This window comes from Cervus elaphus, chromosome 22 (genome assembly GCF_910594005.1).
Source record: "Cervus elaphus chromosome 22, mCerEla1.1, whole genome shotgun sequence".
NCBI lineage: Eukaryota > Metazoa > Chordata > Mammalia > Artiodactyla > Cervidae > Cervus > Cervus elaphus.
Window position 1 is genome coordinate 72054087 of NC_057836.1, and position 69473 is coordinate 72123559.

Here is a 69473-nt window from a genome sequence, read left to right on the forward strand (position 1 = left end):
CTTCTCTTACTCCACGTAGTGCCACACTTTTGATCCTCCTCTGATTTTCGCCCCTTGTGTTCTCGTTTTTGTATTTTGCTTTTTTTTTCTTGCTCCTCGTATTCTTCTCCCCTGTTTCTTCGCCTCGGGTTTTTCACACTTCTCTTACTCCACGTAGTGGCATACGGTTGATCCTCCTCTGATTTTCGCCCCTTGTGTTCTCCTCGTTTTTGTATTTTGCTTTTTTTTCTTGCTCCTCGTATTCTTCTCCTCTGTTTCTTCACCTCGTGTTTTTCACACTTCTCTTGCTCCTCGTAGTGGCATACTGTTGGTCCTCCTCTGATTTTCGCCCCTTGTGTTCTCCTCGATTTTGTATTTTGCTTTTTTTTTCTTGCTCCTCGTATTCTTCTCCCCTGTTTCTTCACTTCAGCTTTTTCACACTTCTCTTACTCCTCGTATTGGCATACTGTTGATCCTCCTCTGATTTTCGCCCCTTGTGTTCTCCTCGTTTTTGTATTTTGCTTTTTTTTTCTTGCTCCTCGTATTCTTCTCCCCTGTTTCTTCACATCAGCTTTTTCACACTTCTCTTACTCCACCTAGTGGCATACTGTTGATCCTCCTCTGATTTTCGCCCCTTGTGTTCTCCTCGTTTTTGTATTTTGCTTTTTTTTTCTTGCTCCTCGTATTCTTCTCCCCTGTTTCTTCGCCTCGGGTTTTTCACACTTCTCTTACTCCACCTAGTGCCACAATTCAGATCCTCCTCTGATTTTCGCCCCTTGTGTTCTCCTCGTTTTTGTATTTTGCTTTTTTTTTCTTGCTCCTCTTATTCTTCTCCCCTGTTTCTTCGCCTCGGGTTTTTCACACTTCTCTTACTCCACGTAGTGGCATACGGTTGATCCTCCTCTGATTTTCGCCTCTTGTGTTCTCCTCGTTTTTGTATTTTGCTTTTTTTACTTGCTCCTCGTATTCTTCTCCTCTGTTTCTTCACCTCGTGTTTTTCACACTTCTCTTGCTCCTCGTAGTGGCATACTGTTGATCCTCCTCTGATTTTCGCCCCTTGTGTTCTCCTCGTTTTTGTATTTTGCTTTTTTTTTCTTGCTCCTCGTATTCTTCTCCCCTGTTTCTTCACATCAGCTTTTTCACACTTCTCTTACTCCTCGTAGTGGCATACTGGTGATCCTCCTCTGATTTTCGCCCCTTGTGTTCTCCTCGTTTTTGTATTTTGCTTTTTTTTTCTTGCTCCTCGTATTCTTCTCCCCTGTTTCTTCGCCTCGGGTTTTTCACACTTCTCTTACTCCACGTAGTGCCACACTTTTGATCCTCCACTGATTTTCGCCCCTTGTGTTCTCCTCGTTTTTGTATTTTGCTTTTTTTTTCTTGCTCCTCGTATTCTTCTCCCCTGTTTCTTCGCCTCGGGTTTTTCACACTTCTCTTACTCCACGTAGTCCCACCCTTTTGATCCTCCTCTGATTTTCGCCCCTTGTGTTCTCCTCGTTTATGTATTTTGCTTTTTTTCTTGCTCCTCGTATTCTTCTCCCCTGTTTCTTCGCCTCGGGTTTTTCACACTTCTCTTACTCCACGTAGTGCCACACTTTTGATCCTCCTCTGATTTTCGCCCCTTGTGTTCTCCTCGTTTTTGTATTTTGCTTTTTTTTTCTTGCTCCTCGTATTCTTCTCCCCTGTTTCTTCGCCTCGGGTTTTTCACACTTCTCTTACTCCACGTAGTGGCATACGGTTGATCCTCCTCTGATTTTCGCCCCTTGTGTTCTCCTCGTCTTTGTATTTTGCTTTTTTTTCTTGCTCCTCGTATTCTTCTCCTCTGTTTCTTCACCTCGTGTTTTTCACACTTCTCTTGCTCCTCGTAGTGGCATACTGTTGATCCTCCTCTGATTTTCGCCCCTTGTGTTCTCCTCGATTTTGTATTTTGCTTTTTTTTTCTTGCTCCTCGTATTCTTCTCCCCTGTTTCTTCACATAAGCTTTTTCACACTTCTCTTACTCCTCGTAGTGGCATACTGTTGATCCTCCTCTGATTTTCGCCCCTTGTGTTCTCCTCGTTTTTGTATTTTGCTTTTTTTTTCTTGCTCCTCGTATTCTTCTCCCCTGTTTCTTCGCCTCGGGTTTTTCTCATCTCTTACTCCACGTAGTGCCACACTTTGGATCCTCCTCTGATTTTCGCCCCTTGTGTTCTCCTCGTTTTTGTATTTTGCTTTTTTTTTCTTGCTCTTCGTATTCTTCTCCCCTGTTTCTTCGCCTCGGGTTTTTCACACTTCTCTTACTCCACGGAGTGCCACACTTTTGATCCTCCTCTGATTTTCGCCCCTTGTGTTCTCCTCGTTTTTGTATTTTGCTTTTTTTTTCTTGCTCCTCGTATTCTTCTCCCCTGTTTCTCTGGCTCGGTTTTTCACACGTCTCTTACTCCACGTAGTGCCACACTTTTGATCCTCCTCTGATTTTCGCCCCTTGTGTTCTCCTCGTTTTTGTATTTTGCTTTTTTTTCTTGCTCCTCGTATTCTTCTCCCCTGTTTCTTCGCCTCGGGTTTTTCACACTTCTCTTGCTCCTCGTAGTGGCATACCGTTGATCCTCCTCTGATTTTCGTCACTTGTGTTCTCCTCGTTTTTGTATTTTGCTTTTTTTTTCTTGCTCCTCGTATTCTTCTCCTCTGTTTCTTCACCTCGGGTTTTTCCTTCTTCTCTTGCTCCTCGTAGTGGCATACTGTTGATCCTCCTCTGATTTTCGCCCCTTGTGTTCTCCTCGTTTTTGTATTTTGCTTTTTTTTTCTTGGTCCTCCTATTCTTCTCCCCTGTTTCTTCACATCAGCTTTTTCACACTTCTCTTACTCCTCGTAGTGGCATACTGTTGATCCTTCTCTGATTTTCGCCCCTTGTGTTCTCCTCGTTTTTGTATTTTGCTTTTTTTTTCTTGCTCCTCGTATTCTTCTCCCCTGTTACTTCGCCTCGGGTTTTTCACACTTTTCTTACTCCACCTAGTGCCACACTTTTGATCCTCCTCTGATTTTCGCCCCTTGTGTTCTCCTCGTTTTTGTATTTTGCTTTTTTTTTCTTGCTCCTCGTATTCTTCACCCCTGTTTCTTCGCCTCGGGTTTTTCACACTTCTCTTACTCCACCTTGTGGCATACTGTTGATCCTCCTCTGATTTTCGCCCCTTGTGTTCTCCTCGTTTTTGTATTTTGCTTTTTTTTTCTTGCTCCTCGTATTCTTCTCCCCTGTTTCTTCGCCTCGTGTGTTTCCCACTTCTCTTGCTCCTCGTAGTGGCATACTGTTGATCCTCCTCTGATTTTCGCCACTTGTGTTCTCCTCGTTTTTGTATTTTGCTTTTTTTTTCTTGCTCCTCGTATTCTTCTCCCCTGTTTCTTCGCCTCGGGTTTTTCACACTTCTCTTACTCCACCTAGTGCCACACTTTTGATCCTCCTCTGATTTTCGCCCCTTGTGTTCTCCTCGTTTTTGTATTTTGCTTTTTTTTTCTTGCTCCTCGTATTCTTCTCCCCTGTTTCTTCACATCAGCTTTTTCACACTTCTCTTACTCCTCGTAGTGGCATACTGTTGATCCTCCTCTGATTTTCGCCCCTTGTGTTCTCCTCGTTTTTGTATTTTGCTTTTTTTTTCTTGCTCCTCGTATTCTTCTCCCCTGTTTCTTCGCCTCGGGTTTTTCACATCTCTTACTCCACGTAGTGCCACACTTTGGATCCTCCTCTGATTTTCACCCCTTGTGTTCTCCTCGTTTTTGTATTTTGCTTTTTTTTTCTTGCTCTTCGTATTCTTCTCCCCTGTTTCTTCGCCTCGGGTTTTTCACACTTCTCTTACTCCACGGAGTGCCGCACTTTTGATCCTCCTCTGATTTTCGCCCCTTGTGTTCTCCTCGTTTTTGTATTTTGCTTTTTTTTTCTTGCTCCTCGTATTCTTCTCCCCTGTTTCTTTGGCTCGGGTTTTCACACGTCTCTTACTCCACGTAGTGCCACACTTTTGATCCTCCTCTGATTTTCGCCCCTTGTGTTCTCCTCGTTTTTGTATTTTGCTTTTTTTTCTTGCTCCTCGTATTCTTCTCCCCTGTTTCTTCGCCTCGGGTTTTTCACACTTCTCTTGCTCCTCGTAGTGGCATACCGTTGATCCTCCTCTGATTTTCGCCACTTGTGTTCTCCTCGTTTTTGTATTTTGCTTTTTTTTTCTTGCTCCTCGTATTCTTCTCCCCTGTTTCTTCACATCAGCTTTTTCACACTTCTCTTACTCCTCGTAGTGCCACAATTTTGATCCTTCTCTGATTTTCGCCCCTTGTGTTCTCCTCGTTTTTGTATTTTGCTTTTTTTTCTTGCTCCTCGTATTCTTCTCCACTGTTTCTTCGCCTCGGGTTTTTCACACTTCTCTTACTCCACCTAGTGCCACACTTTTGATCCTCCTCTGATTTTCGCCCCTTGTGTTCTCCTCGTTTTTGTATTTTGCTTTTTTTTTCTTGCTCCTCGTATTCTTCTCCCCTGTTTCTTCACCTCGGGTTTTTCACACTTCTCTTACTCCACGTAGTGCCACACTTTTCATCCTCCTCTGATTTTAGCCCCTTGTGTTCTCCTCGTTTTTGTATTTTGCTTTTTTTTTCTTGCTCCTCGTATTCTTCTCCCCTGTTTCTTCGCCTCGGGTTTTTCACACTTCTCTTACTCCACGTAGTGCCACACTTTTGATCCTCCTCTGATTTTCGCCCCTTGTGTTCTCCTCGTTTTTGTATTTTGCTTTTTTTTTCTTGCTCCTCGTATTCTTCTCCCCTGTTTCTTTGCCTCGGGTTTTTCACAATTCTCTTACTCCACGTAGTGGCATACTGTTGATCCTCCTCTGATTTTCGCCCCTTGTGTTCTCCTCGTTTTTGTATTTTGCTTTTTTTTCTTGCTCCTCGTATTCTTCTCCCCTGTTTCTTCGCCTCGGGTTTTCACACTTCTCTTGCTCCTCGTAGTGACATACTGTTGATCCTCCTCTGATTTTCGCCCCTTTTGTTCTCCTCGTTTTTGTATTTTGCTTTTTTTTTCTTGCTCCTTGTATTCTTCTCCCCTGTTTCTTCGCCTCGGGTTTTCACACTTCTCTTGCTCCTCGTAGTGGCATACTGTTGATCCTCCTCTGATTTTCGCCCCTTGTGTTCTCCTCGTTTTTGTATTTTGCTTTTTTTTTATTGCTCCTCGTATTCTTCTCCCCTGTTTCTTCGCCTCGGGTTTTTCACACTTCTCTTACTCCACGTAGTTCCACACTTTTGATCCTCCTCTGATTTTCGCCCCTTGTGTTCTCCTCGTTTTTGTATTTTGCTTTTTTTTTCTTGCTCCTCGTATTCTTCTCCCCTGTTTCTTCGCCTCGGGTTTTTCACACTTCTCTTACTCCACGTAGTGCCACCCTTTTGATCCTCCTCTGATTTTCGCCCCTTGTGTTCTCCTCGTTTTTGTATTTTGCTTTTTTTTCTTGCTCCTCGTATTCTTCTCCCCTGTTCCTTCGCCTCGGGTTTTTCACACTTCTCTTACTCCACGTATTGCCACACTTTTGATCCTCCTCTGATTTTCGCCCCTTGTGTTCTCCTCGTTTTTGTATTTTGCTTTTTTTTTCTTGCTCCTCGTATTCTTCTCCCCTGTTTCTTCGCCTCGGATTTTTCACACTTCTCTTACTCCACGTAGTGCCACACTTTTGATCCTCCTCTGATTTTCGCCCCTTGTGTTCTCCTCGTTTTTGTATTTTGCTTTTTTTTCTTGCTCCTCGTATTCTTCTCCCCTGTTTCTTCGCCTCGGGTTTTTCACACTTCTCTTACTCCACGTAGGGCCACACTTTGGATCCTCCTCTGATTTTCGCCCCTTGTGTTCTCCTCGTTTTTGTATTTTGCTTTTTTTTTCTTGCTCCTCGTATTCTTCTCCCCTGTTTCTTCGCCTCGGGTTTTTCACACTTCTCTTACTCCACGTAGTGCCACACTTTTGATCCTCCTCTGATTTTCTCCCCTTGTGTTCTCCTCGTTTTTGTATTTTGCTTTTTTTTTCTTGCTCCTCGTATTCTTCTCCCCTGTTTCTTCACATCAGCTTTTTCACACTTCTGTTACTCCTCGTAGTGGCATACTGTTGATCCTCCTCTGATTTTCGCCCCTTGTGTTCTCCTCGTTTTTGTATTTTGCTTTTTTTTTCTTGCTCCTCGTATTCTTCTCCCCTGTTTCTTCGCCTCGGGTTTTTCACACTTCTCTTACTCCACCTAGTGCCACACTTCAGATCCTCCTCTGATTTTCGCCCCTTGTGTTCTCCTCGTTTTTGTATTTTGCTTTTTTTTTCTTGCTCCTCGTATTCTTCTCCCCTGTTTCTTCGCCTCGGGTTTTTCACACTTCTCTTACTCCACGTAGTGGCATACGGTTGATCCTCCTCTGATTTTCGCCCCTTGTGTTCTCCTCGTTTTTGTATTTTGCTTTTTTTTCTTGCTCCTCGTATTCTTCTCCTCTGTTTCTTCACCTCGTGTTTTTCACACTTCTCTTGCTCCTCGTAGTGGCATACTGTTGATCCTCCTCTGATTTTCGCCCCTTGTGTTCTCCTCGTTTTTGTATTTTGCTTTTTTTTCTTGCTCCTCGTATTCTTCTCCCCTGTTTCTTCACATCAGCTTTTTCACACTTCTCTTACTCCACGTAGTGGCATACTGGTGATCCTCCTCTGATTTTCGCCCCTTGTATTCTCCTCGTTTTTGTATTTTGCTTTTTTTTTCTTGCTCCTCGTATTTTTCTCCCCTGTTTCTTCGCCTCGGGTTTTTCACACTTCTCTTACTCCACGTAGTTCCACACTTTTGATCCTCCTCTGATTTTCGCCCCTTGTGTTCTCCTCGTTTTTGTATTTTGCTTTTTTTTTCTTGCTCCTCGTATTCTTCTCCCCTGTTTCTTCGCGTCGAGTTTTTCACACTTCTCTTACTCCACGTAGTGCCACCCTTTTGATCCTCCTCGGATTTTCGCCCCTTGTGTTCTCCTCGTTTTTGTATTTTGCTTTTTTTTCTTGCTCCTCGTATTCTTCTCCCCTGTTTCTTCGCCTCGGGTTTTTCACACTTCTCTTACTCCACGTAGTGGCATACTGTTGATCCTCCTCTGATTTTCGCCCCTTGTGTTCTCCTCGTTTTTGTATTTTGCTTTTTTTTCTTGCTCCTCGTATTCTTCTCCCCTGTTTCTTCGCCTCGGGTTTTTCACACTTCTCTTACTCCACCTAGTGCCACACTTTTGATCCTCCTCTGATTTTCGCCCCTTGTGTTCTCCTCGATTTTGTATTTTGCTTTTTTTTTCTTGCTCCTCGTATTCTTCTCCCCTGTTTCTTCGCCTCGGGTTTTTCACACTTCTCTTACTCCACGTAGTGCCACCCTTTTGATCCTCCTCTGATTTTCGCCCCTTGTGTTCTCCTCGTTTTTGTATTTTGCTTTTTTTTTCTTGCTCTTCGTATTCTTCTCCCCTGTTTCTTCGCCTCGGGTTTTTCACACTTCTCTTACTCCACGTAGTGCCACACTTTTGATCCTCCTCTGATTTTCGCCCCTTTTGTTCTCCTCGTTTTTGTATTTTGCTTTTTTTTTCTTGCTCCTCGTATTCTTCTCCCCTGTTTCTTTGCCTCGGGTTTTTCACACTTCTCTTACTCCACGTAGTGGCATACTGTTGATCCTCCTCTGATTTTCGCCCCTTGTGTTCTCCTCGTTTTTGTATTTTGCTTTTTTTTCTTGCTCCTCGTATTCTTCTCCCCTGTTTCTTCGCCTCGGGTTTTCACACTTCTCTTGCTCCTCGTAGTGGCATACTGTTGATCCTCCTCTGATTTTCGCCCCTTGTGTTCTCCTCGTTTTTGTATTTTGCTTTTTTTTTCTTGCTCCTCGTATTCTTCTCCCCTGTTTCTTCACATCAGCTTTTTCACACTTCTCTTACTCCACCTAGTGGCATACTGTTGATCCTCCTCTGATTTTCGCCCCTTGTGTTCTCCTCGTTTTTGTATTTTGCTTTTTTTTTCTTGCTCCTCGTATTCTTCTCCCCTGTTTCTTCACATCAGCTTTTTCACACTTCTCTTACTCCTCGTAGTGGCATACTGGTGATCCTCCTCTGATTTTCGCCCCTTGTGTTCTCCTCGTTTTTGTATTTTGCTTTTTTTTTCTTGCTCCTCGTATTTTTCTCCCCTGTTTCTTCGCCTCGGGTTTTTCACACTTCTCTTACTCCACGTAGTGCCACACTTTTGATCCTCCACTGATTTTCGCCCCTTGTGTTCTCCTCGTTTTTGTATTTTGCTTTTTTTTTCTTGCTCCTCGTATTCTTCTCCCCTGTTTCTTCGCCTCGGGTTTTTCACACTTCTCTTACTCCACGTAGTGGCATACTGTTGATCCTCCTCTGATTTTCGCCCCTTGTGTTCTCCTCGTTTTTGTATTTTGCTTTTTTTTCTTGCTCCTCGTATTCTTCTCCCCTGTTTCTTCGCCTCGGGTTTTCACACTTCTCTTGCTCCTCGTAGTGGCATACTGTTGATCCTCCTCTGATTTTCGCCCCTTGTGTTCTCCTCGTTTTTGTATTTTGCTTTTTTTTTCTTGCTCCTCGTATTCTTCTCCCCTGTTTCTTCACATCAGCTTTTTCACACTTCTCTTACTCCACCTAGTGGCATACTGTTGATCCTCCTCTGATTTTCGCCCCTTGTGTTCTCCTCGTTTTTGTATTTTGCTTTTTTTTTCTTGCTCCTCGTATTCTTCTCCCCTGTTTCTTCACATCAGCTTTTTCACACTTCTGTTACTCCTCGTAGTGGCATACTGTTGATCCTCCTCTGATTTTCGCCCCTTGTGTTCTCCTCGTTTTTCTATTTTGCTTTTTTTTTCTTGCTCCTCGTATTCTTCTCCCCTGTTTCTTCGCCTCGGGTTTTTCACACTTCTCTTACTCCACCTAGTGCCACACTTCAGATCCTCCTCTGATTTTCGCCCCTTGTGTTCTCCTCGTTTTTGTATTTTGCTTTTTTTTTCTTGCTCCTCGTATTCTTCTCCCCTGTTTCTTCGCCTCGGGTTTTTCACACTTCTCTTACTCCACGTAGTGGCATACGGTTGATCCTCCTCTGATTTTCGCCCCTTGTGTTCTCCTCGTTTTTGTATTTTGCTTTTTTTTCTTGCTCCTCGTATTCTTCTCCTCTGTTTCTTCACCTCGTGTTTTTCACACTTCTCTTGCTCCTCGTAGTGGCATACTGTTGATCCTCCTCTGATTTTCGCCCCTTGTGTTCTCCTCGTTTTTGTATTTTGCTTTTTTTTCTTGCTCCTCGTATTCTTCTCCCCTGTTTCTTCACATCAGCTTTTTCACACTTCTCTTACTCCTCGTAGTGGCATACTGGTGATCCTCCTCTGATTTTCGCCCCTTGTATTCTCCTCGTTTTTGTATTTTGCTTTTTTTTTCTTGCTCCTCGTATTTTTCTCCCCTGTTTCTTCGCCTCGGGTTTTTCACACTTCTCTTACTCCACGTAGTTCCACACTTTTGATCCTCCTCTGATTTTCGCCCCTTGTGTTCTCCTCGTTTTTGTATTTTGCTTTTTTTTTCTTGCTCCTCGTATTCTTCTCCCCTGTTTCTTCGCGTCGAGTTTTTCACACTTCTCTTACTCCACGTAGTGCCACCCTTTTGATCCTCCTCGGATTTTCGCCCCTTGTGTTCTCCTCGTTTTTGTATTTTGCTTTTTTTTCTTGCTCCTCGTATTCTTCTCCCCTGTTTCTTCGCCTCGGGTTTTTCACACTTCTCTTACTCCACGTAGTGGCATACTGTTGATCCTCCTCTGATTTTCGCCCCTTGTGTTCTCCTCGTTTTTGTATTTTGCTTTTTTTTCTTGCTCCTCGTATTCTTCTCCCCTGTTTCTTCGCCTCGGGTTTTTCACACTTCTCTTACTCCACCTAGTGCCACACTTTTGATCCTCCTCTGATTTTCGCCCCTTGTGTTCTCCTCGATTTTGAATTTTGCTTTTTTTTTCTTGCTCCTCGTATTCTTCTCCCCTGTTTCTTCGCCTCGGGTTTTTCACACTTCTCTTACTCCACGTAGTGCCACACTTTTGATCCTCCTCTGATTTTCGCCCCTTGTGTTCTCCTCGTTTTTGTATTTTGCTTTTTTTTTCTTGCTCTTCGTATTCTTCTCCCCTGTTTCTTCGCCTCGGGTTTTTCACACTTCTCTTACTCCACGTAGTGCCACACTTTTGATCCTCCTCTGATTTTCGCCCCTTTTGTTCTCCTCGTTTTTGTATTTTGCTTTTTTTTTCTTGCTCCTCGTATTCTTCTCCCCTGTTTCTTTGCCTCGGGTTTTTCACACTTCTCTTACTCCACGTAGTGGCATACTGTTGATCCTCCTCTGGTTTTCGCCCCTTGTGTTCTCCTCGTTTTTGTATTTTGCTTTTTTTTCTTGCTCCTCGTATTCTTCTCCCCTGTTTCTTCGCCTCGGGTTTTCACACTTCTCTTGCTCCTCGTAGTGGCATACTGTTGATCCTCCTCTGATTTTCGCCCCTTGTGTTCTCCTCGTTTTTGTATTTTGCTTTTTTTTTCTTGCTCCTCGTATTCTTCTCCCCTGTTTCTTCACATCAGCTTTTTCACACTTCTCTTACTCCACCTAGTGGCATACTGTTGATCCTCCTCTGATTTTCGCCCCTTGTGTTCTCCTCGTTTTTGTATTTTGCTTTTTTTTTCTTGCTCCTCGTATTCTTCTCCCCTGTTTCTTCACATCAGCTTTTTCACACTTCTCTTACTCCTCGTAGTGGCATACTGGTGATCCTCCTCTGATTTTCGCCCCTTGTGTTCTCCTCGTTTTTGTATTTTGCTTTTTTTTTCTTGCTCCTCGTATTTTTCTCCCCTGTTTCTTTGCCTCGGGTTTTTCACACTTCTCTTACTCCACGTAGTGCCACACTTTTGATCCTCCACTGATTTTCGCCCCTTGTGTTCTCCTCGTTTTTGTATTTTGCTTTTTTTTTCTTGCTCCTCGTATTCTTCTCCCCTGTTTCTTCGCCTCGGGTTTTTCACACTTCTCTTACTCCACGTAGTCCCACCCTTTTGATCCTCCTCTGATTTTCGCCCCTTGTGTTCTCCTCGTTTCTGTATTTTGCTTTTTTTCTTGCTCCTCGTATTCTTCTCCCCTGTTTCTTCGCCTCGGGTTTTTCACACTTCTCTTACTCCACGTAGTGCCACACTTTTGATCCTCCTCTGATTTTCGCCCCTTGTGTTCTCGTTTTTGTATTTTGCTTTTTTTTTCTTGCTCCTCGTATTCTTCTCCCCTGTTTCTTTGCCTCGGGTTTTTCACACTTCTCTTACTCCACGTAGTGGCATACGGTTGATCCTCCTCTGATTTTCGCCCCTTGTGTTCTCCTCGTTTTTGTATTTTGCTTTTTTTTCTTGCTCCTCGTATTCTTCTCCTCTGTTTCTTCACCTCGTGTTTTTCACACTTCTCTTGCTCCTCGTAGTGGCATACTGTTGGTCCTCCTCTGATTTTCGCCCCTTGTGTTCTCCTCGTTTTTGTATTTTGCTTTTTTTTTCTTGCTCCTCGTATTCTTCTCCCCTGTTTCTTCACTTCAGCTTTTTCACACTTCTCTTACTCCTCGTATTGGCATACTGTTGATCCTCCTCTGATTTTCGCCCCTTGTGTTCTCCTCGTTTTTGTATTTTGCTTTTTTTTTCTTGCTCCTCGTATTCTTCTCCCCTGTTTCTTCACATCAGCTTTTTCACACTTCTCTTACTCCACCTAGTGGCATACTGTTGATCCTCCTCTGATTTTCGCCCCTTGTGTTCTCCTCGTTTTTGTATTTTGCTTTTTTTTTCTTGCTCCTCGTATTCTTCTCCCCTGTTTCTTCGCCTCGGGTTTTTCACACTTCTCTTACTCCACCTAGTGCCACACTTTTGATCCTCCTCTGATTTTCGCCACTTGTGTTCTCCTCGTTTTTGTATTTTGCTTTTTTTTTATTGCTCCTCGTATTCTTCTCCCCTGTTTCTTCGCCTCGGGTTTTTCACACTTCTCTTACTCCACGTAGTGGCATACGGTTGATCCTCCTCTGATTTTCGCCCCTTGTGTTCTCCTCGTTTTTGTATTTTGCTTTTTTTTCATGCTCCTCGTATTCTTCTCCCCTGTTTCTTCGCCTCGGGTTTTTCACACTTCACTTGCTCCTCGTAGTGGCATACTGTTGATCCTCCTCTGATTTTCGCCCCTTGTGTTCTCCTCGTTTTTGTATTTTGCTTTTTTTTTCTTGCTCCTCTTATTCTTCTCCCCTGTTTCTTCGCCTCGGGTTTTTCACACTTCTCTTACTCCACGTAGTGGCATACGGTTGATCCTCCTCTGGTTGTCGCCACTTGTGTTCTCCTCGTTTTTGTATTTTGCTTTTTCTTCTTGCTCCTCGTATTCTTCTCCCCTGTTTCTTCGCCTCGGGTTTTTCACACTTCTCTTACTCCTCGTAGTGGCATACTGTTGATCCTCCTCTGATTTTCGTCCCTTGTGTTCTCCTCGTTTTTGTATTTTGCTTTTTTTTCTTGCTCCTCGTATTCTTCTCCCCTGTTTCTTCACGTCGGGTTTTTCACACTTCTCTTACTCCACGTAGTGCCACACTTTGGATCCTCCTCTGATTTTCGCCCCTTGTGTTCTCCTCGTTTTTGTATTTTGCTTTTTTTTTCTTGCTCCTCGTATTCTTCTCCCCTGTTTCTTCGCCTCGGGTTTTTCACACTTCTCTTACTCCACGTAGTGCCACACTTTTGATCCTCCTCTGATTTTCTCCCCTTGTGTTCTCCTCGTTTTTGTATTTTGCTTTTTTTTTCTTGCTCCTCGTATTCTTCTCCCCTGTTTCTTCACATCAGCTTTTTCACACTTCTGTTACTCCTCGTAGTGGCATACTGTTGATCCTCCTCTGATTTTCGCCCCTTGTGTTCTCCTCGTTTTTGTATTTTGCTTTTTTTCTTGCTCCTCGTATTCTTCTCCCCTGTTTCTTCGCCTCGGGTTTTTCACACTTCTCTTACTCCACGTAGTGCCACACTTTTGATCCTCCTCTGATTTTCGCCCCTTGTGTTCTCCTCGTTTTTGTATTTTGCTTTTTTTTTCTTGCTCCTCGTATTCTTCTCCCCTGTTTCTTCGCCTCGGGTTTTTCACACTTCTCTTACTCCACGTAGTGGCATACGGTTGATCCTCCTCTGATTTTCGCCCCTTGTGTTCTCCTCGTTTTTGTATTTTGCTTTTTTTTCTTGCTCCTCGTATTCTTCTCCTCTGTTTCTTCACCTCGTGTTTTTCACACTTCTCTTGCTCCTCGTAGTGGCATACTGTTGATCCTCCTCTGATTTTCGCCCCTTGTGTTCTCCTCGATTTTGTATTTAGCTTTTTTTTTTCTTACTCCTCGTATTCTTCTCCCCTGTTTCTTCACATCAGCTTTTTCACACTTCTCTTACTCCTCGTAGTGGCATACTGTTGATCCTCCTCTGATTTTCGCCCCTTGTGTTCTCCTCGTTTTTGTATTTTGCTTTTTTTTTCTTGCTCCTTGTATTCTTCTCCCCTGTTTCTTCGCCTCGGGTTTTTCACACTTCTCTTACTCCACGTAGTCCCACCCTTTTGATCCTCCTCTGATTTTCGCCCCTTGTGTTCTCCTCGTTTTTGTATTTTGCTTTTTTTTTCTTGCTCCTCGTATTCTTCTCCCCTGTTACTTCGCCTCGGGTTTTTCACACTTTTCTTACTCCACCTAGTGCCACACTTTTGATCCTCCTCTGATTTTCGCCCCTTGTGTTCTCCTCGTTTTTGTATTTTGCTTTTTTTTTCTTGCTCCTCGTATTCTTCTCCCCTGTTTCTTCGCCTCGGGTTTTTTACACTTCTCTTACTCCACCTAGTGGCATACTGTTGATCCTCCTCTGATTTTCGCCCCTTGTGTTCTCCTCGTTTTTGTATTTTGCTTTTTTTTTCTTGCTCCTCGTATTCTTCTCCCCTGTTTCTTCGCCTCGTGTGTTTCCCACTTCTCTTGCTCCTCGTAGTGGCATACTGTTGATCCTCCTCTGATTTTCGCCCCTTGTGTTCTCCTCGTTTTTGTATTTTGCTTTTTTTTTCTTGTTCCTCGTATTCTTCTCCCCTGTTTCTTCGCCTCGGGTTTTTCACACTTCTCTTACTCCACCTAGTGCCACACTTTTGATCCTCCTCTGATTTTCGCCACTTGTGTTCTCCTCGTTTTTGTATTTTGCTTTTTTTTTATTGCTCCTCGTATTCTTCTCCCCTGTTTCTTCGCCTCGGGTTTTTCACACTTCGCTTACTCCACGAAGTGGCATACTGTTGATCCTCCTCTGATTTTCGCCCCTTGTGTTCTCCTCGTTTTTGTATTTTGCTTTTTTTTCATGCTCCTCGTATTCTTCTCCCCTGTTTCTTCGCCTCGGGTTTTTCACACTTCTCTTGCTCCTCGTAGTGGCATACTGTTGATCCTCCTCTGATTTTCGCCCCTTGTGTTCTCCTCGTTTTTGTATTTTGCTTTTTTTTTCTTGCTCCTCGTATTCTTCTCCCCTGTTTCTTCGCCTCGGGTTTTTCACACTTCTCTTACTCCACGTAGTGGCATACGGTTGATCCTCCTCTGATTTTCGCCCCTTGTGTTCTCCTCGTTTTTGTATTTTGCTTTTTTTTCTTGCTTCTCGTATTCTTCTCCCCTGTTTCTTCGCCTCGGGTTTTTCACACTTCTCTTACTCCACGTAGTGCCACACTTTGGATCCTCCTCTGATTTTCGCCCCTTGTGTTCTCCTCGTTTTTGTATTTTGCTTTTTTTTTCTTGCTCCTCGTATTCTTCTCCCCTGTTTCTTCGCCTCGGGTTTTTCACACTTCTCTTACTCCACGTAGTGCCACACTTTTGATCCTCCTCTGATTTTCTCCCCTTGTGTTTTCCTCGTTTTTGTATTTTGCTTTTTTTTTCTTGCTCCTCGTATTCTTCTCCCCTGTTTCTTCACATCAGCTTTTTCACACTTCTGTTACTCCTCGTAGTGGCATACTGTTGATCCTCCTCTGATTTTCGCCCCTTGTGTTCTCCTCGTTTTTGTATTTTGCTTTTTTTTTCTTGCTCCTCGTATTCTTCTCCCCTGTTTCTTCGCCTCGGGTTTTTCACACTTCTCTTACTCCACCTAGTGCCACAATTCAGATCCTCCTCTGATTTTCGCCCCTTGTGTTCTCCTCGTTTTTGTATTTTGCTTTTTTTTTCTTGCTCCTCTTATTCTTCTCCCCTGTTTCTTCGCCTCGGGTTTTTCACACTTCTCTTACTCCACGTAGTGGCATACGGTTGATCCTCCTCTGATTTTCGCCTCTTGTGTTCTCCTCGTTTTTGTATTTTGCTTTTTTTACTTGCTCCTCGTATTCTTCTCCTCTGTTTCTTCACCTCGTGTTTTTCACACTTCTCTTGCTCCTCGTAGTGGCATACTGTTGATCCTCCTCTGATTTTCGCCCCTTGTGTTCTCCTCGTTTTTGTATTTTGCTTTTTTTTTCTTGCTCCTCGTATTCTTCTCCCCTGTTTCTTCACATCAGCTTTTTCACACTTCTCTTACTCCTCGTAGTGGCATACTGGTGATCCTCCTCTGATTTTCGCCCCTTGTGTTCTCCTCGTTTTTGTATTTTGCTTTTTTTTTCTTGCTCCTCGTATTCTTCTCCCCTGTTTCTTCGCCTCGGGTTTTTCACACTTCTCTTGCTCCACGTAGTGCCACACTTTTGATCCTCCACTGATTTTCGCCCCTTGTGTTCTCCTCGTTTTTGTATTTTGCTTTTTTTTTCTTGCTCCTCGTATTCTTCTCCCCTGTTTCTTCGCCTCGGGTTTTTCACACTTCTCTTACTCCACGTAGTCCCACCCTTTTGATCCTCCTCTGATTTTCGCCCCTTGTGTTCTCCTCGTTTTTGTATTTTGCTTTTTTTCTTGCTCCTCGTATTCTTCTCCCCTGTTTCTTCGCCTCGGGTTTTTCACACTTCTCTTACTCCACGTAGTGCCACACTTTTGATCCTCCTCTGATTTTCGCCCCTTGTGTTCTCCTCGTTTTTGTATTTTGCTTTTTTTTTCTTGCTCCTCGTATTCTTCTCCCCTGTTTCTTCGCCTCGGGTTTTTCACACTTCTCTTACTCCACGTAGTGGCATACGGTTGATCCTCCTCTGATTTTCGCCCCTTGTGTTCTCCTCGTTTTTGTATTTTGCTTTTTTTTCTTGCTCCTCGTATTCTTCTCCTCTGTTTCTTCACCTCGTGTTTTTCACACTTCTCTTGCTCCTCGTAGTGGCATACTGTTGATCCTCCTCTGATTTTCGCCCCTTGTGTTCTCCTCGATTTTGTATTTTGCTTTTTTTTTCTTGCTCCTCGTATTCTTCTCCCCTGTTTCTTCACATAAGCTTTTTCACACTTCTCTTACTCCTCGTAGTGGCATACTGTTGATCCTCCTCTGATTTTCGCCCCTTGTGTTCTCCTCGTTTTTGTATTTTGCTTTTTTTTTCTTGCTCCTCGTATTCTTCTCCCCTGTTTCTTCGCCTCGGGTTTTTCTCATCTCTTACTCCACGTAGTGCCACACTTTGGATCCTCCTCTGATTTTCACCCCTTGTGTTCTCCTCGTTTTTGTATTTTGCTTTTTTTTTCTTGCTCTTCGTATTCTTCTCCCCTGTTTCTTCGCCTCGGGTTTTTCACACTTCTCTTACTCCACGGAGTGCCACACTTTTGATCCTCCTCTGATTTTCGCCCCTTGTGTTCTCCTCGTTTTTGTATTTTGCTTTTTTTTTCTTGCTCCTCGTATTCTTCTCCCCTGTTTCTTTGGCTCGGTTTTTCACACGTCTCTTACTCCACGTAGTGCCACACTTTTGATCCTCCTCTGATTTTCGCCCCTTGTGTTCTCCTCGTTTTTGTATTTTGCTTTTTTTTCTTGCTCCTCGTATTCTTCTCCCCTGTTTCTTCGCCTCGGGTTTTTCACACTTCTCTTGCTCCTCGTAGTGGCATACCGTTGATCCTCCTCTGATTTTCGCCACTTGTGTTCTCCTCGTTTTTGTATTTTGCTTTTTTTTTCTTGCTCCTCGTATTCTTCTCCTCTGTTTCTTCACCTCGGGTTTTTCCTTCTTCTCTTGCTCCTCGTAGTGGCATACTGTTGATCCTCCTCTGATTTTCGCCCCTTGTGTTCTCCTCGTTTTTGTATTTTGCTTTTTTTTTCTTGGTCCTCCTATTCTTCTCCCCTGTTTCTTCACATCAGCTTTTTCACACTTCTCTTACTCCTCGTAGTGGCATACTGTTGATCCTTCTCTGATTTTCGCCCCTTGTGTTCTCCTCGTTTTTGTATTTTGCTTTTTTTTTCTTGCTCCTCGTATTCTTCTCCCCTGTTTCTTCGCCTCGGGTTTTTCACACTTTTCTTACTCCACCTAGTGCCACACTTTTGATCCTCCTCTCATTTTCGCCCCTTGTGTTCTCCTCGTTTTTGTATTTTGCTTTTTTTTTCTTGCTCCTCGTATTCTTCTCCCCTGTTTCTTCGCCTCGTGTGTTTCCCACTTCTCTTGCTCCTCGTAGTGGCATACTTTTGATCCTCCTCTGATTTTCGCCACTTGTGTTCTCCTCGTTTTTGTATTTTGCTTTTTTTTTCTTGCTCCTCGTATTCTTCTCCCCTGTTTCTTCGCCTCGGGTTTTTCACACTTCTCTTACTCCACGTAGTGCCACACTTTGGATCCTCCTCTGATTTTCGCCCCTTGTGTTCTCCTCGTTTTTGTATTTTGCTTTTTTTTTCTTGCTCTTCGTATTCTTCTCCCCTGTTTCTTCGCCTCGGGTTTTTCACACTTCTCTTACTCCACGTAGTGCCACACTTTTGATCCTCCTCTGATTTTCGCCCCTTGTGTTCTCCTCGTTTTTGTATTTTGCTTTTTTTTTCTTGCTCCTCGTATTCTTCTCCCCTGTTTCTTCACATCAGCTTTTTCACACTTCTCTTACTCCTCGTAGTGGCATACTGTTGATCCTCCTCTGATTTTCGCCCCTTGTGTTCTCCTCGTTTTTGTATTTTGCTTTTTTTTTCTTGCTCCTCGTATTCTTCTCCCCTGTTTCTTCGCCTCGGGTTTTTCACATCTCTTACTCCACGTAGTGCCACACTTTGGATCCTCCTCTGATTTTCACCCCTTGTGTTCTCCTCGTTTTTGTATTTTGCTTTTTTTTTCTTGCTCCTCGTATTCTTCTCCCCTGTTTCTTCGCCTCGGGTTTTTCACACTTCTCTTACTCCACGGAGTGCCGCACTTTTGATCCTCCTCTGATTTTCGCCCCTTGTGTTCTCCTCGTTTTTGTATTTTGCTTTTTTTTTCTTGCTCCTCGTATTCTTCTCCCCTGTTTCTTTGGCTCGGGTTTTCACACGTCTCTTACTCCACGTAGTGCCACACTTTTGATCCTCCTCTGATTTTCGCCCCTTGTGTTCTCCTCGTTTTTGTATTTTGCTTTTTTTTCTTGCTCCTCGTATTCTTCTCCCCTGTTTCTTCGCCTCGGGTTTTCACACTTCTCTTGCTCCTCGTAGTGGCATACTGTTGATCCTCCTCTGATTTTCGCCCCTTGTGTTCTCCTCGTTTTTGTATTTTGCTTTTTTTTTCTTGCTCCTCGTATTCTTCTCCCCTGTTTCTTCACATCAGCTTTTTCACACTTCTCTTACTCCACCTAGTGGCATACTGTTGATCCTCCTCTGATTTTCGCCCCTTGTGTTCTCCTCGTTTTTGTATTTTGCTTTTTTTTTCTTGCTCCTCGTATTCTTCTCCCCTGTTTCTTCACATCAGCTTTTTCACACTTCTCTTACTCCTCGTAGTGGCATACTGGTGATCCTCCTCTGATTTTCGCCCCTTGTGTTCTCCTCGTTTTTGTATTTTGCTTTTTTTTTCTTGCTCCTCGTATTTTTCTCCCCTGTTTCTTCGCCTCGGGTTTTTCACACTTCTCTTACTCCACGTAGTGCCACACTTTTGATCCTCCACTGATTTTCGCCCCTTGTGTTCTCCTCGTTTTTGTATTTTGCTTTTTTTTTCTTGCTCCTCGTATTCTTCTCCCCTGTTTCTTCGCCTCGGGTTTTTCACACTTCTCTTACTCCACGTAGTGGCATACTGTTGATCCTCCTCTGATTTTCGCCCCTTGTGTTCTCCTCGTTTTTGTATTTTGCTTTTTTTTCTTGCTCCTCGTATTCTTCTCCCCTGTTTCTTCGCCTCGGGTTTTCACACTTCTCTTGCTCCTCGTAGTGGCATACTGTTGATCCTCCTCTGATTTTCGCCCCTTGTGTTCTCCTCGTTTTTGTATTTTGCTTTTTTTTTCTTGCTCCTCGTATTCTTCTCCCCTGTTTCTTCACATCAGCTTTTTCACACTTCTCTTACTCCACCTAGTGGCATACTGTTGATCCTCCTCTGATTTTCGCCCCTTGTGTTCTCCTCGTTTTTGTATTTTGCTTTTTTTTTCTTGCTCCTCGTATTCTTCTCCCCTGTTTCTTCACATCAGCTTTTTCACACTTCTGTTACTCCTCGTAGTGGCATACTGTTGATCCTCCTCTGATTTTCGCCCCTTGTGTTCTCCTCGTTTTTCTATTTTGCTTTTTTTTTCTTGCTCCTCGTATTCTTCTCCCCTGTTTCTTCGCCTCGGGTTTTTCACACTTCTCTTACTCCACCTAGTGCCACACTTCAGATCCTCCTCTGATTTTCGCCCCTTGTGTTCTCCTCGTTTTTGTATTTTGCTTTTTTTTTCTTGCTCCTCGTATTCTTCTCCCCTGTTTCTTCGCCTCGGGTTTTTCACACTTCTCTTACTCCACGTAGTGGCATACGGTTGATCCTCCTCTGATTTTCGCCCCTTGTGTTCTCCTCGTTTTTGTATTTTGCTTTTTTTTCTTGCTCCTCGTATTCTTCTCCTCTGTTTCTTCACCTCGTGTTTTTCACACTTCTCTTGCTCCTCGTAGTGGCATACTGTTGATCCTCCTCTGATTTTCGCCCCTTGTGTTCTCCTCGTTTTTGTATTTTGCTTTTTTTTCTTGCTCCTCGTATTCTTCTCCCCTGTTTCTTCACATCAGCTTTTTCACACTTCTCTTACTCCTCGTAGTGGCATACTGGTGATCCTCCTCTGATTTTCGCCCCTTGTATTCTCCTCGTTTTTGTATTTTGCTTTTTTTTTCTTGCTCCTCGTATTTTTCTCCCCTGTTTCTTCGCCTCGGGTTTTTCACACTTCTCTTACTCCACGTAGTTCCACACTTTTGATCCTCCTCTGATTTTCGCCCCTTGTGTTCTCCTCGTTTTTGTATTTTGCTTTTTTTTTCTTGCTCCTCGTATTCTTCTCCCCTGTTTCTTCGCGTCGAGTTTTTCACACTTCTCTTACTCCACGTAGTGCCACCCTTTTGATCCTCCTCGGATTTTCGCCCCTTGTGTTCTCCTCGTTTTTGTATTTTGCTTTTTTTTCTTGCTCCTCGTATTCTTCTCCCCTGTTTCTTCGCCTCGGGTTTTTCACACTTCTCTTACTCCACGTAGTGGCATACTGTTGATCCTCCTCTGATTTTCGCCCCTTGTGTTCTCCTCGTTTTTGTATTTTGCTTTTTTTTCTTGCTCCTCGTATTCTTCTCCCCTGTTTCTTCGCCTCGGGTTTTTCACACTTCTCTTACTCCACCTAGTGCCACACTTTTGATCCTCCTCTGATTTTCGCCCCTTGTGTTCTCCTCGATTTTGAATTTTGCTTTTTTTTTCTTGCTCCTCGTATTCTTCTCCCCTGTTTCTTCGCCTCGGGTTTTTCACACTTCTCTTACTCCACGTAGTGCCACACTTTTCATCCTCCTCTGATTTTCGCCCCTTGTGTTCTCCTCGTTTTTGTATTTTGCTTTTTTTTTCTTGCTCTTCGTATTCTTCTCCCCTGTTTCTTCGCCTCGGGTTTTTCACACTTCTCTTACTCCACGTAGTGCCACACTTTTGATCCTCCTCTGATTTTCGCCCCTTTTGTTCTCCTCGTTTTTGTATTTTGCTTTTTTTTTCTTGCTCCTCGTATTCTTCTCCCCTGTTTCTTTGCCTCGGGTTTTTCACACTTCTCTTACTCCACGTAGTGGCATACTGTTGATCCTCCTCTGATTTTCGCCCCTTGTGTTCTCCTCGTTTTTGTATTTTGCTTTTTTTTCTTGCTCCTCGTATTCTTCTCCCCTGTTTCTTCGCCTCGGGTTTTCACACTTCTCTTGCTCCTCGTAGTGGCATACTGTTGATCCTCCTCTGATTTTCGCCCCTTGTGTTCTCCTCGTTTTTGTATTTTGCTTTTTTTTTCTTGCTCCTCGTATTCTTCTCCCCTGTTTCTTCACATCAGCTTTTTCACACTTCTCTTACTCCACCTAGTGGCATACTGTTGATCCTCCTCTGATTTTCGCCCCTTGTGTTCTCCTCGTTTTTGTATTTTGCTTTTTTTTTCTTGCTCCTCGTATTCTTCTCCCCTGTTTCTTCACATCAGCTTTTTCACACTTCTCTTACTCCTCGTAGTGGCATACTGGTGATCCTCCTCTGATTTTCGCCCCTTGTGTTCTCCTCGTTTTTGTATTTTGCTTTTTTTTTCTTGCTCCTCGTATTTTTCTCCCCTGTTTCTTCGCCTCGGGTTTTTCACACTTCTCTTACTCCACGTAGTGCCACACTTTTGATCCTCCACTGATTTTCGCCCCTTGTGTTCTCCTCGTTTTTGTATTTTGCTTTTTTTTTCTTGCTCCTCGTATTCTTCTCCCCTGTTTCTTCGCCTCGGGTTTTTCACACTTCTCTTACTCCACGTAGTCCCACCCTTTTGATCCTCCTCTGATTTTCGCCCCTTGTGTTCTCCTCGTTTATGTATTTTGCTTTTTTTCTTGCTCCTCGTATTCTTCTCCCCTGTTTCTTCGCCTCGGGTTTTTCACACTTCTCTTACTCCACGTAGTGCCACACTTTTGATCCTCCTCTGATTTTCGCCCCTTGTGTTCTCGTTTTTGTATTTTGCTTTTTTTTTCTTGCTCCTCGTATTCTTCTCCCCTGTTTCTTTGCCTCGGGTTTTTCACACTTCTCTTACTCCACGTAGTGGCATACGGTTGATCCTCCTCTGATTTTCGCCCCTTGTGTTCTCCTCGTTTTTGTGTTTTGCTTTTTTTTCTTGCTCCTCGTATTCTTCTCCTCTGTTTCTTCACCTCGTGTTTTTCACACTTCTCTTGCTCCTCGTAGTGGCATACTGTTGGTCCTCCTCTGATTTTCGCCCCTTGTGTTCTCCTCGATTTTGTATTTTGCTTTTTTTTTCTTGCTCCTCGTATTCTTCTCCCCTGTTTCTTCACTTCAGCTTTTTCACACTTCTCTTACTCCTCGTATTGGCATACTGTTGATCCTCCTCTGATTTTCGCCCCTTGTGTTCTCCTCGTTTTTGTATTTTGCTTTTTTTTTCTTGCTCCTCGTATTCTTCTCCCCTGTTTCTTCACATCAGCTTTTTCACACTTCTCTTACTCCACCTAGTGGCATACTGTTGATCCTCCTCTGATTTTCGCCCCTTGTGTTCTCCTCGTTTTTGTATTTTGCTTTTTTTTTCTTGCTCCTCGTATTCTTCTCCCCTGTTTCTTCGCCTCGGGTTTTTCACACTTCTCTTACTCCACCTAGTGCCACACTTTTGATCCTCCTCTGATTTTCGCCACTTGTGTTCTCCTCGTTTTTGTATTTTGCTTTTTTTTTATTGCTCCTCGTATTCTTCTCCCCTGTTTCTTCGCCTCGGGTTTTTCACACTTCTCTTACTCCACGTAGTGGCATACGGTTGATCCTCCTCTGATTTTCGCCCCTTGTGTTCTCCTCGTTTTTGTATTTTGCTTTTTTTTCATGCTCCTCGTATTCTTCTCCCCTGTTTCTTCGCCTCGGGTTTTTCACACTTCACTTGCTCCTCGTAGTGGCATACTGTTGATCCTCCTCTGATTTTCGCCCCTTGTGTTCTCCTCGTTTTTGTATTTTGCTTTTTTTTTCTTGCTCCTCTTATTCTTCTCCCCTGTTTCTTCGCCTCGGGTTTTTCACACTTCTCTTACTCCACGTAGTGGCATACGGTTGATCCTCCTCTGATTGTCGCCACTTGTGTTCTCCTCGTTTTTGTATTTTGCTTTTTCTTCTTGCTCCTCGTATTCTTCTCCCCTGTTTCTTCGCCTCGGGTTTTTCACACTTCTCTTACTCCTCGTAGTGGCATACTGTTGATCCTCCTCTGATTTTCGTCCCTTGTGTTCTCCTCGTTTTTGTATTTTGCTTTTTTTTCTTGCTCCTCGTATTCTTCTCCCCTGTTTCTTCACGTCGGGTTTTTCACACTTCTCTTACTCCACGTAGTGCCACACTTTGGATCCTCCTCTGATTTTCGCCCCTTGTGTTCTCCTCGTTTTTGTATTTTGCTTTTTTTTTCTTGCTCCTCGTATTCTTCTCCCCTGTTTCTTCGCCTCGGGTTTTTCACACTTCTCTTACTCCACGTAGTGCCACACTTTTGATCCTCCTCTGATTTTCTCCCCTTGTGTTCTCCTCGTTTTTGTATTTTGCTTTTTTTTTCTTGCTCCTCGTATTCTTCTCCCCTGTTTCTTCACATCAGCTTTTTCACACTTCTGTTACTCCTCGTAGTGGCATACTGTTGATCCTCCTCTGATTTTCGCCCCTTGTGTTCTCCTCGTTTTTGTATTTTGCTTTTTTTCTTGCTCCTCGTATTCTTCTCCCCTGTTTCTTCGCCTCGGGTTTTTCACACTTCTCTTACTCCACGTAGTGCCACACTTTTGATCCTCCTCTGATTTTCGCCCCTTGTGTTCTCCTCGTTTTTGTATTTTGCTTTTTTTTTCTTGCTCCTCGTATTCTTCTCCCCTGTTTCTTCGCCTCGGGTTTTTCACACTTCTCTTACTCCACGTAGTGGCATACGGTTGATCCTCCTCTGATTTTCGCCCCTTGTGTTCTCCTCGTTTTTGTATTTTGCTTTTTTTTCTTGCTCCTCGTATTCTTCTCCTCTGTTTCTTCACCTCGTGTTTTTCACACTTCTCTTGCTCCTCGTAGTGGCATACTGTTGATCCTCCTCTGATTTTCGCCCCTTGTGTTCTCCTCGATTTTGTATTTAGCTTTTTTTTTTCTTACTCCTCGTATTCTTCTCCCCTGTTTCTTCACATCAGCTTTTTCACACTTCTCTTACTCCTCGTAGTGGCATACTGTTGATCCTCCTCTGATTTTCGCCCCTTGTGTTCTCCTCGTTTTTGTATTTTGCTTTTTTTTTCTTGCTCCTTGTATTCTTCTCCCCTGTTTCTTCGCCTCGGGTTTTTCACACTTCTCTTACTCCACGTAGTCCCACCCTTTTGATCCTCCTCTGATTTTCGCCCCTTGTGTTCTCCTCGTTTTTGTATTTTGCTTTTTTTTTCTTGCTCCTCGTATTCTTCTCCCCTGTTACTTCGCCTCGGGTTTTTCACACTTTTCTTACTCCACCTAGTGCCACACTTTTGATCCTCCTCTGATTTTCGCCCCTTGTGTTCTCCTCGTTTTTGTATTTTGCTTTTTTTTTCTTGCTCCTCGTATTCTTCTCCCCTGTTTCTTCGCCTCGGGTTTTTCACACTTCTCTTACTCCACCTAGTGGCATACTGTTGATCCTCCTCTGATTTTCGCCCCTTGTGTTCTCCTCGTTTTTGTATTTTGCTTTTTTTTTCTTGCTCCTCGTATTCTTCTCCCCTGTTTCTTCGCCTCGTGTGTTTCCCACTTCTCTTGCTCCTCGTAGTGGCATACTGTTGATCCTCCTCTGATTTTCGCCCCTTGTGTTCTCCTCGTTTTTGTATTTTGCTTTTTTTTTCTTGTTCCTCGTATTCTTCTCCCCTGTTTCTTCGCCTCGGGTTTTTCACACTTCTCTTACTCCACCTAGTGCCACACTTTTGATCCTCCTCTGATTTTCGCCACTTGTGTTCTCCTCGTTTTTGTATTTTGCTTTTTTTTTATTGCTCCTCGTATTCTTCTCCCCTGTTTCTTCGCCTCGGGTTTTTCACACTTCGCTTACTCCACGAAGTGGCATACTGTTGATCCTCCTCTGATTTTCGCCCCTTGTGTTCTCCTCGTTTTTGTATTTTGCTTTTTTTTCATGCTCCTCGTATTCTTCTCCCCTGTTTCTTCGCCTCGGGTTTTTCACACTTCTCTTGCTCCTCGTAGTGGCATACTGTTGATCCTCCTCTGATTTTCGCCCCTTGTGTTCTCCTCGTTTTTGTATTTTGCTTTTTTTTTCTTGCTCCTCGTATTCTTCTCCCCTGTTTCTTCGCCTCGGGTTTTTCACACTTCTCTTACTCCACGTAGTGGCATACGGTTGATCCTCCTCTGATTTTCGCCCCTTGTGTTCTCCTCGTTTTTGTATTTTGCTTTTTTTTCTTGCTTCTCGTATTCTTCTCCCCTGTTTCTTCGCCTCGGGTTTTTCACACTTCTCTTACTCCACGTAGTGCCACACTTTGGATCCTCCTCTGATTTTCGCCCCTTGTGTTCTCCTCGTTTTTGTATTTTGCTTTTTTTTTCTTGCTCCTCGTATTCTTCTCCCCTGTTTCTTCGCCTCGGGTTTTTCACACTTCTCTTACTCCACGTAGTGCCACACTTTTGATCCTCCTCTGATTTTCTCCCCTTGTGTTTTCCTCGTTTTTGTATTTTGCTTTTTTTTTCTTGCTCCTCGTATTCTTCTCCCCTGTTTCTTCACATCAGCTTTTTCACACTTCTGTTACTCCTCGTAGTGGCATACTGTTGATCCTCCTCTGATTTTCGCCCCTTGTGTTCTCCTCGTTTTTGTATTTTGCTTTTTTTTTCTTGCTCCTCGTATTCTTCTCCCCTGTTTCTTCGCCTCGGGTTTTTCACACTTCTCTTACTCCACCTAGTGCCACAATTCAGATCCTCCTCTGATTTTCGCCCCTTGTGTTCTCCTCGTTTTTGTATTTTGCTTTTTTTTTCTTGCTCCTCTTATTCTTCTCCCCTGTTTCTTCGCCTCGGGTTTTTCACACTTCTCTTACTCCACGTAGTGGCATACGGTTGATCCTCCTCTGATTTTCGCCTCTTGTGTTCTCCTCGTTTTTGTATTTTGCTTTTTTTACTTGCTCCTCGTATTCTTCTCCTCTGTTTCTTCACCTCGTGTTTTTCACACTTCTCTTGCTCCTCGTAGTGGCATACTGTTGATCCTCCTCTGATTTTCGCCCCTTGTGTTCTCCTCGTTTTTGTATTTTGCTTTTTTTTTCTTGCTCCTCGTATTCTTCTCCCCTGTTTCTTCACATCAGCTTTTTCACACTTCTCTTACTCCTCGTAGTGGCATACTGGTGATCCTCCTCTGATTTTCGCCCCTTGTGTTCTCCTCGTTTTTGTATTTTGCTTTTTTTTTCTTGCTCCTCGTATTCTTCTCCCCTGTTTCTTCGCCTCGGGTTTTTCACACTTCTCTTACTCCACGTAGTGCCACACTTTTGATCCTCCACTGATTTTCGCCCCTTGTGTTCTCCTCGTTTTTGTATTTTGCTTTTTTTTTCTTGCTCCTCGTATTCTTCTCCCCTGTTTCTTCGCCTCGGGTTTTTCACACTTCTCTTACTCCACGTAGTCCCACCCTTTTGATCCTCCTCTGATTTTCGCCCCTTGTGTTCTCCTCGTTTTTGTATTTTGCTTTTTTTCTTGCTCCTCGTATTCTTCTCCCCTGTTTCTTCGCCTCGGGTTTTTCACACTTCTCTTACTCCACGTAGTGCCACACTTTTGATCCTCCTCTGATTTTCGCCCCTTGTGTTCTCCTCGTTTTTGTATTTTGCTTTTTTTTTCTTGCTCCTCGTATTCTTCTCCCCTGTTTCTTCGCCTCGGGTTTTTCACACTTCTCTTACTCCACGTAGTGGCATACGGTTGATCCTCCTCTGATTTTCGCCCCTTGTGTTCTCCTCGTTTTTGTATTTTGCTTTTTTTTCTTGCTCCTCGTATTCTTCTCCTCTGTTTCTTCACCTCGTGTTTTTCACACTTCTCTTGCTCCTCGTAGTGGCATACTGTTGATCCTCCTCTGATTTTCGCCCCTTGTGTTCTCCTCGATTTTGTATTTTGCTTTTTTTTTCTTGCTCCTCGTATTCTTCTCCCCTGTTTCTTCACATAAGCTTTTTCACACTTCTCTTACTCCTCGTAGTGGCATACTGTTGATCCTCCTCTGATTTTCGCCCCTTGTGTTCTCCTCGTTTTTGTATTTTGCTTTTTTTTTCTTGCTCCTCGTATTCTTCTCCCCTGTTTCTTCGCCTCGGGTTTTTCTCATCTCTTACTCCACGTAGTGCCACACTTTGGATCCTCCTCTGATTTTCACCCCTTGTGTTCTCCTCGTTTTTGTATTTTGCTTTTTTTTTCTTGCTCTTCGTATTCTTCTCCCCTGTTTCTTCGCCTCGGGTTTTTCACACTTCTCTTACTCCACGGAGTGCCACACTTTTGATCCTCCTCTGATTTTCGCCCCTTGTGTTCTCCTCGTTTTTGTATTTTGCTTTTTTTTTCTTGCTCCTCGTATTCTTCTCCCCTGTTTCTTTGGCTCGGTTTTTCACACGTCTCTTACTCCACGTAGTGCCACACTTTTGATCCTCCTCTGATTTTCGCCCCTTGTGTTCTCCTCGTTTTTGTATTTTGCTTTTTTTTCTTGCTCCTCGTATTCTTCTCCCCTGTTTCTTCGCCTCGGGTTTTTCACACTTCTCTTGCTCCTCGTAGTGGCATACCGTTGATCCTCCTCTGATTTTCGCCACTTGTGTTCTCCTCGTTTTTGTATTTTGCTTTTTTTTTCTTGCTCCTCGTATTCTTCTCCTCTGTTTCTTCACCTCGGGTTTTTCCTTCTTCTCTTGCTCCTCGTAGTGGCATACTGTTGATCCTCCTCTGATTTTCGCCCCTTGTGTTCTCCTCGTTTTTGTATTTTGCTTTTTTTTTCTTGGTCCTCCTATTCTTCTCCCCTGTTTCTTCACATCAGCTTTTTCACACTTCTCTTACTCCTCGTAGTGGCATACTGTTGATCCTTCTCTGATTTTCGCCCCTTGTGTTCTCCTCGTTTTTGTATTTTGCTTTTTTTTTCTTGCTCCTCGTATTCTTCTCCCCTGTTTCTTCGCCTCGGGTTTTTCACACTTTTCTTACTCCACCTAGTGCCACACTTTTGATCCTCCTCTCATTTTCGCCCCTTGTGTTCTCCTCGTTTTTGTATTTTGCTTTTTTTTTCTTGCTCCTCGTATTCTTCTCCCCTGTTTCTTCGCCTCGTGTGTTTCCCACTTCTCTTGCTCCTCGTAGTGGCATACTGTTGATCCTCCTCTGATTTTCGCCACTTGTGTTCTCCTCGTTTTTGTATTTTGCTTTTTTTTTCTTGCTCCTCGTATTCTTCTCCCCTGTTTCTTCGCCTCGGGTTTTTCACACTTCTCTTACTCCACGTAGTGCCACACTTTGGATCCTCCTCTGATTTTCGCCCCTTGTGTTCTCCTCGTTTTTGTATTTTGCTTTTTTTTTCTTGCTCTTCGTATTCTTCTCCCCTGTTTCTTCGCCTCGGGTTTTTCACACTTCTCTTACTCCACGTAGTGCCACACTTTTGATCCTCCTCTGATTTTCGCCCCTTGTGTTCTCCTCGTTTTTGTATTTTGCTTTTTTTTTCTTGCTCCTCGTATTCTTCTCCCCTGTTTCTTCACATCAGCTTTTTCACACTTCTCTTACTCCTCGTAGTGGCATACTGTTGATCCTCCTCTGATTTTCGCCCCTTGTGTTCTCCTCGTTTTTGTATTTTGCTTTTTTTTTCTTGCTCCTCGTATTCTTCTCCCCTGTTTCTTCGCCTCGGGTTTTTCACATCTCTTACTCCACGTAGTGCCACACTTTGGATCCTCCTCTGATTTTCACCCCTTGTGTTCTCCTCGTTTTTGTATTTTGCTTTTTTTTTCTTGCTCCTCGTATTCTTCTCCCCTGTTTCTTCGCCTCGGGTTTTTCACACTTCTCTTACTCCACGGAGTGCCGCACTTTTGATCCTCCTCTGATTTTCGCCCCTTGTGTTCTCCTCGTTTTTGTATTTTGCTTTTTTTTTCTTGCTCCTCGTATTCTTCTCCCCTGTTTCTTTGGCTCGGGTTTTCACACGTCTCTTACTCCACGTAGTGCCACACTTTTGATCCTCCTCTGATTTTCGCCCCTTGTGTTCTCCTCGTTTTTGTATTTTGCTTTTTTTTCTTGCTCCTCGTATTCTTCTCCCCTGTTTCTTCGCCTCGGGTTTTTCACACTTCTCTTGCTCCTCGTAGTGGCATACCGTTGATCCTCCTCTGATTTTCGCCACTTGTGTTCTCCTCGTTTTTGTATTTTGCTTTTTTTTTCTTGCTCCTCGTATTCTTCTCCCCTGTTTCTTCACATCAGCTTTTTCACACTTCTCTTACTCCACCTAGTGCCACAATTTTGATCCTTCTCTGATTTTCGCCCCTTGTGTTCTCCTCGTTTTTGTATTTTGCTTTTTTTTCTTGCTCCTCGTATTCTTCTCCACTGTTTCTTCGCCTCGGGTTTTTCACACTTCTCTTACTCCACCTAGTGCCACACTTTTGATCCTCCTCTGATTTTCGCCCCTTGTGTTCTCCTCGTTTTTGTATTTTGCTTTTTTTTTCTTGCTCCTCGTATTCTTCTCCCCTGTTTCTTCACCTCGGGTTTTTCACACTTCTCTTACTCCACGTAGTGCCACACTTTTCATCCTCCTCTGATTTTAGCCCCTTGTGTTCTCCTCGTTTTTGTATTTTGCTTTTTTTTTCTTGCTCCTCGTATTCTTCTCCCCTGTTTCTTCGCCTCGGGTTTTTCACACTTCTCTTACTCCACGTAGTGCCACACTTTTGATCCTCCTCTGATTTTCGCCCCTTGTGTTCTCCTCGTTTTTGTATTTTGCTTTTTTTTTCTTGCTCCTCGTATTCTTCTCCCCTGTTTCTTTGCCTCGGGTTTTTCACACTTCTCTTACTCCACGTAGTGGCATACTGTTGATCCTCCTCTGATTTTCGCCCCTTGTGTTCTCCTCGTTTTTGTATTTTGCTTTTTTTTCTTGCTCCTCGTATTCTTCTCCCCTGTTTCTTCGCCTCGGGTTTTCACACTTCTCTTGCTCCTCGTAGTGACATACTGTTGATCCTCCTCTGATTTTCGCCCCTTTTGTTCTCCTCGTTTTTGTATTTTGCTTTTTTTTTCTTGCTCCTTGTATTCTTCTCCCCTGTTTCTTCGCCTCGGGTTTTCACACTTCTCTTGCTCCTCGTAGTGGCATACTGTTGATCCTCCTCTGATTTTCGCCCCTTGTGTTCTCCTCGTTTTTGTATTTTGCTTTTTTTTTATTGCTCCTCGTATTCTTCTCCCCTGTTTCTTCCCCTCGGGTTTTTCACACTTTTCTTACTCCACGTAGTGGCATACGGTTGATCCTCCTCTGATTTTCGCCCCTTGTGTTCTCCTCGTTTTTGTATTTTGCTTTTTTTTTCTTGCTCCTCGTATTTTTCTCCCCTGTTTCTTCGCCTCGGGTTTTTCACACTTCTCTTACTCCACGTAGTTCCACACTTTTGATCCTCCTCTGATTTTCGCCCCTTGTGTTCTCCTCGTTTTTGTATTTTGCTTTTTTTTTCTTGCTCCTCGTATTCTTCTCCCCTGTTTCTTCGCCTCGGGTTTTTCACACTTCTCTTACTCCACCTTGTGGCATACTGTTGATCCTCCTCTGATTTTCGCCCCTTGTGTTCTCCTCGTTTTTGTATTTTGCTTTTTTTTTCTTGCTCCTCGTATTCTTCTCCCCTGTTTCTTCGCCTCGTGTGTTTCCCACTTCTCTTGCTCCTCGTAGTGGCATACTGTTGATCCTCCTCTGATTTTCGCCACTTGTGTTCTCCTCGTTTTTGTATTTTGCTTTTTTTTTCTTGCTCCTCGTATTCTTCTCCCCTGTTTCTTCGCCTCGGGTTTTTCACACTTCTCTTACTCCACCTAGTGCCACACTTTTGATCCTCCTCTGATTTTCGCCACTTGTGTTCTCCTCGTTTTTGTATTTTGCTTTTTTTTTCTTGCTCCTCGTATTCTTCTCCCCTGTTTCTTCGCCTCGGGTTTTTCACACTTCTCTTACTCCACGTAGTGGCATACTGTTGATCCTCCTCTGATTTTCGCCCCTTGTGTTCTCCTCATTTTTGTATTTTGCTTTTTTTTCATGCTCCTCGTATTCTTCTCCCCTGTTTCTTCGCCTCGGGTTTTTCACACTTCTCTTGCTCCTCGTAGTGGCATACTGTTGATCCTCCTCTGATTTTCGCCCCTTGTGTTCTCCTCGTTTTTGTATTTTGCTTTTTTTTTCTTGCTCCTCTTATTCTTCTCCCCTGTTTCTTCGCCTCGGGTTTTTCACACTTCTCTTACTCCACGTAGTGGCATACGGTTGATCCTCCTCTGATTTTCGCCCCTTGTGTTCTCCTCGTTTTTGTATTTTGCTTTTTCTTCTTGCTCCTCGTATTCTTCTCCCCTGTTTCTTCGCCTCGGGTTTTTCACACTTCTCTTACTCCTCGTAGTGGTATACTGTTGATCCTCCTCTGATTTTCGCCCCTTGTGTTCTCCTCGTTTTTGTATTTTGCTTTTTTTTCTTGCTCCTCTTATTCTTCTCCCCTGTTTCTTCGCCTCGGGTTTTTCACACTTCTCTTACTCCACGTAGTGCCACACTTTGGATCCTCCTCTGATTTTCGCCCCTTGTGTTCTCCTCGTTTTTGTATTTTGCTTTTTTTTTCTTGCTCTTCGTATTCTTCTCCCCTGTTTCTTCGCCTCGGGTTTTTCACACTTCTCTTACTCCACGTAGTGCCACACTTTTGATCCTCCTCTGATTTTCGCCCCTTGTGTTCTCCTCGTTTTTGTATTTTGCTTTTTTTTTCTTGCTCCTCGTATTCTTCTCCCCTGTTTCTTCACATCAGCTTTTTCACACTTCTCTTACTCCTCGTAGTGGCATACTGTTGATCCTCCTCTGATTTTCGCCCCTTGTGTTCTCCTCGTTTTTGTATTTTGCTTTTTTTTTCTTGCTCCTCGTATTCTTCTCCCCTGTTTCTTCGCCTCGGGTTTTTCACATCTCTTACTCCACGTAGTGCCACACTTTGGATCCTCCTCTGATTTTCACCCCTTGTGTTCTCCTCGTTTTTGTATTTTGCTTTTTTTTTCTTGCTCCTCGTATTTTTCTCCCCTGTTTCTTCGCCTCGGGTTTTTCACACTTCTCTTACTCCACGTAGTGCCACACTTTTGATCCTCCACTGATTTTCGCCCCTTGTGTTCTCCTCGTTTTTGTATTTTGCTTTTTTTTTCTTGCTCCTCGTATTCTTCTCCCCTGTTTCTTCGCCTCGGGTTTTTCACACTTCTCTTACTCCACGTAGTCCCACCCTTTTGATCCTCCTCTGATTTTCGCCCCTTGTGTTCTCCTCGTTTATGTATTTTGCTTTTTTTCTTGCTCCTCGTATTCTTCTCCCCTGTTTCTTCGCCTCGGGTTTTTCACACTTCTCTTACTCCACGTAGTGCCACACTTTTGATCCTCCTCTGATTTTCGCCCCTTGTGTTCTCCTCGTTTTTGTATTTTGCTTTTTTTTTCTTGCTCCTCGTATTCTTCTCCCCTGTTTCTTCGCCTCGGGTTTTTCACACTTCTCTTACTCCACGTAGTGGCATACGGTTGATCCTCCTCTGATTTTCGCCCCTTGTGTTCTCCTCGTTTTTGTATTTTGCTTTTTTTTCTTGCTCCTCGTATTCTTCTCCTCTGTTTCTTCACCTCGTGTTTTTCACACTTCTCTTGCTCCTCGTAGTGGCATACTGTTGGTCCTCCTCTGATTTTCGCCCCTTGTGTTCTCCTCGATTTTGTATTTTGCTTTTTTTTTCTTGCTCCTCGTATTCTTCTCCCCTGTTTCTTCACATCAGCTTTTTCACACTTCTCTTACTCCTCGTAGTGGCATACTGTTGATCCTCCTCTGATTTTCGCCCTTTGTGTTCTCCTCGTTTTTGTATTTTGCTTTTTTTTTCTTGCTCCTCGTATTCTTCTCCCCTGTTTCTTCGCGTCGGGTTTTTCACACTTCTCTTACTCCACGTAGTCCCACCCTTTTGATCCTCCTCTGATTTTCGCCCCTTGTGTTCTCCTCGTTTTTGTATTTTGCTTTTTTTTTCTTGCTCCTCGTATTCTTCTCCCCTGTTACTTCGCCTCGGGTTTTTCACACTTTTCTTACTCCACCTAGTGCCACACTTTTGATCCTCCTCTGATTTTCGCCCCTTGAGTTCTCCTCGTTTTTGTATTTTGCTTTTTTTTTCTTGCTCCTCGTATTCTTCTCCCCTGTTTCTTCGCCTCGGGTTTTTCACACTTCTCTTACTCCACCTAGTGGCATACTGTTGATCCTCCTCTGATTTTCGCCCCTTGTGTTCTCCTCGTTTTTGTATTTTGCTTTTTTTTTTTCTTGCTCCTCGTATTCTTCTCCCCTGTTTCTTCGCCTCGTGTGTTTCCCACTTCTCTTGCTCCTCGTAGTGGCATACTGTTGATCCTCCTCTGATTTTCGCCCCTTGTGTTCTCCTCGTTTTTGTATTTTGCTTTTTTTTCCTTGCTCCTCGTATTCTTCTCCCCTGTTTCTTCGCCTCGGGTTTTTCACACTTCTCTTACTCCACCTAGTGCCACACTTTTGATCCTCCTCTGATTTTCGCCACTTGTGTTCTCCTTGTTTTTGTATTTTGCTTTTTTTTTATTGCTCCTCGTATTCTTCTCCCCTGTTTCTTCGCCTCGGGTTTTTCACACGTCTCTTACTCCACGTAGTGGCATACTGTTGATCCTCCTCTGATTTTCGCCCCTTGTGTTCTCCTCGTTTTTGTATTTTGCTTTTTTTTCATGCTCCTCGTATTCTTCTCCCCTGTTTCTTCGCCTCGGGTTTTTCACACTTCTCTTGCTCCTCGTAGTGGCATACTGTTGATCCTCCTCTGATTTTCGCCCCTTGTGTTCTCCTCGTTTTTGTATTTTGCTTTTTTTTTCTTGCTCCTCTTATTCTTCTCCCCTGTTTCTTCGCCTCGGGTTTTTCACACTTCTCTTACTCCACGTAGTGGCATACGGTTGATCCTCCTCTGATTTTCGCCCCTTGTGTTCTCTTCGTTTTTGTATTTTGCTTTTTCTTCTTGCTCCTCGTATTCTTCTCCCCTGTTTCTTCGCCTCGGGTTTTTCACACTTCTCTTACTCCTCGTAGTGGCATACTGTTGATCCTCCTCTGATTTTCGCCCCTTGTGTTCTCCTCGTTTTTGTATTTTGCTTTTTTTTCTTGCTCCTCGTATTCTTCTCCCCTGTTTCTTCGCCTCGGGTTTTTCACACTTCTCTTACTCCACGTAGTGCCACACTTTGGATCCTCCTCTGATTTTCGCCCCTTGTGTTCTCCTCGTTTTCGTATTTTGCTTTTTTTTTCTTGCTCCTCGTATTCTTCTCCCCTGTTTCTTCACCTCGGGTTTTTCACACTTCTCTTACTCCACGTAGTGCCACACTTCTGATCCTCCTCTGATTTTCTCCCCTTGTGTTTTCCTCGTTTTTGTATTTTGCTTTTTTTTTCTTGCTCCTCGTATTCTTCTCCCCTGTTTCTTCACATGAGCTTTTTCACACTTCTGTTACTCCTCGTAGTGGCATACTGTTGATCCTCCTCTGATTTTCGCCCCTTGTGTTCTCCTCGTTTTTGTATTTTGCTTTTTTTTCTTGCTCCTCGTATTCTTCTCCTCTGTTTCTTCACCTCGTGTTTTTCACACTTCTCTTGCTCCTCGTAGTGGCATACTGTTGATCCTCCTCTGATTTTCGCCCCTTGTGTTCTCCTCGATTTTGTATTTTGCTTTTTTTTTCTTGCTCCTCGTATTCTTCTCCCCTGTTTCTTCACATCAGCTTTTTCACACTTCTCTTACTCCTCGTAGTGGCATAATGTTGATCCTCCTCTGATTTTCGCCCCTTGTGTTCTCCTCGTTTTTGTATTTTGCTTTTTTTTTCTTGCTCCTCGTATTCTTCTCCCCTGTTTCTTCGCCTCGGGTTTTTCTCATCTCTTACTCCACGTAGTGCCACACTTTGGATCCTCCTCTGATTTTCACCCCTTGTGTTCTCCTCGTTTTTGTATTTTGCTTTTTTTTTCTTGCTCTTCGTATTCTTCTCCCCTGTTTCTTCGCCTCGGGTTTTTCACACTTCTCTTACTCCACGGAGTGCCACACTTTTGATCCTCCTCTGATTTTCGCCCCTTGTGTTCTCCTCGTTTTTGTATTTTGCTTTTTTTTTCTTGCTCCTCGTATTCTTCTCCCCTGTTTCTTTGGCTCGGTTTTTCACACGTCTCTTACTCCACGTAGTGCCACACTTTTGATCCTCCTCTGATTTTCGCCCCTTGTGTTCTCCTCGTTTTTGTATTTTGCTTTTTTTTCTTGCTCCTCGTATTCTTCTCCCCTGTTTCTTCGCCTCGGTTTTTTCACACTTCTCTTGCTCCTCGTAGTGGCATACCGTTGATCCTCCTCTGATTTTCGCCACTTGTGTTCTCCTCGTTTTTGTATTTTGCTTTTTTTTTCTTGCTCCTCGTATTCTTCTCCCCTGTTTCTTCGCCTCGGGTTTTTCACACTTCTCTTACTCCACCTAGTGGCATACTGTTGATCCTCCTCTGATTTTCGCCCCTTGTGTTTTCCTCGTTTTTGTATTTTGCTTTTTTTTCTTGCTCCTCGTATTCTTCTCCCCTGTTTCTTCGCCTCGTGTGTTTCCCACTTCTCTTGCTCCTCGTAGTGGCATACTGTTGATCCTCCTCTGATTTTCGCCACTTGTGTTCTCCTCGTTTTTGTATTTTGCTTTTTTTTTCTTGCTCCTCGTATTCTTCTCCCCTGTTTCTTCGCCTCGGGTTTTTCACACTTCTCTTACTCCACCTAGTGCCACACTTTTGATCCTCCTCTGATTTTCGCCACTTGTGTTCTCCTCGTTTTTGTATTTTGCTTTTTTTTTATTGCTCCTCGTATTCTTCTCCCGTGTTTCTTCGCCTCGGGTTTTTCACACTTCTCTTACTCCACGTAGTGGCATACTGTTGATCCTCCTCTGATTTTCGGCCCTTGTGTTCTCCTCATTTTTGTATTTTCCTTTTTTTTCATGCTCCTCGTATTCTTCTCCCCTGTTTCTTCGCCTCGGGTTTTTCACACTTCTCTTGCTCCTCGTAGTGGCATACTGCTGATCCTCCTCTGATTTTCGCCCCTTGTGTTCTCCTCGTTTTTGTATTTTGCTTTTTTTTTCTTGCTCCTCTTATTCTTCTCCCCTGTTTCTTCGCCTCGGGTTTTTCACACTTCTCTTACTCCACGTAGTGGCATACGGTTGATCCTCCTCTGATTTTCGCCCCTTGTGTTCTCCTCGTTTTTGTATTTTGCTTTTTCTTCTTGCTCCTCGTATTCTTCTCCCCTGTTTCTTCGCCTCGGGTTTTTCACACTTCTCTTACTCCTCGTAGTGGCATACTGTTGATCCTCCTCTGATTTTCGCCCCTTGTGTTCTCCTCGTTTTTGTATTTTGCTTTTTTTTCTTGCTCCTCGTATTCTTCTCCCCTGTTTCTTCGCCTCGGGTTTTTCACACTTCTCTTACTCCACGTAGTGCCACACTTTGGATCCTCCTCTGATTTTCGCCCCTTGTGTTCTCCTCGTTTTTGTATTTTGCTTTTTTTTTCTTGCTCCTCGTATTCTTCTCCCCTGTTTCTTCGCCTCGGGTTTTTCACACTTCTCTTACTCCACGTAGTGCCACACTTTTGATCCTCCTCTGATTTTCTCCCCTTGTGTTCTCCTCGTTTTTGTGTTTTGCTTTTTTTTTCTTGCTCCTCGTATTCTTCTCCCCTATTTCTTCACATCAGCTTTTTCACACTTCTGTTACTCCTCGTAGTGGCATACTGTTGATCCTCCTCTGATTTTCGCCCCTTGTGTTCTCCTCGTTTTTGTATTTTGCTTTTTTTTTCTTGCTCCTCGTATTCTTCTCCCCTGTTTCTTCGCCTCGGGTTTTTCACACTTCTCTTACTCCACGTAGTGGCATACGGTTGATCCTCCTCTGATTTTCGCCCCTTGTGTTCTCCTCGTTTTTGTATTTTGCTTTTTTTTCTTGCTCCTCGTATTCTTCTCCTCTGTTTCTTCACCTCGTGTTTTTCACACTTCTCTTGCTCCTCGTAGTGGCATACTGTTGATCCTCCTCTGATTTTCGCCCCTTGTGTTCTCCTCGTTTTTGTATTTTGCTTTTTTTTTCTTGCTCCTCGTATTCTTCTCCCCTGTTTCTTCACATCAGCTTTTTCACACTTCTCTTACTCCTCGTAGTGGCATACTGTTGATCCTCCTCTGATTTTCGCCCCTTGTGTTCTCCTCGTTTTTGTATTTTGCTTTTTTTTTCTTGCTCCTCGTATTCTTCTCCCCTGTTTCTTCGCCTCGGGTTTTTCACATCTCTTACTCCACGTAGTGCCACACTTTGGATCCTCCTCTGATTTTCACCCCTTGTGTTCTCCTCGTTTTTGTATTTTGCTTTTTTTTTCTTGCTCTTCGTATTCTTCTCCCCTGTTTCTTCGCCTCCGTTTTTTCACACTTCTCTTACTCCACGGAGTGCCGCACTTTTGATCCTCCTCTGATTTTCGCCCCTTGTGTTCTCCTCGTTTTTGTATTTTGCTTTTTTTTTCTTGCTCCTCGTATTCTTCTCCCCTGTTTCTTTGGCTCGGTTTTTCACACGTCTCTTACTCCACGTAGTGCCACACTTTTGATCCTCCTCTGATTTTCGCCCCTTGTGTTCTCCTCGTTTTTGTATTTTGCTTTTTTTTCTTGCTCCTCGTATTCTTCTCCCCTGTTTCTTCGCCTCGGGTTTTTCACACTTCTCTTGCTCCTCGTAGTGGCATACCGTTGATCCTCCTCTGATTTTCGCCACTTGTGTTCTCCTCGTTTTTGTATTTTGCTTTTTTTTTCTTGCTCCTCGTATTCTTCTCCCCTGTTTCTTCACATCAGCTTTTTCACACTTCTCTTACTCCACCTAGTGCCACAATTTTGATCCTTCTCTGATTTTCGCCCCTTGTGTTCTCCTCGTTTTTGTATTTTGCTTTTTTTTCTTGCTCCTCGTATTCTTCTCCACTGTTTCTTCACCTCGGGTTTTTCACACTTCTCTTACTCCACCTAGTGCCACACTTTTGATCCTCCTCCGATTTTCGCCCCTTGTGTTCTCCTCGTTTTTGTATTTTGCTTTTTTTTTCTTGCTCCTCGTATTCTTCTCCCCTGTTTCTTCACCTCGGGTTTTTCACACTTCTCTTACTCCACGTAGTGCCACACTTTTCATCCTCCTCTGATTTTAGCCCCTTGTGTTCTCCTCGTTTTTGTATTTTGCTTTTTTTTTCTTGCTCCTCTTATTCTTCTCCCCTGTTTCTTCGCCTCGGGTTTTTCACACTTCTCTTACTCCACGTAGTGGCATACGGTTGATCCTCCTCTGATTTTCGCCCCTTGTGTTCTCCTCGTTTTTGTATTTTGCTTTTTCTTCTTGCTCCTCGTATTCTTCTCCCCTGTTTCTTCGCCTCGGGTTTTTCACACTTCTCTTACTCCTCGTAGTGGTATACTGTTGATCCTCCTCTGATTTTCGCCCCTTGTGTTCTCCTCGTTTTTGTATTTTGCTTTTTTTTCTTGCTCCTCGTATTCTTCTCCCCTGTTTCTTCGCCTCGGGTTTTTCACACTTCTCTTACTCCACGTAGTGCCACACTTTTGATCCTCCTCTGATTTTCGCCCCTTGTGTTCTCCTCGTTTTTGTATTTTGCTTTTTTTTTCTTGCTCCTCGTATTCTTCTCCCCTGTTTCTTTGCCTCGGGTTTTTCACACTTCTCTTACTCCACGTAGTGGCATACTGTTGATCCTCCTCTGATTTTCGCCCCTTGTGTTCTCCTCGTTTTTGTATTTTGCTTTTTTTTCTTGCTCCTCGTATTCTTCTCCCCTGTTTCTTCGCCTCGGGTTTTCACACTTCTCTTGCTCCTCGTAGTGGCATACTGTTGATCCTCCTCTGATTTTCGCCCCTTTTGTTCTCCTCGTTTTTGTATTTTGCTTTTTTTTTCTTGCTCCTTGTATTCTTCTCCCCTGTTTCTTCGCCTCGGGTTTTCACACTTCTCTTGCTCCTTGTAGTGGCATACTGTTGATCCTCCTCTGATTTTCGCCCCTTGTGTTCTCCTCGTTTTTGTATTTTGCTTTTTTTTTCTTGCTCCTCGTATTCTTCTCCCCTGTTTCTTCGCCTCGGGTTTTTCACACTTCTCTTACTCCACGTAGTGGCATATGGTTGATCCTCCTCTGATTTTCGCCCCTTGTGTTCTCCTCGTTTTTGTATTTTGCTTTTTTTTTCTTGCTCCTCGTATTTTTCTCCCCTGTTTCTTCGCCTCGGGTTTTTCACACTTCTCTTACTCCACGTAGTTCCACACTTTTGATCCTCCTCTGATTTTCGCCCCTTGTGTTCTCCTCGTTTTTGTATTTTGTTTTTTTTTTCTTGCTCCTCGTATTCTTCTCCCCTGTTTCTTCGCCTCGGGTTTTTCACACTTCTCTTACTCCACGTAGTGCCACCCTTTTGATCCTCCTCTGATTTTCGCCCCTTGTGTTCTCCTCGTTTTTGTATTTTGCTTTTTTTTCTTGCTCCTCGTATTCTTCTCCCCTGTTTCTTCGCCTCGGGTTTTTCACACTTCTCTTACTCCACGTAGTGCCACACTTTTGATCCTCCTCTGATTTTCGCCCCTTGTGTTCTCCTCGTTTTTGTATTTTGCTTTTTTTTTCTTGCTCCTCGTATTCTTCTCCCCTGTTTCTTCGCCTCGGATTTTTCACACTTCTCTTACTCCACGTAGTGCCACACTTTGGATCCTCCTCTGATTTTCACCCCTTGTGTTCTCCTCGTTTTTGTATTTTGCTTTTTTTTTCTTGCTCTTCGTATTCTTCTCCCCTGTTTCTTCGCCTCCGTTTTTTCACACTTCTCTTACTCCACGGAGTGCCGCACTTTTGATCCTCCTCTGATTTTCGCCCCTTGTGTTCTCCTCGTTTTTGTATTTTGCTTTTTTTTTCTTGCTCCTCGTATTCTTCTCCCCTGTTTCTTTGGCTCGGTTTTTCACACGTCTCTTACTCCACGTAGTGCCACACTTTTGATCCTCCTCTGATTTTCGCCCCTTGTGTTCTCCTCGTTTTTGTATTTTGCTTTTTTTTCTTGCTCCTCGTATTCTTCTCCCCTGTTTCTTCGCCTCGGGTTTTTCACACTTCTCTTGCTCCTCGTAGTGGCATACCGTTGATCCTCCTCTGATTTTCGCCACTTGTGTTCTCCTCGTTTTTGTATTTTGCTTTTTTTTTCTTGCTCCTCGTATTCTTCTCCCCTGTTTCTTCACATCAGCTTTTTCACACTTCTCTTACTCCACCTAGTGCCACAATTTTGATCCTTCTCTGATTTTCGCCCCTTGTGTTCTCCTCGTTTTTGTATTTTGCTTTTTTTTCTTGCTCCTCGTATTCTTCTCCACTGTTTCTTCACCTCGGGTTTTTCACACTTCTCTTACTCCACCTAGTGCCACACTTTTGATCCTCCTCTGATTTTCGCCCCTTGTGTTCTCCTCGTTTTTGTATTTTGCTTTTTTTTTCTTGCTCCTCGTATTCTTCTCCCCTGTTTCTTCACCTCGGGTTTTTCACACTTCTCTTACTCCACGTAGTGCCACACTTTTCATCCTCCTCTGATTTTAGCCCCTTGTGTTCTCCTCGTTTTTGTATTTTGCTTTTTTTTTCTTGCTCCTCGTATTCTTCTCCCCTGTTTCTTCGCCTCGGGTTTTTCACACTTCTCTTACTCCACGTAGTGCCACACTTTTGATCCTCCTCTGATTTTCGCCCCTTGTGTTCTCCTCGTTTTTGTATTTTGCTTTTTTTTTCTTGCTCCTCGTATTCTTCTCCCCTGTTTCTTTGCCTCGGGTTTTTCACACTTCTCTTACTCCACGTAGTGGCATACTGTTGATCCTCCTCTGATTTTCGCCCCTTGTGTTCTCCTCGTTTTTGTATTTTGCTTTTTTTTCTTGCTCCTCGTATTCTTCTCCCCTGTTTCTTCGCCTCGGGTTTTCACACTTCTCTTGCTCCTCGTAGTGGCATACTGTTGATCCTCCTCTGATTTTCGCCCCTTTTGTTCTCCTCGTTTTTGTATTTTGCTTTTTTTTTCTTGCTCCTTGTATTCTTCTCCCCTGTTTCTTCGCCTCGGGTTTTCACACTTCTCTTGCTCCTTGTAGTGGCATACTGTTGATCCTCCTCTGATTTTCGCCCCTTGTGTTCTCCTCGTTTTTGTATTTTGCTTTTTTTTTCTTGCTCCTCGTATTCTTCTCCCCTGTTTCTTCGCCTCGGGTTTTTCACACTTCTCTTACTCCACGTAGTGGCATATGGTTGATCCTCCTCTGATTTTCGCCCCTTGTGTTCTCCTCGTTTTTGTATTTTGCTTTTTTTTTCTTGCTCCTCGTATTTTTCTCCCCTGTTTCTTACCTCGGGTTTTTCACACTTCTCTTACTCCACGTAGTTCCACACTTTTGATCCTCCTCTGATTTTCGCCCCTTGTGTTCTCCTCGTTTTTGTATTTTGTTTTTTTTTTCTTGCTCCTCGTATTCTTCTCCCCTGTTTCTTCGCCTCGGGTTTTTCACACTTCTCTTACTCCACGTAGTGCCACCCTTTTGATCCTCCTCTGATTTTCGCCCCTTGTGTTCTCCTCGTTTTTGTATTTTGCTTTTTTTTCTTGCTCCTCGTATTCTTCTCCCCTGTTTCTTCGCCTCGGGTTTTTCACACTTCTCTTACTCCACGTAGTGCCACACTTTTGATCCTCCTCTGATTTTCGCCCCTTGTGTTCTCCTCGTTTTTGTATTTTGCTTTTTTTTTCTTGCTCCTCGTATTCTTCTCCCCTGTTTCTTCGCCTCGGATTTTTCACACTTCTCTTACTCCACGTAGTGCCACACTTTTGATCCTCCTCTGATTTTCGCCCCTTGTGTTCTCCTCGTTTTTGTATTTTGCTTTTTTTTCTTGCTCCTCGTATTCTTCTCCCCTGTTTCTTCGCCTCGGGTTTTTCACACTTCTCTTACTCCACGTAGGGCCACACTTTGGATCCTCCTCTGATTTTCGCCCCTTGTGTTCTCCTCGTTTTTGTATTTTGCTTTTTTTTTCTTGGTCCTCGTATTCTTCTCCCCTGTTTCTTCGCCTCGGGTTTTTCACACTTCTCTTACTCCACGTAGTGCCACACTTTTGATCCTCCTCTGATTTTCTCCCCTTGTGTTCTCCTCGTTTTTGTATTTTGCTTTTTTTTTTCTTGCTCCTCGTATTCTTCTCCCCTGTTTCTTCACATCAGCTTTTTCACACTTCTGTTACTCCTCGTAGTGGCATACTGTTGATCCTCCTCTGATTTTCGCCCCTTGTGTTCTCCTCGTTTTTGTATTTTGCTTTTTTTTTCTTGCTCCTCGTATTCTTCTCCCCTGTTTCTTCGCCTCGGGTTTTTCACACTTCTCTTACTCCACCTAGTGCCACACTTCAGATCCTCCTCTGATTTTCGCCCCTTGTGTTCTCCTCGTTTTTGTATTTTGCTTTTTTTTTCTTGCTCCTCGTATTCTTCTCCCCTGTTTCTTCGCCTCGGGTTTTTCACACTTCGCTTACTCCACGTAGTGGCATACGGTTGATCCTCCTCTGATTTTCGCCCCTTGTGTTCTCCTCGTTTTTGTATTTTGCTTTTTTTTCTTGCTCCTCGTATTCTTCTCCTCTGTTTCTTCACCTCGTGTTTTTCACACTTCTCTTGCTCCTCGTAGTGGCATACTGTTGATCCTCCTCTGATTTTCGCCCCTTGTGTTCTCCTCGTTTTTGTATTTTGCTTTTTTTTCTTGCTCCTCGTATTCTTCTCCCCTGTTTCTTCACATCAGCTTTTTCACACTTCTCTTACTCCTCGTAGTGGCATACTGGTGATCCTCCTCTGATTTTCGCCCCTTGTATTCTCCTCGTTTTTGTATTTTGCTTTTTTTTTCTTGCTCCTCGTATTTTTCTCCCCTGTTTCTTCTCCTCGGGTTTTTCACACTTCTCTTACTCCACGTAGTTCCACACTTTTGATCCTCCTCTGATTTTCGCCCCTTGTGTTCTCCTCGTTTTTGTATTTTGGTTTTTTTCTTGCTCCTCGTATTCTTCTCCACTGTTTCTTCGCCTCGGGTTTTTCACACTTCTCTTACTCCACCTAGTGCCACACTTTTGATCCTCCTCTGATTTTCGCCCCTTGTGTTCTCCTCGTTTTTGTATTTTGCTTTTTTTTTCTTGCTCCTCGTATTCTTCTCCCCTATTTCTTCGCCTCGAGTTTTTCACACTTCTCTTATTCCACGTAGTGCCACACTTTTCATCCTCCTCTGATTTTCGCCCCTTGTGTTCTCCTCGTTTTTGTATTTTGCTTTTTTTTTCTTGCTCCTCGTATTCTTCTCCCCTGTTTCTTCGCCTCGGGTTTTTCACACTTCTCTTACTCCACGTAGTGCCACCCTTTTGATCCTCCTCTGATTTTCGCCCCTTGTGTTCTCCTCGTTTTTGTATTTTGCTTTTTTTTTCTTGCTCCTCGTATTCTTCTCCCCTGTTTCTTCGCCTCGGGTTTTTCACACTTCTCTTACTCCACGTAGTGGCATACGGTTGATCCTCCTCTGATTTTCGCCCCTTGTGTTCTCCTCGTTTTTGTATTTTGCTTTTTTTTCTTGCTCCTCGTATTCTTCTCCCCTGTTTCTTCGCCTCGGGTTTTCACACTTCTCTTGCTCCTCTTAGTGGCATACTGTTGATCCTCCTCTGATTTTCGCCCCTTGTGTTCTCCTCGTTTTTGTATTTTGCTTTTTTTTTCTTGGTCCTCGTATTCTTCTCCCCTGTTTCTTCACATCAGCTTTTTCACACTTCTCTTACTCCACGTAGTGGCATACTGTTGATCCTCCTCTGATTTTCGCCCCTTGTGTTCTCCTCGTTTTTGTATTTTGCTTTTTTTTTCTTGCTCCTCGTATTCTTTTCCCCTGTTTCTTCACATCAGCTTTTTCACACTTCTCTTACTCCTCGTAGTGGCATACTGGTGATCCTCCTCTGATTTTCGCCCCTTGTGTTCTCCTCGTTTTTGTATTTTGCTTTTTTTTTCTTGCTCCTCGTATTTTTCTCCCCTGTTTCTTCGCCTCGGGTTTTTCACACTTCTCTTACTCCACGTAGTTCCACACTTTTGATCCTCCTCTGATTTTCGCCCCTTGTGTTCTCCTCGTTTTTGTATTTTGCTTTTTTTTTCTTGCTCCTCGTGTTCTTCTCCCCTGTTTCTTCGCCTCGGGTTTTTCACCCTTCTCTTACTCCACGTAGTGCCACCCTTTTGATCCTCCTCTGATTTTCGCCCCTTGTGTTCTCCTCGTTTTTGTATTTTGCTTTTTTTTCTTGCTCCTCGTATTCTTCTCCCCTGTTTCTTCGCCTCGGGTTTTTCACACTTCTCTTACTCCACGTAGTGCCACACTTTTGATCCTCCTCTGATTTTCGCCCCTTGTGTTCTCCTCGTTTTTGTATTTTGCTTTTTTTTTCTTGCTCCTCGTATTCTTCTCCCCTGTTTCTTCGCCTCGGGTTTTTCACACTTCTCTTACTCCACATAGTGGCATACGGTTGATCCTCCTCTGATTTTCGCCCCTTGTGTTCTCCTCGTTTTTGTATTTTGCTTTTTTTTCTTTCTCCTCGTATTCTTCTCCTCTGTTTCTTCACCTCGTGTTTTTCACACTTCTCTTGCTCCTCGTAGTGGCATACTGTTGATCCTCCTCTGATTTTCGCCCCTTGTGTTCTCCTCGTTTTTGTATTTTGCTTTTTTTTTCTTGCTCCTCGTATTCTTCTCCCCTGTTTCTTCACATCAGCTTTTTCACACTTCTCTTACTCCTCGTAGTGGCATACTGTTGATCCTCCTCTGATTTTCGCCCCTTGTGTTCTCCTCGTTTTTGTATTTTGCTTTTTTTTTCTTGCTCCTCGTATTCTTCTCCCCTGTTTCTTCGCCTCGGGTTTTTCACATCTCTTACTCCACGTAGTGCCACACTTTGGATCCTCCTCTGATTTTCACCCCTTGTGTTCTCCTCGTTTTTGTATTTTGCTTTTTTTTTCTTGCTCTTCGTATTCTTCTCCCCTGTTTCTTCGCCTCGCGTTTTTCACACTTCTCTTACTCCACGTAGTTCCACACTTTTGATCCTCCTCTGATTTTCGCCCCTTGTGTTCTCCTCGTTTTTGTATTTTGCTTTTTTTTTCTTGCTCCTCGTATTCTTCTCCCCTGTTTCTTCGCCTCGGGTTTTTCACACTTCTCTTACTCCACGTAGTGCCACCCTTTTGATCCTACTCTGATTTTCGCCCCTTGTGTTCTCCTCGTTTTTGTATTTTGCTTTTTTTTCTTGCTCCTCGTATTCTTCTCCCCTGTTTCTTCGCCTCGGGTTTTTCACACTTCTCTTACTCCACGTAGTGCCACACTTTTGATCCTCCTCTGATTTTCGCCCCTTGTGTTCTCCTCGTTTTTGTATTTTGCTTTTTTTTTCTTGCTCCTCGTATTCTTCTCCCCTGTTTCTTCGCCTCGGATTTTTCACACTTCTCTTACTCCACGTAGTGCCACACTTTTGATCCTCCTCTGATTTTCGCCCCTTGTGTTCTCCTCGTTTTTGTATTTTGCTTTTTTTTCTTGCTCCTCGTATTCTTCTCCCCTGTTTCTTCGCCTCGGGTTTTTCACACTTCTCTTACTCCACGTAGGGCCACACTTTGGATCCTCCTCTGATTTTCGCCCCTTGTGTTCTCCTCGTTTTTGTATTTTGCTTTTTTTTTCTTGCTCCTCGTATTCTTCTCCCCTGTTTCTTCGCCTCGGGTTTTTCACACTTCTCTTACTCCACGTAGTGCCACACTTTTGATCCTCCTCTGATTTTCTCCCCTTGTGTTCTCCTCGTTTTTGTATTTTGCTTTTTTTTTCTTGCTCCTCGTATTCTTCTCCCCTGTTTCTTCACATCAGCTTTTTCACACTTCTGTTACTCCTCGTAGTGGCATACTGTTGATCCTCCTCTGATTTTCGCCCCTTGTGTTCTCCTCGTTTTTGTATTTTGCTTTTTTTTTCTTGCTCCTCGTATTCTTCTCCCCTGTTTCTTCGCCTCGGGTTTTTCACACTTCTCTTACTCCACGTAGTCCCACCCTTTTGATCCTCCTCTGATTTTCGCCCCTTGTGTTCTCCTCGTTTATGTATTTTGCTTTTTTTCTTGCTCCTCGTATTCTTCTCCCCTGTTTCTTCGCCTCGGGTTTTTCACACTTCTCTTACTCCACGTAGTGCCACACTTTTGATCCTCCTCTGATTTTCGCCCCTTGTGTTCTCCTCGTTTTTGTATTTTGCTTTTTTTTTCTTGCTCCTCTTATTCTTCTCCCCTGTTTCTTCGCCTCGGGTTTTTCACACTTCTCTTACTCCACGTAGTGGCATACGGTTGATCCTCCTCTGATTTTCGCCCCTTGTGTTCTCCTCGTTTTTGTATTTTGCTTTTTTTTCTTGCTCCTCGTATTCTTCTCCTCTGTTTCTTCACCTCGTGTTTTTCACACTTCTCTTGCTCCTCGTAGTGGCATACTGTTGGTCCTCCTCTGATTTTCGCCCCTTGTGTTCTCCTCGATTTTGTATTTTGCCTTTTTTTTCTTGCTCCTCGTATTCTTCTCCCCTGTTTCTTCACTTCAGTTTTTTCACACTTCTCTTACTCCTCGTAGTGGCATACTGTTGATCCTCCTCTGATTTTCGCCCCTTGTGTTCTCCTCGTTTTTGTATTTTGCTTTTTTTTTCTTGCTCCTCGTATTCTTCTCCCCTGTTTCTTCGCCTCGTGTGTTTCCCACTTCTCTTGCTCCTCGTAGTGGCATACTCTTGATCCTCCTCTGATTTTCGCCCCTTGTGTTCTCCTCGTTTTTGTATTTTGCTTTTTTTTTCTTGCTCCTCGTATTCTTCTCCCCTGTTTCTTCGCCTCGGGTTTTTCACACTTCTCTTACTCCACGTAGTGCCACCCTTTGGATCCTCCTCTGATTTTCGCCCCTTGTGTTCTCCTCGTTTTTGTATTTTGCTTTTTTTTTCTTGCTCCTCGTATTCTTCTCCCCTGTTTCTTCGCCTCGGGTTTTTCACACTTCTCTTACTCCACGTAGTGCCACACTTTTGATCCTCCTCTGATTTTCTCCCCTTGTGTTCTCCTCGTTTTTGTATTTTGCTTTTTTTTTCTTGCTCCTCGTATTCTTCTCCCCTGTTTCTTCACATCAGCTTTTTCACACTTCTGTTACTCCTCGTAGTGGCATACTGTTGATCCTCCTCTGATTTTCGCCCCTTGTGTTCTCCTCGTTTTTGTATTTTGCTTTTTTTCTTGCTCCTCGTATTCTTCTCCCCTGTTTCTTCGCCTCGGGTTTTTCACACTTCTCTTACTCCACGTAGTGCCACACTTTTGATCCTCCTCTGATTTTCGCCCCTTGTGTTCTCCTCGTTTTTGTATTTTGCTTTTTTTTTCTTGCTCCTCGTATTCTTCTCCCCTGTTTCTTCGCCTCGGGTTTTTCACACTTCTCTTACTCCACGTAGTGGCATACGGTTGATCCTCCTCTGATTTTCGCCCCTTGTGTTCTCCTCGTTTTTGTATTTTGCTTTTTTTTCTTGCTCCTCGTATTCTTCTCCTCTGTTTCTTCACCTCGTGTTTTTCACACTTCTCTTGCTCCTCGTAGTGGCATACTGTTGATCCTCCTCTGATTTTCGCCCCTTGTGTTCTCCTCGTTTTTGTATTTTGCTTTTTTTTTCGTGCTCCTCGTATTCTTCTCCCCTGTTTCTTCACATCAGCTTTTTCACACTTCTCTTACTCCTCGTAGTGGCATACTGTTGATCCTCCTCTGATTTTCGCCCTTTGTGTTCTCCTCGTTTTTGTATTTTGCTTTTTTTTTCTTGCTGCTTGTATTCTTCTCCCCTGTTTCTTCGCCTCGGGTTTTTCACACTTCTCTTACTCCACGTAGTCCCACCCTTTTGATCCTCCTCTGATTTTCGCCCCTTGTGTTCTCCTCGTTTTTGTATTTTGCTTTTTTTTTCTTGCTCCTCGTATTCTTCTCCCCTGTTTCTTCGCCTCGGGTTTTTCACACTTTTCTTACTCCACCTAGTGCCACACTTTTGATCCTCCTCTGATTTTCGCCCCTTGTGTTCTCCTCGTTTTTGTATTTTGCTTTTTTTTTCTTGCTCCTCGTATTCTTCTCCCCTGTTTCTTCGCCTCGGGTTTTTCACACTTCTCTTACTCCACCTAGTGGCATACTGTTGATCCTCCTCTGATTTTCGCCCCTTGTGTTCTCCTCGTTTTTGTATTTTGCTTTTTTTTTTTCTTGCTCCTCGTATTCTTCTCCCCTGTTTCTTCGCCTCGTGTGTTTCCCACTTCTCTTACTCCTCGTAGTGGCATACTGTTGATCCTCCTCTGATTTTCGCCCCTTGTGTTCTCCTCGTTTTTGTATTTTGCTTTTTTTTTCTTGCTCCTCGTATTCTTCTCCCCTGTTTCTTCGCCTCGGGTTTTTCACACTTCTCTTACTCCACCTAGTGCCACACTTTTGATCCTCCTCTGATTTTCGCCACTTGTGTTCTCCTCGTTTTTGTATTTTGCTTTTTTTTTCTTGCTCCTCGTATTCTTCTCCCCTGTTTCTTCGCCTCGGGTTTTTCACACTTCTCTTACTCCACGTAGTGGCATACTGTTGATCCTCCTCTGATTTTCGCCCCTTGTGTTCTCCTCGTTTTTGTATTTTGCTTTTTTTTCATGCTCCTCGTATTATTCTCCCCTGTTTCTTCGCCTCGGGTTTTTCACACTTCTCTTGCTCCTCGTAGTGGCATACTGATGATCCTCCTCTGATTTTCGCCCCTTGTGTTCTCCTCGTTTTTGTATTTTGCTTTTTTTTTCTTGCTCCTCTTATTCTTCTCCCCTGTTTCTTCGCCTCGGGTTTTTCACACTTCTCTTACTCCACGTAGTGGCATACGGTTGATCCTCCTCTGATTTTCGCCCCTTGTGTTCTCCTCGTTTTTGTATTTTGCTTTTTCTTCTTGCTCCTCGTATTCTTCTCCCCTGTTTCTTCGCCTCGGGTTTTTCACACTTCTCTTACTCCTCGTAGTGGCATACTGTTGATCCTCCTCTGATTTTCGCCCCTTGTGTTCTCCTCGTTTTTGTATTTTGCTTTTTTTTCTTGCTCCTCGTATTCTTCTCCCCTGTTTCTTCGCCTCGGGTTTTTCACACTTCTCTTACTCCACGTAGTGCCACACTTTGGATCCTCCTCTGATTTTCGCCCCTTGTGTTCTCCTCGTTTTCGTATTTTGCTTTTTTTTTCTTGCTCCTCGTATTCTTCTCCCCTGTTTCTTCACCTCGGGTTTTTCACACTTCTCTTACTCCACGTAGTGCCACACTTTTGATCCTCCTCTGATTTTCGCCCCTTGTGTTCTCCTCGTTTTTGTATTTTGCTTTTTTTTTCTTGCTCCTCGTATTCTTCTCCCCTGTTTCTTCACATGAGCTTTTTCACACTTCTGTTACTCCTCGTAGTGGCATACTGTTGATCCTCCTCTGATTTTCGCCCCTTGTGTTCTCCTCGTTTTTGTATTTTGCTTTTTTTTCTTGCTCCTCGTATTCTTCTCCTCTGTTTCTTCACCTCGTGTTTTTCACACTTCTCTTGCTCCTCGTAGTGGCATACTGTTGATCCTCCTCTGATTTTCGCCCCTTGTGTTCTCCTCGATTTTGTATTTTGCTTTTTTTTTCTTGCTCCTCGTATTCTTCTCCCCTGTTTCTTCACATCAGCTTTTTCACACTTCTCTTACTCCTCGTAGTGGTATAATGTTGATCCTCCTCTGATTTTCGCCCCTTGTGTTCTCCTCGTTTTTGTATTTTGCTTTTTTTTTCTTGCTCCTCGTATTCTTCTCCCCTGTTTCTTCGCCTCGGGTTTTTCAAATCTCTTACTCCACGTAGTGCCACACTTTGGATCCTCCTCTGATTTTCACCCCTTGTGTTCTCCTCGTTTTTGTATTTTGCTTTTTTTTTCTTGCTCTTCGTATTCTTCTCCCCTGTTTCTTCGCCTCGGGTTTTTCACACTTCTCTTACTCCACGGAGTGCCACACTTTTGATCCTCCTCTGATTTTCGCCCCTTGTGTTCTCCTCGTTTTTGTATTTTGCTTTTTTTTTCTTGCTCCTCGTATTCTTCTCCCCTGTTTCTTTGGCTCGGTTTTTCACACGTCTCTTACTCCACGTAGTGCCACACTTTTGATCCTCCTCTGATTTTCGCCCCTTGTGTTCTCCTCGTTTTTGTATTTTGCTTTTTTTTCTTGCTCCTCGTATTCTTCTCCCCTGTTTCTTCGCCTCGGTTTTTTCACACTTCTCTTGCTCCTCGTAGTGGCATACCGTTGATCCTCCTCTGATTTTCGCCACTTGTGTTCTCCTCGTTTTTGTATTTTGCTTTTTTTTTCTTGCTCCTCGTATTCTTCTCCCCTGTTTCTTCGCCTCGGGTTTTTCACACTTCTCTTACTCCACCTAGTGGCATACTGTTGATCCTCCTCTGATTTTCGCCCCTTGTGTTCTCCTCGTTTTTGTATTTTGCTTTTTTTTCTTTCTCCTCGTATTCTTCTCCCCTGTTTCTTCGCCTCGTGTGTTTCCCACTTCTCTTGCTCCTCGTAGTGGCATACTGTTGATCCTCCTCTGATTTTCGCCACTTGTGTTCTCCTCGTTTTTGTATTTTGCTTTTTTTTTCTTGCTCCTCGTATTCTTCTCCCCTGTTTCTTCGCCTCGGGTTTTTCACACTTCTCTTACTCCACGTAGTGCCACCCTTTTGATCCTCCTCTGATTTTCGCCCCTTGTGTTCTCCTCGTTTTTGTATTTTGCTTTTTTTTCTTGCTCCTCGTATTCTTCTCCCCTGTTTCTTCGCCTCGGGTTTTTCACACTTCTCTTACTCCACGTAGTGCCACACTTTTGATCCTCCTCTGATTTTCGCCCCTTGTGTTCTCCTCGTTTTTGTATTTTGCTTTTTTTTTCTTGCTCCTCGTATTCTTCTCCCCTGTTTCTTCGCCTCGGATTTTTCACACTTCTCTTACTCCACGTAGTGCCACACTTTTGATCCTCCTCTGATTTTCGCCCCTTGTGTTCTCCTCATTTTTGTATTTTGCTTTTTTTTCTTGCTCCTCGTATTCTTCTCCCCTGTTTCTTCGCCTCGGGTTTTTCACACTTCTCTTACTCCACGTAGGGCCACACTTTGGATCCTCCTCTGATTTTCGCCCCTTGTGTTCTCCTCGTTTTTGTATTTTGCTTTTTTTTTCTTGCTCCTCGTATTCTTCTCCCCTGTTTCTTCGCCTCGGGTTTTTCACACTTCTCTTACTCCACGTAGTGCCACACTTTTGATCCTCCTCTGATTTTCTCCCCTTGTGTTCTCCTCGTTTTTGTATTTTGCTTTTTTTTTTCTTGCTCCTCGTATTCTTCTCCCCTGTTTCTTCACATCAGCTTTTTCACACTTCTGTTACTCCTCGTAGTGGCATACTGTTGATCCTCCTCTGATTTTCGCCCCTTGTGTTCTCCTCGTTTTTGTATTTTGCTTTTTTTTTCTTGCTCCTCGTATTCTTCTCCCCTGTTTCTTCGCCTCGGGTTTTTCACACTTCTCTTACTCCACCTAGTGCCACACTTCAGATCCTCCTCTGATTTTCGCCCCTTGTGTTCTCCTCGTTTTTGTATTTTCCTTTTTTTTTCTTGCTCCTCGTATTCTTCTCCCCTGTTTCTTCGCCTCGGGTTTTTCACACTTCTCTTACTCCACGTAGTGGCATACGGTTGATCCTCCTCTGATTTTCGCCCCTTGTGTTCTCCTCGTTTTTGTATTTTGCTTTTTTTTCTTGCTCCTCGTATTCTTCTCCTCTGTTTATTCGCCTCGTGTTTTTCACACTTCTCTTGCTCCTCGTAGTGGCATACTGTTGATCCTCCTCTGATTTTCGCCCCTTGTGTTCTCCTCGTTTTTGTATTTTGCTTTTTTTTCTTGCTCCTCGTATTCTTCTCCCCTGTTTCTTCACATCAGCTTTTTCACACTTCTCTTACTCCTCGTAGTGGCATACTGGTGATCCTCCTCTGATTTTCGCCCCTTGTGTTCTCCTCGTTTTTGTATTTTGCTTTTTTTTTCTTGCTCCTCGTATTCTTCTCCCCTGTTTCTTCGCCTCGGGTTTTTCACACTTCTCTTACTCCACGTAGTGGCATACGGTTGATCCTCCTCTGATTTTCGCCCCTTGTGTTCTCCTCGTTTTTGTATTTTGCTTTTTTTTCTTGCTCCTCGTATTCTTCTCCCCTGTTTCTTCGCCTCGGGTTTTCACACTTCTCTTGCTCCTCGTAGTGGCATACTGTTGATCCTCCTCTGATTTTCGCCCCTTGTGTTCTCCTCGTTTTTGTATTTTGCTTTTTTTTTCTTGGTCCTCGTATTCTTCTCCCCTGTTTCTTCACATCAGCTTTTTCACACTTCTCTTACTCCACCTAGTGGCATACTGTTGATCCTCCTCTGATTTTCGCCCCTTGTGTTCTCCTCGTTTTTGTATTTTGCTTTTTTTTTCTTGCTCCTCGTATTCTTTTCCACTGTTTCTTCACATCAGCTTTTTCACACTTCTCTTACTCCTCGTAGTGGCATACTGGTGATCCTCCTCTGATTTTCGCCCCTTGTGTTCTCCTCGTTTTTGTATTTTGCTTTTTTTTTCTTGCTCCTCGTATTTTTCTCCCCTGTTTCTTCGCCTCGGGTTTTTCACACTTCTCTTACTCCACGTAGTTCCACACTTTTGATCCTCCTCTGATTTTCGCCCCTTGTGTTCTCCTCGTTTTTGTATTTTGCTTTTTTTTTCTTGCTCCTCGTATTCTTCTCCCCTGTTTCTTCGCCTCGGGTTTTTCACACTTCTCTTACTCCACGTAGTGCCACCCTTTTGATCCTCCTCTGATTTTCGCCCCTTGTGTTCTCCTCGTTTTTGTATTTTGCTTTTTTTTCTTGCTCCTCGTATTCTTCTCCCCTGTTTCTTCGCCTCGGGTTTTTCACACTTCTCTTACTCCACGTAGTGCCACACTTTTAATCCTCCTCTGATTTTCGCCCCTTGTGTTCTCCTCGTTTTTGTATTTTGCTTTTTTTTTCTTGCTCCTCGTATTCTTCTCCCCTGTTTCTTCGCCTCGGGTTTTTCACACTTCTCTTACTCCACATAGTGGCATACGGTTGATCCTCCTCTGATTTTCGCCCCTTGTGTTCTCCTCGTTTTTGTATTTTGCTTTTTTTTCTTTCTCCTCGTATTCTTCTCCTCTGTTTCTTCACCTCGTGTTTTTCACACTTCTCTTGCTCCTCGTAGTGGCATACTGTTGATCCTCCTCTGATTTTCGCCCCTTGTGTTCTCCTCGTTTTTGTATTTTGCTTTTTTTTTCTTGCTCCTCGTATTCTTCTCCCCTGTTTCTTCACATCAGCTTTTTCACACTTCTCTTACTCCTCGTAGTGGCATACTGTTGATCCTCCTCTGATTTTCGCCCCTTGTGTTCTCCTCGTTTTTGTATTTTGCTTTTTTTTTCTTGCTCCTCGTATTCTTCTCCCCTGTTTCTTCGCCTCGGGTTTTTCACATCTCTTACTCCACGTAGTGCCACACTTTGGATCCTCCTCTGATTTTCACCCCTTGTGTTCTCCTCGTTTTTGTATTTTGCTTTTTTTTTCTTGCTCTTCGTATTCTTCTCCCCTGTTTCTTCGCCTCGCGTTTTTCACACTTCTCTTACTCCACGTAGTTCCACACTTTTGATCCTCCTCTGATTTTCGCCCCTTGTGTTCTCCTCGTTTTTGTATTTTGTTTTTTTTTTCTTGCTCCTCGTATTCTTCTCCCCTGTTTCTTCGCCTCGGGTTTTTCACACTTCTCTTACTCCACGTAGTGCCACCCTTTTGATCCTACTCTGATTTTCGCCCCTTGTGTTCTCCTCGTTTTTGTATTTTGCTTTTTTTTCTTGCTCCTCGTATTCTTCTCCCCTGTTTCTTCGCCTCGGGTTTTTCACACTTCTCTTACTCCACGTAGTGCCACACTTTTGATCCTCCTCTGATTTTCGCCCCTTGTGTTCTCCTCGTTTTTGTATTTTGCTTTTTTTTTCTTGCTCCTCGTATTCTTCTCCCCTGTTTCTTCGCCTCGGATTTTTCACACTTCTCTTACTCCACGTAGTGCCACACTTTTGATCCTCCTCTGATTTTCGCCCCTTGTGTTCTCCTCGTTTTTGTATTTTGCTTTTTTTTCTTGCTCCTCGTATTCTTCTCCCCTGTTTCTTCGCCTCGGGTTTTTCACACTTCTCTTACTCCACGTAGTGCCACACTTTGGATCCTCCTCTGATTTTCGCCCCTTGTGTTCTCCTCGTTTTTGTATTTTGCTTTTTTTTTCTTGCTCATCGTATTCTTCTCCCCTGTTTCTTCGCCTCGGGTTTTTCACACTTCTCTTACTCCACGTAGTGCCACACTTTTGATCCTCCTCTGATTTTCTCCCCTTGTGTTCTCCTCGTTTTTGTATTTTGCTTTTTTTTTCTTGCTCCTCGTATTCTTCTCCCCTGTTTCTTCACATCAGCTTTTTCACACTTCTCTTACTCCTCGTAGTGGCATACTGTTGATCCTCCTCTGATTTTCGCCCCTTGTGTTCTCCTCGTTTTTGTATTTTGCTTTTTTTTCTTGCTCCTCGTATTCTTCTCCCCTGTTTCTTTGGCTCGGTTTTTCACACGTCTCTTACTCCACGTAGTGCCACACTTTTGATCCTCCTCTGATTTTCGCCCCTTGTGTTCTCCTCGTTTTTGTATTTTGCTTTTTTTTCTTGCTCCTCGTATTCTTCTCCCCTGTTTCTTCGCCTCGGTTTTTTCACACTTCTCTTGCTCCTCGTAGTGGCATACCGTTGATCCTCCTCTGATTTTCGCCACTTGTGTTCTCCTCGTTTTTGTATTTTGCTTTTTTTTTCTTGCTCCTCGTATTCTTCTCCCCTGTTTCTTCGCCTCGGGTTTTTCACACTTCTCTTACTCCACCTAGTGGCATACTGTTGATCCTCCTCTGATTTTCGCCCCTTGTGTTCTCCTCGTTTTTGTATTTTGCTTTTTTTTCTTTCTCCTCGTATTCTTCTCCCCTGTTTCTTCGCCTCGTGTGTTTCCCACTTCTCTTGCTCCTCGTAGTGGCATACTGTTGATCCTCCTCTGATTTTCGCCCCTTGTGTTCTCCTCGTTTTTGTATTTTGCTTTTTTTTTCTTGCTCCTCGTATTCTTCTCCCCTGTTTCTTCGCCTCGGGTTTTTCACACTTCTCTTACTCCACGTAGTGCCACCCTTTTGATCCTCCTCTGATTTTCGCCCCTTGTGTTCTCCTCGTTTTTGTATTTTGCTTTTTTTTCTTGCTCCTCGTATTCTTCTCCCCTGTTTCTTCGCCTCGGGTTTTTCACACTTCTCTTACTCCACGTAGTGCCACACTTTTGATCCTCCTCTGATTTTCGCCCCTTGTGTTCTCCTCGTTTTTGTATTTTGCTTTTTTTTTCTTGCTCCTCGTATTCTTCTCCCCTGTTTCTTCGCCTCGGATTTTTCACACTTCTCTTACTCCACGTAGTGCCACACTTTTGATCCTCCTCTGATTTTCGCCCCTTGTGTTCTCCTCGTTTTTGTATTTTGCTTTTTTTTCTTGCTCCTCGTATTCTTCTCCCCTGTTTCTTCGCCTCGGGTTTTTCACACTTCTCTTACTCCACGTAGGGCCACACTTTGGATCCTCCTCTGATTTTCGCCCCTTGTGTTCTCCTCGTTTTTGTATTTTGCTTTTTTTTTCTTGCTCCTCGTATTCTTCTCCCCTGTTTCTTCGCCTCGGGTTTTTCACACTTCTCTTACTCCACGTAGTGCCACACTTTTGATCCTCCTCTGATTTTCTCCCCTTGTGTTCTCCTCGTTTTTGTATTTTGCTTTTTTTTTTCTTGCTCCTCGTATTCTTCTCCCCTGTTTCTTCACCTCAGCTTTTTCACACTTCTGTTACTCCTCGTAGTGGCATACTGTTGATCCTCCTCTGATTTTCGCCCCTTGTGTTCTCCTCGTTTTTGTATTTTGCTTTTTTTTTCTTGCTCCTCGTATTCTTCTCCCCTGTTTCTTCGCCTCGGGTTTTTCACACTTCTCTTACTCCACCTAGTGCCACACTTCAGATCCTCCTCTGATTTTCGCCCCTTGTGTTCTCCTCGTTTTTGTATTTTGCTTTTTTTTTCTTGCTCCTCGTATTCTTCTCCCCTGTTTCTTCGCCTCGGGTTTTTCACACTTCTCTTACTCCACGTAGTGGCATACGGTTGATCCTCCTCTGATTTTCGCCCCTTGTGTTCTCCTCGTTTTTGTATTTTGCTTTTTTTTCTTGCTCCTCGTATTCTTCTCCTCTGTTTCTTCACCTCGTGTTTTTCACACTTCTCTTGCTCCTCGTAGTGGCATACTGTTGATCCTCCTCTGATTTTCGCCCCTTGTGTTCTCCTCGTTTTTGTATTTTGCTTTTTTTTCTTGCTCCTCGTATTCTTCTCCCCTGTTTCTTCACATCAGCTTTTTCACACTTCTCTTACTCCTCGTAGTGGCATACTGGTGATCCTCCTCTGATTTTCGCCCCTTGTGTTCTCCTCGTTTTTGTATTTTGCTTTTTTTTTCTTGCTCCTCGTATTCTTCTCCCCTGTTTCTTCGCCTCGGGTTTTTCACACTTCTCTTACTCCACGTAGTGGCATACGGTTGATCCTCCTCTGATTTTCGCCCCTTGTGTTCTCCTCGTTTTTGTATTTTGCTTTTTTTTCTTGCTCCTCGTATTCTTCTCCCCTGTTTCTTCGCCTCGGGTTTTCACACTTCTCTTGCTCCTCGTAGTGGCATACTGTTGATCCTCCTCTGATTTTCGCCCCTTGTGTTCTCCTCGTTTTTGTATTTTGCTTTTTTTTTCTTGGTCCTCGTATTCTTTTCCCCTGTTTCTTCACATCAGCTTTTTCACACTTCTCTTACTCCACCTAGTGGCATACTGTTGATCCTCCTCTGATTTTCGCCCCTTGTGTTCTCCTCGTTTTTGTATTTTGCTTTTTTTTTCTTGCTCCTCGTATTCTTTTCCACTGTTTCTTCACATCAGCTTTTTCACACTTCTCTTACTCCTCGTAGTGGCATACTGGTGATCCTCCTCTGATTTTCGCCCCTTGTGTTCTCCTCGTTTTTGTATTTTGCTTTTTTTTTCTTGCTCCTCGTATTTTTCTCCCCTGTTTCTTCGCCTCGGGTTTTTCACACTTCTCTTACTCCACGTAGTTCCACACTTTTGATCCTCCTCTGATTTTCGCCCCTTGTGTTCTCCTCGTTTTTGTATTTTGCTTTTTTTTTCTTCCTCCTCGTATTCTTCTCCCCTGTTTCTTCGCCTCGGGTTTTTCACACTTCTCTTACTCCACGTAGTGCCACCCTTTTGATCCTCCTCTGATTTTCGCCCCTTGTGTTCTCCTCGTTTTTGTATTTTGCTTTTTTTTCTTGCTCCTCGTATTCTTCTCCCCTGTTTCTTCGCCTCGGGTTTTTCACACTTCTCTTACTCCACGTAGTGCCACACTTTTGATCCTCCTCTGATTTTCGCCCCTTGTGTTCTCCTCGTTTTTGTATTTTGCTTTTTTTTTCTTGCTCCTCGTATTCTTCTCCCCTGTTTCTTCGCCTCGGGTTTTTCACACTTCTCTTACTCCACATAGTGGCATACGGTTGATCCTCCTCTGATTTTCGCCCCTTGTGTTCTCCTCGTTTTTGTATTTTGCTTTTTTTTCTTTCTCCTCGTATTCTTCTCCTCTGTTTCTTCACCTCGTGTTTTTCACACTTCTCTTGCTCCTCGTAGTGGCATACTGTTGATCCTCCTCTGATTTTCGCCCCTTGTGTTCTCCTCGTTTTTGTATTTTGCTTTTTTTTTCTTGCTCCTCGTATTCTTCTCCCCTGTTTCTTCACATCAGCTTTTTCACACTTCTCTTACTCCTCGTAGTGGCATACTGTTGATCCTCCTCTGATTTTCGCCCCTTGTGTTCTCCTCGTTTTTGTATTTTGCTTTTTTTTTCTTGCTCCTCGTATTTTTCTCCCCTGTTTCTTCGCCTCGGGTTTTTCACATCTCTTACTCCACGTAGTGCCACACTTTGGATCCTCCTCTGATTTTCACCCCTTGTGTTCTCCTCGTTTTTGTATTTTGCTTTTTTTTTCTTGCTCTTCGTATTCTTCTCCCCTGTTTCTTCGCCTCGCGTTTTTCACACTTCTCTTACTCCACGTAGTTCCACACTTTTGATCCTCCTCTGATTTTCGCCCCTTGTGTTCTCCTCGTTTTTGTATTTTGTTTTTTTTTTCTTGCTCCTCGTATTCTTCTCCCCTGTTTCTTCGCCTCGGGTTTTTCACACTTCTCTTACTCCACGTAGTGCCACCCTTTTGATCCTACTCTGATTTTCGCCCCTTGTGTTCTCCTCGTTTTTGTATTTTGCTTTTTTTTCTTGCTCCTCGTATTCTTCTCCCCTGTTTCTTCGCCTCGGGTTTTTCACACTTCTCTTACTCCACGTAGTGCCACACTTTTGATCCTCCTCTGATTTTCGCCCCTTGTGTTCTCCTCGTTTTTGTATTTTGCTTTTTTTTTCTTGCTCCTCGTATTCTTCTCCCCTGTTTCTTCGCCTCGGATTTTTCACACTTCGCTTACTCCACGTAGTGCCACACTTTTGATCCTCCTCTGATTTTCGCCCCTTGTGTTCTCCTCGTTTTTGTATTTTGCTTTTTTTTCTTGCTCCTCGTATTCTTCTCCCCTGTTTCTTCGCCTCGGGTTTTTCACACTTCTCTTACTCCACGTAGGGCCACACTTTGGATCCTCCTCTGATTTTCGCCCCTTGTGTTCTCCTCGTTTTTGTATTTTGCTTTTTTTTTCTTGCTCCTCGTATTCTTCTCCCCTGTTTCTTCGCCTCGGGTTTTTCACACTTCTCTTACTCCACGTAGTGCCACACTTTTGATCCTCCTCTGATTTTCTCCCCTTGTGTTCTCCTCGTTTTTGTATTTTGCTTTTTTTTTCTTGCTCCTCGTATTCTTCTCCCCTGTTTCTTCACATCAGCTTTTTCACACTTCTGTTACTCCTCGTAGTGGCATACTGTTGATCCTCCTCTGATTTTCGCCCCTTGTGTTCTCCTCGTTTTTGTATTTTGCTTTTTTTTTCTTGCTCCTCGTATTCTTCTCCCCTGTTTCTTCGCCTCGGGTTTTTCACACTTCTCTTACTCCACGTAGTCCCACCCTTTTGATCCTCCTCTGATTTTCGCCCCTTGTGTTCTCCTCGTTTATGTATTTTGCTTTTTTTCTTGCTCCTCGTATTCTTCTCCCCTGTTTCTTCGCCTCGGGTTTTTCACACTTCTCTTACTCCACGTAGTGCCACACTTTTGATCCTCCTCTGATTTTCGCCCCTTGTGTTCTCCTCGTTTTTGTATTTTGCTTTTTTTTTCTTGCTCCTCTTATTCTTCTCCCCTGTTTCTTCGCCTCGGGTTTTTCACACTTCTCTTACTCCACGTAGTGGCATACGGTTGATCCTCCTCTGATTTTCGCCCCTTGTGTTCTCCTCGTTTTTGTATTTTGCTTTTTTTTCTTGCTCCTCGTATTCTTCTCCTCTGTTTCTTCACCTCGTGTTTTTCACACTTCTCTTGCTCCTCGTAGTGGCATACTGTTGGTCCTCCTCTGATTTTCGCCCCTTGTGTTCTCCTCGATTTTGTATTTTGCTTTTTTTTTCTTGCTCCTCGTATTCTTCTCCCCTGTTTCTTCACTTCAGCTTTTTCACACTTCTCTTACTCCTCGTAGTGGCATACTGTTGATCCTCCTCTGATTTTCGCCCCTTGTGTTCTCCTCGTTTTTGTATTTTGCTTTTTTTTTCTTGCTCCTCGTATTCTTCTCCCCTGTTTCTTCGCCTCGTGTGTTTCCCACTTCTCTTGCTCCTCGTAGTGGCATACTCTTGATCCTCCTCTGATTTTCGCCCCTTGTGTTCTCCTCGTTTTTGTATTTTGCTTTTTTTTTCTTGCTCCTCGTATTCTTCTCCCCTGTTTCTTCGCCTCGGGTTTTTCACACTTCTCTTACTCCACGTAGTGCCACACTTTGGATCCTCCTCTGATTTTCGCCCCTTGTGTTCTCCTCGTTTTTGTATTTTGCTTTTTTTTTCTTGCTCCTCGTATTCTTCTCCCCTGTTTCTTCACCTCGGGTTTTTCACACTTCTCTTACTCCACGTAGTGCCACACTTTTGATCCTCCTCTGATTTTCTCCCCTTGTGTTCTCCTCGTTTTTGTATTTTGCTTTTTTTTTCTTGCTCCTCGTATTCTTCTCCCCTGTTTCTTCACATCAGCTTTTTCACACTTCTCTTACTCCTCGTAGTGGCATACTGTTGATCCTCCTCTGATTTTCGCCCCTTGTGTTCTCCTCGTTTTTGTATTTTGCTTTTTTTCTTGCTCCTCGTATTCTTCTCCCCTGTTTCTTCGCCTCGGGTTTTTCACACTTCTCTTACTCCACGTAGTGCCACACTTTTGATCCTCCTCTGATTTTCGCCCCTTGTGTTCTCCTCGTTTTTGTATTTTGCTTTTTTTTTCTTGCTCCTCGTATTCTTCTCCCCTGTTTCTTCGCCTCGGGTTTTTCACACTTCTCTTACTCCACGTAGTGGCATACGGTTGATCCTCCTCTGATTTTCGCCCCTTGTGTTCTCCTCGTTTTTGTATTTTGCTTTTTTTTCTTGCTCCTCGTATTCTTCTCCTCTGTTTCTTCACCTCGTGTTTTTCACACTTCTCTTGCTCCTCGTAGTGGCATACTGTTGATCCTCCTCTGATTTTCGCCCCTTGTGTTCTCCTCGATTTTGTATTTTGCTTTTTTTTTCGTGCTCCTCGTATTCTTCTCCCCTGTTTCTTCACATCAGCTTTTTCACACTTCTCTTACTCCTCGTAGTGGCATACTGTTGATCCTCCTCTGATTTTCGCCCTTTGTGTTCTCCTCGTTTTTGTATTTTGCTTTTTTTTTCTTGCTGCTTGTATTCTTCTCCCCTGTTTCTTCGCCTCGGGTTTTTCACACTTCTCTTACTCCACGTAGTCCCACCCTTTTGATCCTCCTCTGATTTTCGCCCCTTGTGTTCTCCTCGTTTTTGTATTTTGCTTTTTTTTTCTTGCTCCTCGTATTCTTCTCCCCTGTTACTTCGCCTCGGGTTTTTCACACTTTTCTTACTCCACCTAGTGCCACACTTTTGATCCTCCTCTGATTTTCGCCCCTTGTGTTCTCCTCGTTTTTGTATTTTGCTTTTTTTTTCTTGCTCCTCGTATTCTTCTCCCCTGTTTCTTCGCCTCGGGTTTTTCACACTTCTCTTACTCCACCTAGTGCCACACTTTTGATCCTCCTCTGATTTTCGCCCCTTGTGTTCTCCTCGTTTTTGTATTTTGCTTTTTTTTTTTCTTGCTCCTCGTATTCTTCTCCCCTGTTTCTTCGCCTCGTGTGTTTCCCACTTCTCTTGCTCCTCGTAGTGGCATACTGTTGATCCTCCTCTGATTTTCGCCCCTTGTGTTCTCCTCGTTTTTGTATTTTGCTTTTTTTTTCTTGCTCCTCGTATTCTTCTCCCCTGTTTCTTCGCCTCGGGTTTTTCACACTTCTCTTACTCCACCTAGTGCCACACTTTTGATCCTCCTCTGATTTTCGCCACTTGTGTTCTCCTCGTTTTTGTATTTTGCTTTTTTTTTATTGCTCCTCGTATTCTTCTCCCCTGTTTCTTCGCCTCGGGTTTTTCACACTTCTCTTACTCCACGTAGTGGCATACTGTTGATCCTCCTCTGATTTTCGCCCCTTGTGTTCTCCTCGTTTTTGTATTTTGCTTTTTTTTCATGCTCCTCGTATTCTTCTCCCCTGTTTCTTCGCCTCGGGTTTTTCACACTTCTCTTGCTCCTCGTAGTGGCATACTGTTGATCCTCCTCTGATTTTCGCCCCTTGTGTTCTCCTCGTTTTTGTATTTTGCTTTTTTTTTCTTGCTCCTCTTATTCTTCTCCCCTGTTTCTTCGCCTCGGGTTTTTCACACTTCTCTTACTCCACGTAGTGGCATACGGTTGATCCTCCTCTGATTTTCGCCCCTTGTGTTCTCCTCGTTTTTGTATTTTGCTTTTTCTTCTTGCTCCTCGTATTCTTCTCCCCTGTTTCTTCGCCTCGGGTTTTTCACACTTCTCTTACTCCTCGTAGTGGCATACTGTTGATCCTCCTCTGATTTTCGCCCCTTGTGTTCTCCTCGTTTTTGTATTTTGCTTTTTTTTCTTGCTCCTCGTATTCTTCTCCCCTGTTTCTTCGCCTCGGGTTTTTCACACTTCTCTTACTCCACGTAGTGCCACACTTTGGATCCTCCTCTGATTTTCGCCCCTTGTGTTCTCCTCGTTTTCGTATTTTGCTTTTTTTTTCTTGCTCCTCGTATTCTTCTCCCCTGTTTCTTCACCTCGGGTTTTTCACACTTCTCTTACTCCACGTAGTGCCACACTTTTGATCCTCCTCTGATTTTCTCCCCTTGTGTTTTCCTCGTTTTTGTATTTTGCTTTTTTTTTCTTGCTCCTCGTATTCTTCTCCCCTGTTTCTTCACATGAGCTTTTTCACACTTCTGTTACTCCTCGTAGTGGCATACTGTTGATCCTCCTCTGATTTTCGCCCCTTGTGTTCTCCTCGTTTTTGTATTTTGCTTTTTTTTCTTGCTCCTCGTATTCTTCTCCTCTGTTTCTTCACCTCGTGTTTTTCACACTTCTCTTGCTCCTCGTAGTGGCATACTGTTGATCCTCCTCTGATTTTCGCCCCTTGTGTTCTCCTCGATTTTGTATTTTGCTTTTTTTTTCTTGCTCCTCGTATTCTTCTCCCCTGTTTCTTCACATCAGCTTTTTCACACTTCTCTTACTCCTCGTAGTGGTATAATGTTGATCCTCCTCTGATTTTCGCCCCTTGTGTTCTCCTCGTTTTTGTATTTTGCTTTTTTTTTCTTGCTCCTCGTATTCTTCTCCCCTGTTTCTTCGCCTCGGGTTTTTCAAATCTCTTACTCCACGTAGTGCCACACTTTGGATCCTCCTCTGATTTTCACCCCTTGTGTTCTCCTCGTTTTTGTATTTTGCTTTTTTTTTCTTGCTCTTCGTATTCTTCTCCCCTGTTTCTTCGCCTCGGGTTTTTCACACTTCTCTTACTCCACGGAGTGCCACACTTTTGATCCTCCTCTGATTTTCGCCCCTTGTGTTCTCCTCGTTTTTGTATTTTGCTTTTTTTTTCTTGCTCCTCGTATTCTTCTCCCCTGTTTCTTTGGCTCGGTTTTTCACACGTCTCTTACTCCACGTAGTGCCACACTTTTGATCCTCCTCTGATTTTCGCCCCTTGTGTTCTCCTCGTTTTTGTATTTTGCTTTTTTTTCTTGCTCCTCGTATTCTTCTCCCCTGTTTCTTCGCCTCGGTTTTTTCACACTTCTCTTGCTCCTCGTAGTGGCATACCGTTGATCCTCCTCTGATTTTCGCCACTTGTGTTCTCCTCGTTTTTGTATTTTGCTTTTTTTTTCTTGCTCCTCGTATTCTTCTCCCCTGTTTCTTCGCCTCGGGTTTTTCACACTTCTCTTACTCCACCTAGTGGCATACTGTTGATCCTCCTCTGATTTTCGCCCCTTGTGTTCTCCTCGTTTTTGTATTTTGCTTTTTTTTCTTGCTCCTCGTATTCTTCTCCCCTGTTTCTTCGCCTCGTGTGTTTCCCACTTCTCTTGCTCCTCGTAGTGGCATACTGTTGATCCTCCTCTGATTTTCGCCACTTGTGTTCTCCTCGTGTTTGTATTTTGCTTTTTTTTTCTTGCTCCTCGTGTTCTTCTCCCCTGTTTCTTCGCCTCGGGTTTTTCACACTTCTCTTACTCCACCTAGTGCCACTCTTTTGATCCTCCTCTGATTTTCGCCACTTGTGTTCTCCTCGTTTTTGTATTTTGCTTTTTTTTTATTGCTCCTCGTATTCTTCTCCCCTGTTTCTTCGCCTCGGGTTTTTCACACTTCTCTTACTCCACGTAGTGGCATACTGTTGATCCTCCTCTGATTTTCGCCCCTTGTGTTCTCCTCATTTTTGTATTTTGCTTTTTTTTCATGCTCCTCGTATTCTTCTCCCCTGTTTCTTCGCCTCGGGTTTTTCACACTTCTCTTGCTCCTCGTAGTGGCATACTGCTGATCCTCCTCTGATTTTCGCCCCTTGTGTTCTCCTCGTTTTTGTATTTTGCTTTTTTTTTCTTGCTCCTCTTATTCTTCTCCCCTGTTTCTTCGCCTCGGGTTTTTCACACTTCTCTTACTCCACGTAGTGGCATACGGTTGATCCTCCTCTGATTTTCGCCCCTTGTGTTCTCCTCGTTTTTGTATTTTGCTTTTTCTTCTTGCTCCTCGTATTCTTCTCCCCTGTTTCTTCGCCTCGGGTTTTTCACACTTCTCTTACTCCTCGTAGTGGCATACTGTTGATCCTCCTCTGATTTTCGCCCCTTGTGTTCTCCTCGTTTTTGTATTTTGCTTTTTTTTCTTGCTCCTCGTATTCTTCTCCCCTGTTTCTTCGCCTCGGGTTTTTCACACTTCTCTTACTCCACGTAGTGCCACACTTTGGATCCTCCTCTGATTTTCGCCCCTTGTGTTCTCCTCGTTTTTGTATTTTGCTTTTTTTTTCTTGCTCCTCGTATTCTTCTCCCCTGTTTCTTCGCCTCGGGTTTTTCACACTTCTCTTACTCCACGTAGTGCCACACTTTTGATCCTCCTCTGATTTTCTCCCCTTGTGTTCTCCTCGTTTTTGTGTTTTGCTTTTTTTTTCTTGCTCCTCGTATTCTTCTCCCCTGTTTCTTCGCCTCGGGTTTTTCACACTTCTCTTACTCCACGTAGTGCCACCCTTTTGATCCTCCTCTGATTTTCGCCCCTTGTGTTCTCCTCGTTTTTGTATTTTGCTTTTTTTTCTTGCTCCTCGTATTCTTCTCCCCTGTTTCTTCGCCTCGGGTTTTTCACACTTCTCTTACTCCACGTAGTGCCACACTTTTGATCCTCCTCTGATTTTCGCCCCTTGTGTTCTCCTCGTTTTTGTATTTTGCTTTTTTTTTCTTGCTCCTCGTATTCTTCTCCCCTGTTTCTTCGCCTCGGATTTTTCACACTTCTCTTACTCCACGTAGTGCCACACTTTTGATCCTCCTCTGATTTTCGCCCCTTGTGTTCTCCTCGTTTTTGTATTTTGCTTTTTTTTCTTGCTCCTCGTATTCTTCTCCCCTGTTTCTTCGCCTCGGGTTTTTCACACTTCTCTTACTCCACGTAGGGCCACACTTTGGATCCTCCTCTGATTTTCGCCCCTTGTGTTCTCCTCGTTTTTGTATTTTGCTTTTTTTTTCTTGGTCCTCGTATTCTTCTCCCCTGTTTCTTCGCCTCGGGTTTTTCACACTTCTCTTACTCCACGTAGTGCCACACTTTTGATCCTCCTCTGATTTTCTCCCCTTGTGTTCTCCTCGTTTTTGTATTTTGCTTTTTTTTTTCTTGCTCCTCGTATTCTTCTCCCCTGTTTCTTCACATCAGCTTTTTCACACTTCTGTTACTCCTCGTAGTGGCATACTGTTGATCCTCCTCTGATTTTCGCCCCTTGTGTTCTCCTCGTTTTTGTATTTTGCTTTTTTTTTCTTGCTCCTCGTATTCTTCTCCCCTGTTTCTTCGCCTCGGGTTTTTCACACTTCTCTTACTCCACCTAGTGCCACACTTCAGATCCTCCTCTGATTTTCGCCCCTTGTGTTCTCCTCGTTTTTGTATTTTGCTTTTTTTTTCTTGCTCCTCGTATTCTTCTCCCCTGTTTCTTCGCCTCGGGTTTTTCACACTTCGCTTACTCCACGTAGTGGCATACGGTTGATCCTCCTCTGATTTTCGCCCCTTGTGTTCTCCTCGTTTTTGTATTTTGCTTTTTTTTCTTGCTCCTCGTATTCTTCTCCTCTGTTTCTTCACCTCGTGTTTTTCACACTTCTCTTGCTCCTCGTAGTGGCATACTGTTGATCCTCCTCTGATTTTCGCCCCTTGTGTTCTCCTCGTTTTTGTATTTTGCTTTTTTTTCTTGCTCCTCGTATTCTTCTCCCCTGTTTCTTCACATCAGCTTTTTCACACTTCTCTTACTCCTCGTAGTGGCATACTGGTGATCCTCCTCTGATTTTCGCCCCTTGTATTCTCCTCGTTTTTGTATTTTGCTTTTTTTTTCTTGCTCCTCGTATTTTTCTCCCCTGTTTCTTCGCCTCGGGTTTTTCACACTTCTCTTACTCCACGTAGTTCCACACTTTTGATCCTCCTCTGATTTTCGCCCCTTGTGTTCTCCTCGTTTTTGTATTTTGGTTTTTTTCTTGCTCCTCGTATTCTTCTCCACTGTTTCTTCGCCTCGGGTTTTTCACACTTCTCTTACTCCACCTAGTGCCACACTTTTGATCCTCCTCTGATTTTCGCCCCTTGTGTTCTCCTCGTTTTTGTATTTTGCTTTTTTTTTCTTGCTCCTCGTATTCTTCTCCCCTATTTCTTCGCCTCGAGTTTTTCACACTTCTCTTATTCCACGTAGTGCCACACTTTTCATCCTCCTCTGATTTTCGCCCCTTGTGTTCTCCTCGTTTTTGTATTTTGCTTTTTTTTTCTTGCTCCTCGTATTCTTCTCCCCTGTTTCTTCGCCTCGGGTTTTTCACACTTCTCTTACTCCACGTAGTGCCACACTTTTGATCCTCCTCTGATTTTCGCCCCTTGTGTTCTCCTCGTTTTTGTATTTTGCTTTTTTTTTCTTGCTCCTCGTATTCTTCTCCCCTGTTTCTTCGCCTCGGGTTTTTCACACTTCTCTTACTCCACGTAGTGGCATACGGTTGATCCTCCTCTGATTTTCGCCCCTTGTGTTCTCCTCGTTTTTGTATTTTGCTTTTTTTTCTTGCTCCTCGTATTCTTCTCCCCTGTTTCTTCGCCTCGGGTTTTCACACTTCTCTTGCTCCTCTTAGTGGCATACTGTTGATCCTCCTCTGATTTTCGCCCCTTGTGTTCTCCTCGTTTTTGTATTTTGCTTTTTTTTTCTTGGTCCTCGTATTCTTCTCCCCTGTTTCTTCACATCAGCTTTTTCACACTTCTCTTACTCCACCTAGTGGCATACTGTTGATCCTCCTCTGATTTTCGCCCCTTGTGTTCTCCTCGTTTTTGTATTTTGCTTTTTTTTTCTTGCTCCTCGTATTCTTTTCCCCTGTTTCTTCACATCAGCTTTTTCACACTTCTCTTACTCCTCGTAGTGGCATACTGGTGATCCTCCTCTGATTTTCGCCCCTTGTGTTCTCCTCGTTTTTGTATTTTGCTTTTTTTTTCTTGCTCCTCGTATTTTTCTCCCCTGTTTCTTCGCCTCGGGTTTTTCACACTTCTCTTACTCCACGTAGTTCCACACTTTTGATCCTCCTCTGATTTTCGCCCCTTGTGTTCTCCTCGTTTTTGTATTTTGCTTTTTTTTTCTTGCTCCTCGTATTCTTCTCCCCTGTTTCTTCGCCTCGGGTTTTTCACACTTCTCTTACTCCACGTAGTGCCACCCTTTTGATCCTCCTCTGATTTTCGCCCCTTGTGTTCTCCTCGTTTTTGTATTTTGCTTTTTTTTCTTGCTCCTCGTATTCTTCTCCCCTGTTTCTTCGCCTCGGGTTTTTCACACTTCTCTTACTCCACGTAGTGCCACACTTTTGATCCTCCTCTGATTTTCGCCCCTTGTGTTCTCCTCGTTTTTGTATTTTGCTTTTTTTTTCTTGCTCCTCGTATTCTTCTCCCCTGTTTCTTCGCCTCGGGTTTTTCACACTTCTCTTACTCCACATAGTGGCATACGGTTGATCCTCCTCTGATTTTCGCCCCTTGTGTTCTCCTCGTTTTTGTATTTTGCTTTTTTTTCTTTCTCCTCGTATTCTTCTCCTCTGTTTCTTCACCTCGTGTTTTTCACACTTCTCTTGCTCCTCGTAGTGGCATACTGTTGATCCTCCTCTGATTTTCGCCCCTTGTGTTCTCCTCGTTTTTGTATTTTGCTTTTTTTTTCTTGCTCCTCGTATTCTTCTCCCCTGTTTCTTCACATCAGCTTTTTCACACTTCTCTTACTCCTCGTAGTGGCATACTGTTGATCCTCCTCTGATTTTCGCCCCTTGTGTTCTCCTCGTTTTTGTATTTTGCTTTTTTTTTCTTGCTCCTCGTATTCTTCTCCCCTGTTTCTTCGCCTCGGGTTTTTCACATCTCTTACTCCACGTAGTGCCACACTTTGGATCCTCCTCTGATTTTCACCCCTTGTGTTCTCCTCGTTTTTGTATTTTGCTTTTTTTTTCTTGCTCTTCGTATTCTTCTCCCCTGTTTCTTCGCCTCGCGTTTTTCACACTTCTCTTACTCCACGTAGTTCCACACTTTTGATCCTCCTCTGATTTTCGCCCCTTGTGTTCTCCTCGTTTTTGTATTTTGTTTTTTTTTTCTTGCTCCTCGTATTCTTCTCCCCTGTTTCTTCGCCTCGGGTTTTTCACACTTCTCTTACTCCACGTAGTGCCACCCTTTTGATCCTACTCTGATTTTCGCCCCTTGTGTTCTCCTCGTTTTTGTATTTTGCTTTTTTTTCTTGCTCCTCGTATTCTTCTCCCCTGTTTCTTCGCCTCGGGTTTTTCACACTTCTCTTACTCCACGTAGTGCCACACTTTTGATCCTCCTCTGATTTTCTCCCCTTGTGTTCTCCTCGTTTTTGTATTTTGCTTTTTTTTTCTTGCTCCTCGTATTCTTCTCCCCTGTTTCTTCGCCTCGGATTTTTCACACTTCTCTTACTCCACGTAGTGCCACACTTTTGATCCTCCTCTGATTTTCGCCCCTTGTGTTCTCCTCGTTTTTGTATTTTGCTTTTTTTTCTTGCTCCTCGTATTCTTCTCCCCTGTTTCTTCGCCTCGGGTTTTTCACACTTCTCTTACTCCACGTAGGGCCACACTTTGGATCCTCCTCTGATTTTCGCCCCTTGTGTTCTCCTCGTTTTTGTATTTTGCTTTTTTTTTCTTGCTCCTCGTATTCTTCTCCCCTGTTTCTTCGCCTCGGGTTTTTCACACTTCTCTTACTCCACGTAGTGCCACACTTTTGATCCTCCTCTGATTTTCTCCCCTTGTGTTCTCCTCGTTTTTGTATTTTGCTTTTTTTTTCTTGCTCCTCGTATTCTTCTCCCCTGTTTCTTCACATCAGCTTTTTCACACTTCTGTTACTCCTCGTAGTGGCATACTGTTGATCCTCCTCTGATTTTCGCCCCTTGTGTTCTCCTCGTTTTTGTATTTTGCTTTTTTTTTCTTGCTCCTCGTATTCTTCTCCCCTGTTTCTTCGCCTCGGGTTTTTCACACTTCTCTTACTCCACGTAGTCCCACCCTTTTGATCCTCCTCTGATTTTCGCCCCTTGTGTTCTCCTCGTTTATGTATTTTGCTTTTTTTCTTGCTCCTCGTATTCTTCTCCCCTGTTTCTTCGCCTCGGGTTTTTCACACTTCTCTTACTCCACGTAGTGCCACACTTTTGATCCTCCTCTGATTTTCGCCCCTTGTGTTCTCCTCGTTTTTGTATTTTGCTTTTTTTTTCTTGCTCCTCTTTTTCTTCTCCCCTGTTTCTTCGCCTCGGGTTTTTCACACTTCTCTTACTCCACGTAGTGGCATACGGTTGATCCTC